Raw genomic sequence first — 72,089 nt, 5'->3', positions numbered from 1 at the left:
ATCTGGAACTACATAAAGAGCACACAGAAAAATTAATCTGCCATTGCCAGGATGTTCAGAAGGAGGAAGAATTACTAGGAAGAAGCCAGTGATCCCTTTTTTTTTCAATATTAAGGAGATGAGAGCAGATAAACACTCTGATATGGTGTCACAGGCATGAAATCCTGCAGCAAATATCTTCAGTGGAGTGGCCTCTTTCCCAATAACTGCAATGAGAAGGAGGCATTTGGATAGGAGGAAGCAGATCCACTGTGTACCATCCAGCAGTCCCCAAAGCCTGCTTGGCAACCTCAGAAGTGCATTGCCCTTAACAACCTTTTTCCAATACTGACTTTAAATAACATACTTAGCTTGCATCAGGCCTATAATGTTCTGGGTGTGTTCTAAAAATAGGACCATATGGGCCTTGCCCCAAGAGGCTCAATATCTAAGATGTCAACCCCTAGATTAAGGGAGGGGAAGAGGGATAAAACCTTTTAAAAAATAGTATCAGCTACTTTGGCATGTTATCTAACCACTATTATCTGGGAATTTCTTGCTCAGAGGCATGTTCAGTGTGAGAGAGAGCCAAACTCCAAGCACCCAGAGGGCAGCACAATCAGAGTTTGAACAGCTGCACAATCTACTGTGAGCAGCAATTCATCCTGACATCTCACAGGGACAGAAGAAATTTTGTGGGAGGTCCCTGTCTGTCCTTCTTGCCCCAGTCTGACCCCAGATACTCAAGCAGCATCCCCATATGGCCAGCAATATGTGTAGGCCCTCGCTGGGTAGGGGACTCAGGGTTCTTCTCTCCCTTCTTCTTCAAAGATTAATAAATTGCAACCAGAGTCAAGCAGATTAAGGTCCAAAATCTCCATTCCTGTCATTCAGAAGCTGTTCACATTTATACAGCACCTCCCTATTTTGATTAAGGTGCTTTCCTGGGAAATGGAAATTTGAGCTCATCAAGGCTGAGCAGGGCACTGATACCTCCCATTCAAATCTCTGCCTCATGGCCAAGGGCTGTAATATGGAACACTACCAAAAGATAGATAGGCTGGCAGATGCTGCCTGTTTGTCAAGTGCTGGGATTAGGGAACTGTCCGTGTGGGTGGATGCCAGGTGTGCAGGTGGTCATCAGTGACTCCTTGCAGCCCCCAGCCAGGTGCCTACTCACTGAAGGGAGGAGTTTGTAACCACTGAGCATTGCAACCTCTCTCTCCCACTGCACAGTGCTGGAAATTTCTGTACCTGACTATGGAGACTGAATTCCTCTCTAAAATCTGACACCTAATCTATAAGCATCTAAATACTTTATCTCACCTAGTTCTTAAATAGAATCAAAGAATCATAGACTCATAGATGGATTTGAGTCTGAAGGGACCTTTAAAAGTCATCTGGTCCAACACCCCTCCAATGAGCAGGAACATCTTCAACTAGATCAAGTTGCTCAGACCCCCATCCAATCAAATGGGATAAAAACTTTTGAGGATTGACTGAAGTTATTGTAAAGTGCAAGCACATATTGCAAAACAAAAAATTCCATTCTATTTATCCCTCAAATATATTCAGAATTCCTTTCTTTCTCCTCACCAACTTCCAGGAAGTTTTACTGCTTTTCTCTAACAAACTATACCCTCCAGACTATGTCTCTCAAACACTGCTCCTGTCCTGCAGAGGAAGGTGCTCCAGTGCTGACTCTTGCTGTGCAGCACTCAGGGTGGATACCCGGAGCCAGGCAATGGAGCACACTCTCCTGCCAGTGACCTGAGCCTCATATGATCACAATTTTCGTAGTCATGGGTGATGCTGTCCAAAGCTGACAGTTTCAGAGGAGCCTGCATGATACAGCCAACTTTATAACTTATTTCTGAATATATCTACCTACCTCACTTTTCTTCAGAACTCTCTTTATAGGAAAACCATATTCTGCAAAGTAAATCTTGCTCAACTGTTTTTAAGGCTAATGATTTCCAGTCTGAAGCACATGGGGAACATTTGAGAGTTTTAAGTGTTACTTTTTTAAAGAGAACAATTAAAAAGTTGCCAAGACTACATGGAAATAATCTGTGGGTAGCTAGAAGTAGTTTTGTTCTTACCATTATTATTACTGAGAATCTGAGAAAATAAAACAGGGCCATGCAGTAGAGAAAGGTATAATATACTATAACCAGTGTTTTCAAATTTCTGGAGTCCTCTTGTCTTCAGAAACAGCAGGTGAACTCCAAGTATAAAATTTCAAGTTTTTAAGGAGAAGGATTAAAGGATTAATAGAACTAAAAAAGTGATGCCTCATAAACATGCCATAGGATGAAGTCTGTCAGTCTCCATGTACATGATTTTTTTTGCTTGGCCGGTAGCATGAATGACAATGAAATGCATTGTGAATTTATGATCTGTAGATTCAGCTGATACACATGCCTGGGTCTTTTTTTCTTACCCTTTCATAGGTTTCCATCCTTACGGGGATGGGTGTTAAATGTTTCAAATGTTATGAAATTTTACACACACTGGTGGTTAATGAATTTTAGAAGTTGTGAAGCTGAACAGTGTTGTATTCCTAGGTTCTCTTAAAAGCCTCATCTACCCCCTACAGTCAGTGATGTTGTGGTAGGGACCCAAAGGAAAACAATATGAGTTCTGATGTGTGCTACTTAAAAAGAATGTATCCATACTGGTATATTAGCATGCAAATTCCATATGTGGGCCTGCCAAAAAATATAAGTGTTCCATCCAATATATATAAATACAGTCTACTTCTCTAAAGAGGCATCATTTTAATCAAAAGTATATTTGGAGCATTTCTCACTAAGAATTTATACTCCTCTTTTCAATGTTTATATTAATATGAATCAGATTGCCAAGATTTAATAAAAAGGCCATTATCTTCTTTTGCCAATGGATTAAACATGGGACATTTGAATTTCAGTGTTGCATTCAAGAGTATAGGCGGCCAAAGTGTTTTTGTCCTATTTCAGTGTCCAGTTATAACACCACATAGACAGAAATACACATTTCTGTCCATACATAAAACTGCTGGTGCTCACAGAGGGGATCAGGAGGACGCAAAGAGCTTGTTAACTTCTGTCCAAATCACAGAGCGGCACCTGTTCAGAGTGCCTATAAAGAAATATGTCTACCTCTAAAGTTGACAGTTCCTCTCTATTTCAAGGAGATCTGAAGGTTTAACAGCAAAAAAAAAAAATAACCTTATGTTTGTGCTTAGCAAATTTTTTTTTACTCAAACAAAACAAAACTATTTTGTATTTGAATATGCCTACTTTGCCAGTACAGAAGTGGTGGTTCAATCCTAATTTGTCCATGTAGTTTGCTTTGCTGACTAAAGTAATCATATGGCTCTATGTGAGGTGGAAGGCTGACATATGGAAAAAACCTGGGAAGAATATGATGAGTGGGACTTACCATTGTTTTCATGCTGGGATTTGTGCAGATTTAAGAGTCTTCCCAAAATCTGCTGTAATAGTTTCAAGAGAAGACTTCTGTTGAGCTGTTGGTACTTACTTCTTTTCATTTAGTACTGGAAGACTGGTGAATTTATTAGATGCATTTGATTCATTACATTCATTAGATACAGAAAAAAATCCCAAACAACTGGAAGTAGGTGTCAGGGAACAGCCTGGGATTCTGGCTGCTCTGTGGATTTGCTAATTGCACATATTCTCCCTGCACCTCTTACCTTGTCTTTTATCTGAACTCTCCCTGAGTTCAGGTGACAGGGTTTTGTCCTTTAATTGGGCAGATCCTTAGGTAGCAGGGCAGTGCACTAAGCTTTTTTTCCTATGATCTGAGAAGCTTGCTTGCTTCCTCCCAGCTTTTCCAAGCCAAGTACCAAAGGGAAAAATGCATTACCCTCCTTAAAGGTGCTGGACCTGCCATCAGAGCTGACACAAATGCACGGCCATCCATCACTGAGTGGTGTTGGGGAAAGATTAGCTCCCTGCTGATGCACAAGAAAGCCCATATTGTTTGAGGGTTTAAATAGCTGTTTAATACATCCAAGCTTGGTTTTGCTGTTGTTGTTTGGATCTGTTTGTTCTTTTCAAAAAAGCTAGGGCTAACTTTCAGAAGAGTGAACTCTAACTTTGTGAAGAGCTGCAGACAAACACATTGGGACTGTGTTGGGACCATGCTTGAAAGAATGTTCAGGCAGTTTTCCTTGTCTGAGGGGCCTTGCTGTACTTTGAAAACAATTCTTTGCATGCATGTGAAAACATATTTATGCGTATCAAAGGGTTTTATGACATAAGGCAAACTGAAACACTAGAAATGGAAACCTGATGGCAATTCCTTTCTATATTTCTTCTTCAAAAGCTGAAAATTTGGCAAATGGACTAAACCCACACTTAGTAATGAGGGAACTATAGCAAATAATTACATGTGAAAATGATCCCCTGGTCATGCATGTGCCTATACAATAAAAGCTGGGATTTATGTATATATGTAGCCATTAAAAGATAAGTACTAGGGAATCACAAAGATGGTTATTAAATTATTTTAATTCCTGGTAGAAAAAAAGGCAAAGTACTGCTACCATATCATATAACATTTTAGGACAACAGCGGATGACCTAAAGAAGATAAAAACTGAATGTCTTACAGGACAAATCACTCTACTCACATAGCTAACTGTAAATTGCAGATTTTTATGATCTGACCTTTGAGTTTAATCAGTAAAACTGATTCCACCCAGAAGCTCTTTTAAAAAATGAGGTTAAAATAAGAAAGACATTTAGGGAGAGCTAATTTTTCCCCTTTGTTCCCCAGCTGATGCTTACAAAGGGCTCCCAGCCCTATCCAGCCTCTGATACATGGTGCTCTCAGGCCAGTCTGAGCTGCTTTTCTCTTCTTCATCAATAGATGTCAATAGCAAGCTTCCTACTCCGAGAGACTTCAGCCATTTCAGGACTCTCACCACAACATTAAGGGGGAAATAGTGACTCCCTCCCCACCAAGAGTTCTGCTGCTGTGTACTTTCAGTTTGTCCTTAGAGGCTCATTCCTAATAGGACCGAGCATACTTCAGGCATACTTCTATATTTCACACTCTGAGACTGAAGCTGAGCCAATGTTTGTAAGCTTCAGTCATCTCATGACCCATAGAATCCCAAATTTTGATGCAGATTCAGTGAATTCAAAAGCATTTTGCAGGTCTGCAGGAACATGACTCAAAGTGAGCCCTTTCCTTGATGAATACTAAAGAAAGCACAAGCAAAAAAAGCTGGGCAGGGCACATGTTAATATCTTTCTTGTTTTTCCTCTTTCTTTGGTTTTGGTTTTTGATTTCCACACATGAAAAGTTCTGTCCAAGAATGTCAGTTACACACAAAATAGCCTTGTAAACAAATGACTACATTCTCCAGCCACATAAATTGAAGGTGAATGAAATTTAAATGCATTTTGCTTATCCATTAGTATATCACTGCAGAGATATCCTTCCTTCCTTCCTTCCTTCCTTCCTTCCTTCCTTCCTTCCTTCCTTCCTTCCTTCCTTCCTTCCTTCCTTCCTTCCTTCCTTCCTTCCTTCCTTCCTTCCTTCCTTCCTTCCTTCCGCTGCAAGACAGCAATCCACAAGTGATACTGAGCATGACAAACTCCAAAAAGAGTCTGGTAGCAAACTCTACCTGAATGTGCTGTGTAACTCGCTTTGCCACTTTCCTCTGAGTCCCAGCTAAAAATAAATAACTAAGAAAGTGGTGGTAGCAGCAGCCAAGAGGGCAGGAATGGCAATACCCTGTCTCTCTTCTATCACACAGGGATTTGGATTGCGAGGCAGGTGCCTGCCAGCTAAGTGCACTGCCTGCATTTTCCTGCCGTTCACCTGCCCAAAGAGCAGATCACAGATCATGCCAGCTGTTCACAGAGGCACCAGCAAATGTCAGAGTGCTTTGAGTGAAACAGCCAGCAGCCCTGCTGAAGCTAGCACATAGCTGTGATGGCAGGAGAAGCTAGCACATAGCTATGGTGGCAGGAAGTCTGTGTCTTCTGAACAGCTTTTTTTTTTATTATTATGTTTTGGATGGTAAGTGGAAGAGTGAACTCCAAAGAGTTATGGAGAATTCAGCTACTGATAAACACTGAAGTAAAAAGAGTTAGTGTCTGGAAATCCAGGGACCTCACATCAGAAAAGCTCTGTGGCATCTCCCAGTATCCTCAGATAAATTTGCTTTCACTGCTTTGCCTCTCAAGACAAGAATTTTCAAAAATAGTTCCAATTTCCTTATCTTCAAGATTTCTTTACAAAGAGGCAAGGAGGTGAGGTATCTAAAAGCAATTGCAGGGGTTTAGTCTAGTCAGGTATTTAGAACCATATATAAATCACTATTGTCCCCATTTGGTCTTGCAATGCAAAACTTGAAATTATTATCATGGTAAATCTATTGCATATTATTCTCTGATGTTGCTATCTGGCAAAACAGAGAACTTCCAGAAGCCAAAGTAGGTTCTTGGAAACTGTAAACCAGAAGTTTTAGGGAAAAATTAAGAATAAAATAAAATAAGTAAAACCCACATTGGTATCTTGCCAAATGCATCCTTTCATATAAGACACTGTCATTTCTCTGCTAGATTAGGAGCTGACTAAAAGCATCAACAGTGGGAGTGTAAGAAAAGCACCTTAAGAACATGCTGCTGTTCTCCCTCAAGGAGAACAAGCTCAGACTTTTTACAAATCCCATCTCATCACCTTGATTGTCTTACAGAGACCCTGCCGTCATGATGAAGGAGGATCACAGCTTCCACTTCCTATGACTTCAAGAAGTTCTTCATTTCAGTTTGATTAAACTGATGTCTGGGTGTGCAGAGAAAGCTGCCTTTGCAGTGTCTGAACAAGAGATCAGGCACTGTCAGGGTGAGCTGTTCTCTAAAATGGAAAAGAATTTCCACCAACCTGAAATTTTTTATTTGCAATGAGAGTACTCAAGCTGCCACCGAGGGCTTTTGAATGCATGGGCTTCAGATTGCTGTTCACACAGCCTGAGACCCCTGAGCATGGGGTCAAAGTGATCCCTCCCCAAAAAGTCTATGCAATAGCTGGTTCTGCCAGGCTGGCTGCCAATCCTCAGTCACAGGTGTGATTCACTCTAGGGGGGGCCTACCTTTCTTTACCTATAAAGGGGACACATTGCTCTTGAGGCCCTCAATAATACAGGACTTTCCTGACTGAATTCTTGCTTGCAAGTCAAAAGCTGGCATTGAATCAGATGTGTCCTATATAAATACCCAGCCTTCAATTAAAATTTCCTGGAAGAAAACCTTTATCACCTCAGTTATTTCAATTGCCAATTTTGTTTCTGTATTCTAGATTGTTTTTTTTGGGTCACTGAATGATATTGTATATTAATATCTCTTACCAGAGTTCCCTATAAGTTGTAATTACGGGCCCTGTAAATTCTTTCTGACAAGCTAGAGAGACAAAATTGTAGGGAAGTCTGAGTTGGCAATGTTTTCTGGATCTTAAATTATTATTGTTAGAACTAAGGAGGAAGTAATTACTGGTAGTAAAGTCTTTTCTTTTCCTTCTCTCTGTCTCTTTCTTTCTTATAATGAAAATACTGAAATCTTCAAATTACTTTCTCTACTTAAGACAGAAGGAAAAAGCAAAATAACTTTTTTTTTTGTCCAAGCAACAACCCAAAGAAAATGGTATTGGATTATTTTTCTCTACAACAAAAGACGTTTGCAGCTGAAAAAAAAAAAAAAAAACCACAAATGACTCACACTGATTAAAGTGAAATTAATAAATGATCAATAAGAGTCTCCTAAACACTCAAGTTTTTCTGTGATTGACAGCACATTCAGAAATATTGGACAGAGATTCTGCTGCAACGCGACTTTGACTAGGAAAAGTTCAAGTACAGGCATCACAGTGGCACAAGGCCGTGCTACTTTTTAAAATTTCCATCCCTGATGCTGATTTCTGCCACATGAGTTCCATCACTCCTGTTTTGCATCACACTCTTCCTTTGCAGGCACTTTGGCCAACAGGCATGCCCTGACTCGAAGAAGTTCTGCAGGGATGTGTTCTGTCTGCCTGCCAGCTGGGGACCCCTTATCACCACAGCCTGTCAAAGATCCCCTTGTGTTTAGCAACTGTTGCTCTTGCTGCTCTTCTTTCTGCTTGGTAGCATTGTTATCTCCTCTGCAAGAACAGTATTCATGTCTGTCATTTCAACGACTCTGAATTTCTTATTTTTGTTGGGATGGATGGCAGTGCTGCCATTCCTGTTTGCTGTACACCCTCTGAGACTGACATAATGACTCATTCTAGTGTGCTCTGTGATTGTCAGGTCAAGTTCTTTTCATGCAGGGGAGAGGCTTGTAGAAAGATTGGATAAGGAATATGGCCCAACTAATGCCCTAATGTAGCTTTCCATGATGTGACTGGACAGTATAACTCAAAAGTTTAACATATAAGATTATTTTATTTGAGTAAAACAAACAAACAAACAAACAAACATCAAACAAAACAAAGACAAAAAAAACCAGCAAATGAAAAGAAACAGAAGAGAAACAGAAGTTTTACAGTGGCTCATGGAAATATTCCTGTGGCTTTTCCAACAACAGCATTGGAAAGACTGTAGTGATTTGATACAGAAGAGAAATATGAAAGTGAGTTTGTTGAGCATGGAGGGAAGGATTCACACCAGTCACCCCTGGTTTTCCACGTAAAATTCAAATGACCAAGGAAACATTTGTGACCATCAAACTATTTTATGATTGTAAATCATTATTCAGCTGAAGTTATACAAGAATTGACCAGAAAAACACTTGGGGGTTTTTTGGCTTGGGGAGACAGTGAGCATTTTTACTTTTCCTAATTAAAGGTTCCTTTTTCCACCAAAGTGTAAACAAGCCAACACAGTTCTTGAGTCATAAATACAGGAATCTAAGTGTAGTTTGGTTAGTCCATATCAGAGGTCCATCCAGATGAGTGTCCTGTCTCCAAGAGTGTCTGTAGCAGATGTCTAGGGGAGGCAGAAAGAACTGTGCAGGTCTGCAATAATATTTCTTCAAAATACAACCTCAGTCTCACAGTAGCTGTAGCTTAGGGAGTATTCCAGTCTGGAACTGCTTTTTTGTTTACTGTTTCCAACTCAACCACCAGTTAGCATCCAAATTATTCAGTCACAAGGTGTTCCACAGCTTACCACTGACTTCTGGAAGAAATAGACCCTTCTTCTCTTTCACAGCCATTAGTGCCATAGAAGGTCTCATTGTTCTGTTTTGACTGCTTTTGTCTTATAAGGGACAGTGGATATCTATTTCCTATTTGTCTTCTATAGCAGAAGCATGGTTTTAGAGAGCAGTACTGTATCTCTTGTCAGGTGTCTCATGCTCTCCTCAGTCACTTACAGAAGCTGTGCCCTGCTTTGACAGCTTTCTTGGCCAGCTCTTCTTTGCCAGCCTTTTCCCAGCTCTGTTACACCCCTTTGGATGCACAGAGGCCAGAACTCCATGCACTGCTCTAGACAGCTCCACCACAGGCTCCTTGGCAGCATAATCATAAGTATTTTTTGCCCTCTGTTTGCAGCCAATGCCTAACAATTATTTATTTTTTCATGGTCTCTGCAGATTTAGATGGTGTCTCAATGGAAGTGTGTATTGTAAGATCTCATTGGTACAAGGCTGTAGCAACAGACCTTGAGGCCCACCACTGAACAGGTAAAACTAGAATTGCTTTTTATTTAATGCATTATTTTACATTTACCTACATCAAATATCTTCTGTTTACTCAGTTACTTTATCTTGTCAGGTCCTTCTTCAACCATGAAGAGGCCCTTGTCCTTACCACCCTAAATAACTTACTATCATCAGTGTACCTTGTCACCTCATTATTCACTCCTTTTTCCATATCACTTATGAACATGTTGAACAGCACAGGCCAGTACACAGATCCTGCAGGATTTCACTCTTGACTTCTCTCCACCTTTCATTCCTAACCTTTTTTTCCTGTCTTTTAATCAGATAGAGACATGTCAGAGTTTTGGTTCTCATCCCATGGCAGCTTAGTTTTTGTAGCAGGCATTGGTGAGGAAACCTTGCTGAAAGCTTTCTGGATTTTCAAGAAGGAGAATACAGTTTCACCTTCCCTGATCTGTGTGCTTCAAAGAACTAATATGAAAGCTTGTAACGGTAAGCACTGAATACGTGGAACAAAACCTTAGATATTTTTTAAAAATTGAGATCACTCTACACATAATTCTCCTTGCAGCAATCAGCTCTGCCATGACTGCCATGTCCACTTAGCTGACAGAAGACAGTGATGCTTATTTAGCCTCAGCAATATCCTTTCTGCTAATCCAAACAGCATTACAAGAGTGACTGTTGTTTTAAACTGTGACATTTTTTGCTCCACTGTTTGATTTTGTATAAGGCAATTGATAGCACAATTGACCCAAGGCCAAGAAGTGTGTGGTTTGGTTGTTCGAATGATACCTCCTGGCAAATAATCATCTTTTCTGCTCATTTTTTTGGACCTAAAACATACCCTGAGCAAAAATCCTCACTGAAGTCTGCTTTGAAAACACACATACCACATTATGAGCATGTACTAGGCTAAAATATTTTTGACATGTATATACACTCAGAAGGCTATTAAAAATATTCAGCTTGATATTACTTTAAATTAGGGAAACACTGAGGTATGGATATCAGGAGTTTTAATCAAAATTCCATTGGGACTTCAACGTGGGATTGAAGCTATACAAAATATTTGCATCTGAAGCAAAATCCACCAATATTTGGATTTTCATCAGTTCTGCTTGGATGAAAAACTGTCAGACTCTGCAGTTTTGGCAGTCAAAAATTGCTTTTCCTAAATGTTAACTGTGTTTCCCACCCATTGGAAAAATTGCAGAAGACCCAGGGGGTCTTCTAGCTTGTATAAAGCCAAGTGCCAAAGAAAAGAACTTCCTCAGGGGTTCCTTGTTTCTCCTCAGGGGTAGTCTGTCACCTCCAAGCCTATGCTTCATTTTCTTGGAGGAATAATTCCTTATGGCAATTTTCCATGATTCTGCCTTGGAACAGGGTAAGTCCCAGCAGCCATGGATGCTGCAGTCTTACGACTTTGTTTAAACATCTGCTTAGATTGAGAAAATATTAGCACAATATTGGGCACAATGGTCTTTCCATAAAAGGGCGGTAAAATGTATCTACTCACAAAGTATTGTTTTCCCTAATATGCAAGGGAGGGAACCAATGGTAGGTGTAAAATTTCACTGTGTGTAGATATTTTTCCAAAATCCTTTGATATTTTTCCTTTGAGAAAAATGTCACAGCTTGTGTCATAGCTTCAGAGATGGAAGAACCTAATTTCTGATGATGTCTGTGCTGAAACGTTATTGCATGACAGAAATACTGACTCATTCTCCCCTCTCAGCTTAGAATTCTCACATATAAATCTACCAATAAAGTAATCAACTTTTATGTTGTTTTATTAGCTTAAGATATCTTTTTCTTATAATAATAAATTCTTTAGTGAAGGATTAAGCAATTAACAGAGGAAAATCCAGCCACTTTTCCTCTTTTCTGATTTTCTTCTAAGAACAACATTGTTAATACACAATTTATCTTTCTAGATATTTAGAATGTACATCCCAATTATAAGTAAAGATTAGAAATTTATTTTTAATTCAGCAATGATCCCTTCAGCAAATGTAAATGAAAAATGATGTGAGACTTGCTCATGCTGACCATGTTCTGTGGCTACTATTGCAAGATCTTTTTTCTCTTCATTGACACCTTGGGGTCTGTGACTGACTAAAATAGTTAGGAGTCATTGCTGTCTCCTGCCTGAGGAGATGACTCCTGAAAGTGTAGGACTGTTTCCAATATAACTATTCAGGAGCTTGGAGCAGTTGTGTTTGCATTAGCACCCCTCCTTCTCTGAAAACCTTCTCATTGGCACGAATACAGAGACATGGGAAAGGAGGGAGAGCACAGAAGGAAACCAGCCAACCTATCTAAAGAGATGCTTCTGGCTAGTGGGTGGGTGACTTATTGCACACCAATCTCTGCCCTGCAATTTCAGTAGAAGAATAAAGTAGTGGTGTTACGCAGTGGATGAAAATATACAAAGAAACAAACATATAGATCCTTCCCATATACACAGATCAAGATTTCATTTTTGCCAATATATAGATCTCATTTCCTTTTTCTTTTTTTTTTTTCTTTTAGGGGCTGTTCAGCCATGTGAAGTTTTTGTGTGGAAATTTAAACCTTATTGTCCCATGTATTTTAACTATAAGCCTATCCCTCCTGCTAAAAATAAGTTGACTCCAGCCTGAGCAAAGTATTGGACTGAGTTTTGTGTCAGTAATGAAATCTTATAGCCTGTAAAGTTTTAAGTTTCATTGTGAACCTTTCACTCTGTTCTAACTTCATAATTCCTTGAAAGCCTAATGCTGAAATATTTTTCCTTATCAGTTTATGTGTCTATGTATGTATGTGTGCATGCTCATAAGTACTCATATAAAAGAACAAGTTATATGTGTAAATTTTATATATATAGAATATGAAGGCAAGATTGTGTGGCCATTGGTATGAAATAGAAATGATGACATTACTCATCACTGATAAAACCATGAATGCTTTTCTCAAATGAGTGTGACTACAATGTTTCAGCCATGTAAAACTGGTAGAAGATTAAGATTAAGAACATTATAATTAGATATGTAAGTGGGAGCTGTAACTGGAAGTTTCACTTCAGTCTTAACTGCAACAGTCACAACTGCAACAATGTGTTTATTTTAGCATAGATAAATAAATATACAGGGCTAGTTTACTGCTATTGAGTTACACTGAGTAAAGTAACAGCTATCCACTCTATGGACACTACCATTATTTACATGACTGCACAATTTTGTATCAGTTTAGTTCAATTTTATGCTAAAAAAAAAGCAGGAAAGAGAGGAACAATCGGCCCACACATAATTCTTAGTTATAGTAAGCCTCTTTGAGGTCTTTGACAAAGGAAAGGGATATTAACTTGTGAAATTACTGATGTCTGCTCTCAGGATTCTGTAAAAAGGCATGGTGTAGCAGCTCTAGTCAAAGCCTGGTTTAAGAACAGAGGTAGCTAAGTTGTGTTGCCAGTGCTTTACAGTGCTGGAAAAATTAGGCTACACCTGATGTTCAAAACACTAAGGTTTTAGGTTTCTGAACAGACAGTTGTGCATGTCCAGCACCAAGTGCAAAATGTTCCCAAGTGCCACTTCAGGAGGAGAAATAGAAGTAGCTCATGTTCAGCCCAGCAAAGTTTAGAGGGTGTTGCTCCAGGCACAGGTATAAATGTCACTCTGTCTAATGGATAGCACCTTGCAAAGTACTGATAGAAAAGCACTTCCTTTTCCAAAGAAACCACAGGACTGGAATGAGCAAATCTTACACAAATGACAAGTTGTTGTGTTCAAGGGCTGGGCTGCTGTGTGTTATATATTATGCCTGCGTATATGCAAGGAGATCCAGAGGAAGTCAGAATCATTAGGACACAGATTTTAGATAAAGTTCATCCCACCTGATTACAGAAATCTTGTTACATCTGAGCTGGGTTTCTGTAACTGCCTTCTATAGTTCTGGAAGAGTTAGCAGTGCTTGTAGAAAGTAATTTATCTAACCTGCTTTATATATCTTCTTTGGGGGAAAAAGAGGAATGGAACCCTAGAAGTTTCAACTTTCTGCTGTAAACTATAAAGTAGTAACTAGACAACAATCCATGTATTGTAGCCATGTATGAAAAGCATGTCTAAAACCTCTGTACATGCACAGACCCCCATCTTTACAAATGGTAGCTACTCTCTTTGTGTTTCCCCAGCTGCTGGTAAAGCTTCCATGGTACAAAATTACATGACCACAGCATGGCATGTTCATGCATGCATGATACATTCACATTTCACTCTATTTCAACGTTTTTCTGTTCTTATTCCAGCCTTGCCCCTCACCACACCCCAAATTCTGCCCCTGGAGGTATCCTAAATGATGCAGAAAAGATAACAACAGTGGTGAGCTGATCCTTAACCTTGCTTGTTCAGAGAATCTCTTTTGTGTGTCACTTTGATCTGCTGCTTAGGCATCCTGTTAACTAAAAGGGGCAAGAGCAGCAGGAGCAAAGGTAGTTTCTGCTCACAAATTTTACTTGAAAAAAATGTTCCCTTCCACTCTAACAACTTCTCCTTTCACGCTTGCGTCTTTTTGGATTCTCAGTTAAACATAGATAAATGTTTCTGTATTTTAAATCTGAAGTTTTGCAAGCATCACGATAGACAATCATATCCTTACAAAAAACACAGCATGGTTCTAATTAATTTTTTCAAACATCAGTATCTCAAGGCTTCAAAATATTTTTCTTTAGAAATGCTAATCATCAAAATTAAAAAAAAAAAATCTCTGTATTCACTGAAGTCTAATTGTTTGCAACGATTGTAAATCACCACCAGTTAGAAATCTGTTTTTTTTTAACATCCTTTGTTTCCTTTTTTGCCACTTTTTCTTTGTAGGGGAAGGTATATGGAAGTAATGAACAGTATGTTAGAGAAGAAAAAGCAACAAGGCTGACAGTTTTTTGGGCAAGTTTCAGTTCGATGTGATTTCAAGTGGCAAAGATTTAGAAACCCTCCCAAATCATAGCTGTCAGGGAGAAACAAAGCAGTATCTGCTGAAATGTATTCACTTTCCCAAAACTTAGATGCTTCACATTTCAAAAGATTGCAAAGTGCAGTGTTATGCAAAATCTTACTGTTTTACCTTTTGGGATAAGACGGCAGTGCTGGCAGCTAATAATATACCACATCAAATATACTTTTTTTTTAATAGGAAAACCTTATAACATAGCTTGGTCTTAACACCTGGTGTATAGAAACAGCCAACCCGAGAACAACAAGATCTTAAGAACATGTGGACAAAATCTGCTCATGTGCTGGCATTTTAATTATGCTTGCCCTGACCCTTTTCCCATGTTCTATAAAACAGACCAACAGAATGGGGGATGGAGGAACCCACCTCAGTACCACCACCCCAGCTAAAACAGCTGAACACCATGTTCAGAATACTATTAGCAAATAGAAACAAAACAAAAAAATATATTGGAAATGAACAAGGAAGTTGAAGCTGATACTCAAAATAATTGTGTAAAGAGCTGTCACATAGTTCCTCTTAATAGCTTCAAGGACACCTTCCTCTGGCTTTTAAACAGTCACAGGCAGTGTTTCATGCTTTTATGGAGTCAGACCGTTTCTCTTCCCATCCACCATGCAAAAGGCAAGCAGGGTGAAATGGATTACAGGGATTACAGATGCTTATGATCGAACACACCACTGAATCAGGGGAAGCGCCCTCCGAGGCGATGAATTCCAGCCCCCAGATTCAAACCTGAAAACAGCCTGGGTAGAATTATTCCATTTGGAGTGTGAATGGAAGAGCCAAAGTTCAACACAGCCAGGACCCTGTTGACGGCCAGGGCACCTCCCCGGGCATGAGCACTATGTGAGGAACCCTGCTAGTGCATGCCAAGAATGGGTCGGCGTCACTTTTCTAATGGGGAAATTGCACTGCGTGCAAAATGCTATCACATTGCAAATTCTCCAGCTGAAGTTGCCAAAGTGAATGTGTTTTTTCTTAAAGTTCAAGCACTCCAATAGTCAAAGCTTAATCTTACCACTAATAGCACTGCTTTGTCTTGTTGTATTTTCCAAAAACTAATTAAAATAAACTGATAGCAAGTCCATCTGGGACAAGTTTTTGCCTCAGAGTCCTATCATTTAGCAGCTGAATAAAGTTATGCATATTGCATCTGGGAATATGAAAATCAATAACCAAAGAAACAGCACAGGGAAGGCTTATTTCCTCCAACAGTAACACTTGAACTAGTAGTGACAATGGACTGAGCAGAGCATGGATTCCCTGTCCTCAGCCTCCAAACAGCAAGTAAAGAAGCAAGTTAGCCAGTGATCCAAGCAACCACTGTCCATAACACTTTGTGCAGAGCAGTAAAGAAGGGTAAATGCCTGGGCAGTGCTGGGAGGTTGTTGGGGTACCTATAGGCTCCTCAGGGATGATCTGAGGCTCTTTCACAAGGACAGGTTATTGCCGACTATTACAATGATTATGTGCTTCCAGAGAAGTTCCACTGCAATACACACTGTGTCTCTGCCCTCCACCTCGTGTCAGCAGGAGCAAGGCAGCACCTACAGCTCTGATCCTCCTGCCCTTACCATTCTGCTGCACCTCACTTGGGGTGTGAATTCACAGCTCCTCCAGTATTAACATAAAGCCCATAAGCCTGAGCAGAGGAAGGAAGCTGAAGTGGCAGGGACTATGACAGATGTTGCAAAACATCAACTTATTTATAACAGAAAGGCGGGCAATCTTTTGAAAGTTTTTTCTTTTCCCTCCACCCCCCCCCCCCCCCCCCCCCATTTTTTTAATGTGCAGACTTCAAAGCAATGAATTGTGGCATCTGTAACAGCTACCAAACCGTGCCAGTTGAAGCCAGTGGAGCACAGTCTACAGTGATAGAATGCAAGTCATGCAATTATTCGAGTTTGCAGTCCTGGTTTTTGAAAAAACATATGGTCTGCAGCAAGGAAGCCAGGATATTTTAAAAGAGCTCCTACAGGGTCTCAAACTTTGATTTTACAGAGGTGTGGGAAAAGAAGCAGACTCTGATATTTAAATACATATGTTGTCGTTTTGCTTGCTGAAGAGAGCTGTGCTGTGCTTTTACATATGCAGGGTGTATCCTCAGTTTCTAAGACACAGGCAGCAACATCTAGGCATTTCACACATTTTCTCCTTTTTGTTAACATTCAGGGAAACAGGGTGCAGTATTAGACCCTTACTGGACAACAAGTGGCATGAACAGCTTTTTAGAAAGTCTAACATGTGAGAAAATTCTTATTAATTATCACAATGAAACTGTCCATCCAAGCATTGTTAGTCACTGACTATATACTGAAACACTGTTGTCAATGCAAAGTGAGGATCCATGAGGTCCCATCAGGACTTACAGGCATAAAACCTGGTGAGAAAATGGTGTCAAACACTCTGGTTTAAACATCTGTCAGGTCAAAATGGTTGGATGAGTATCTGTGCTGTGTCCTTGCCTGCTCAGACACAGGGCTGCCAGAGCTGAAATATGAGCCTAGCCAAGCTGTAATACCATGAACTCCAGTTTGCATGTATTGATGATTTATATGTGCAAATGTCCCTTCAGTCTCCTCATCCCCTCTCGACCATGAAGTCTTCTTAGTCTAAACTCCACCTTTTAAAAGACCTGGACCTCCAAATCAGGCTTCTGTGTCAGCACCTGTCTCCAGGACACTTTCTTTTAGCTTTGGTACCTATATTTGCTATAACAGAAAGAAAGCTATTAGTGGCTCTGATAAAGCCGCTCTGGCTTTATCTTATAGCGAGCTACCTACAGTCCTTCAAAAGCCCTTATCACTCTTGGATGTTGAAAAGCTAATCCTGGACATAAAGCAAGCCTTATATAAAGCATAAAAAAATCAACACTAGGCACCACCACAACTATGGTATAGGATGTTTCTGTTTATTACATGTCTTATAACTCCATTTCCAACTTTTTTTATTGTCTGCCTTTTAAATATATTTTAAGCATCTATTGCCCAAGGCTAAGCTCCCAGGAAGTGTGGGACACCTTTTCTAGCTTTCAACACCAGAAAGTATCCCTGTCACATCTGGTTTAAACCTACACCTGACACAAATCAGAGCCCTGACTAGTAACTCCTGCAACAGGTCCAGATTATTTGACTGAGCTGCAGCTGCAGCAAAGCCCTTTGACCTCAAATACAAGGAAAGATATTAAACCTGTTCTGAAAAGTTGACTGGGTTAGCTTCAGAGTGTGAGATCTTAAGTACATATTTTTCATGAAGAGGAAAGAAACAACAGTTAGCTCAGAAAACTGGACTTGTTTCTTATCAGCAACCAGGTGCTGGTGCTTTATGGGACTACCCAAACTCTTTACCACATGGCTGTGTAAGCTTTCACCAATCTTCTGCACTTACTACTCTCTATCTCCAGAGTCAGTATCTTCCTACATGCATCATACTGGTTACTCAATTCTCTCTGGTTTAGCAGCAGTCATCCTCTATGAAGCTTCTGCAATTTTCTACTCTGTGCCCATGATCTGCGTAATGCAGAAAAGAGTCATGCAGGATGGGAGACCCAGCAAAGCAGTTTTCTTTTGACAGGCTGAGGGCCCAACCACTCTGCTTTCTGCTACACACTTGCTCAGAGATTCTGATGCTGCTTCAAATTTTCTTCTGGTCTCCCTGGAATGTTTTCACAAGGGAATGTTGAAAGAGTTAAATGCATATTGCTTGGCTACAGGATCACTGAAGAAGGTTATGGTAATGCCTGCTAATATATGAGGTACATAAAAAATCTGTGCAAGAGTAATGCTATTTAGACTCATGAAGAATGTTGAATTATCAAGAATGGGATGGTAATTATTGACGCACACAATGCAGAAGTGTTTCCTAGCAGGAAGATCTATGGCTTATGAAATCATCCCTAAAAGTTATCAGCAGCCAGGTCTCAACTGTAAAGCAAACAGAGTATGTTATTACTGACACGGAAATTACTTCTATCTGATTTTTGCCTTGGTCCCCAGGAGCCTCCAGTGTTCACATGGTTTGTACAGAACTGACAGATATTTGTAAAGTCACTCCCTTATTCATAGTGAATCACTAGTGCTCCCATTCTAAACAACCTTCTTCCTATTTCTCAACCATCAAAGCCTTAACTCACACTTCTGTGCAAGGGGTCCTCTTGCCTAATGGAGTGTATTTGGATGTAGTCGGTAAGTCTCATCCCCTGCAAATTGCTGCAGAGAAGGAATGGAAAAGAATGCACTCTGAAGTGGTTAAAGTAAGTTCCAAACCATTTTGACATGTTTGGATTCTTGGATCTAGTCTTAAGGCTCTGTGTCTGCTTATAGAATAGAGGCTGAAGTTTTCCATTTTGCAGCCTTGGAAAAGACGTGCTAAAGAAGTAATTTATATTTGATTTGGTTTGAGGTATCCTACAGTGGTAAGTGAGGAACCTTCTTCACCAGCCATTATGCACTTAGGAGAGATTTTTGCCTCTCTGGAGAATGAAGCCACTTCAATGAGGTAGCTTAATGAATCCTTTTTGCATTACATACATTTTGCATGTGGATAGACAATCTGCACATAGCAGATCTTGTGCTTATGCAAACACTCAAGTAGCAAAACCCCAACAAGTACAGTTAAAAAACAACTAAAACACAGTCATTCCAGCTGCAAATTTGGTGTGCAGAAGCACACATGTAGGAGTGCAAATCAACCCCTCATGGCTCCTTTTAACTTCCTTTGAAGTCAGTAGCAAAATTCCCATTGAGTTCAATAAGAACAAGAGACAGCTCTTGAACTAGTAAAAAGTCCTTATGACGTTTTATAAGCTTTTTATACAAAACTTTATTCTAGTTGTGTATTAAATATATTTTGACCCCATATCCATGCACAAGATTGTGTGGCTGGTTGAGAATAATGTGACACCTCCACTCTGCCCAGGCTGGGACTGTCACTCAAGCCCTGGCTGTGCAGATGTCTGAGGGATTCCAGATTACCTAAGCAAGTTTTGCTTTTCAGAGAAGAGCCACTAAAGAGAGGATGACAGCTCAAGCAGCTCATGTCCAGCTATTCAGGAGCAAGTTAGGTCAAGGCCATTTCTGGCCACTGATCCAGCCTCCCTCATGACGACGGACACATGACAAATGTCCCAGCTAATTCTGCTTAGTTTTGTGGTAGTCTTGGACACAGATCATCACAGAGTATTAATACCAAGACTAGGGAACCTGGCACAGGAAAGGAATTGCATTAGAGCAGTTCCCTTCCACTCTTTTCTGACCCTGTCCAGAGAGTGGTGATGGGCAGCTATTCCTCTGCTTGAGGGTGCTCAGCTGTGAATTCTCTAAGGGATCACTCATGTTGCTTCAGCTGTTCTACATTTATATGAAGTCTCTGCAAATTTGTGAGGCAATTTGGGAAAATTGTTATACTTGGTACTTTGTCTGGTCTCCAGCTGACTCAGAAACCATGGTCACTGGGCTTAACCAGTACTGACAGAAGTAATGTTTTAGCCAAAAGCCAGCTGGCAGAAAGTCTCCCCCAAAAATATGGAAAAGACGGTGATTGGCAAATATAAACACTCTTGGCCCTGGCAGCAGTAGAAGCTTCAAGGTGGTGATTCATACCTCTGTTATCTCAGTCTGGTGGCACCCAGATTAGGAAATCCATGTAGATCAATTAGGAGAAACTCTGGGGATTCCAGGCAGCTCCATAAAACTGCTGCTCAGAGACTCTGTAGTGGCTCTAGAGAAAATAATCCACTTCTGCACAAATGCTGGGGTCATGCAGATGAAATGCATGAGCAAGCCTACTCAGTCCAGACTTTGTAGCCCTGTGCTTCAGCCCTAAAAAAAACTATCAAACTGATCCACAATTCATATTCTCATCTTGAAAGCATGAGTATTATCTGCCTCGTGGGAACTTTGCTACAAAGTATGTAGTGGGGTAGAGACCAGGAAGAAATGGCTGCTTTATGGTTGATTCATCTACAAAAACATGAATGTTCTGTTGTTTAAAATATTTACATGAAAACAAATTTTCTTGGATTTTTGAAAACTTCCCAATTAAATTGTACCCAAATACTGGAAGAACTACTTCAGGAAGACAGACACTATCATGTCAGGTATTGAAGTCCTTCGACTATCTGGAACAAAGGCAAACATTTTGTGGAAAATACACATTACTAGTCTGAATTCATTAAATGCTAGTAATTTTAGCTCAGGTTAAAACATCTGAGCCCTCAATGGGTTCAAGGGCACAGTATTAATCAACAAAGAAAGCTTCTAATCAAATTTGGCCTTGAGAAATTCTTATATTCTTTCTGGGTGATGTTATTGTTTTTGGGCAGCTTATCTACTATCTTGCTGGGAACAACTATCCACTTTAATAAAGTGCCTAAAATAATGTAATAAACACACAGCTTATATCAATAGCATCATATTTCCCCACACAGTAATTGTGTGTGGTTTAATTAGATGGAAGGATTACAGGAAAAGTTTGTGTCATAATGATTCTTTAAAGTGAAACCATAGATCAAAGTTCATAGCTGCCAAATATACAACTTTCAAAACAAGCTCAAGTGCTGCTATTAATCATGGCTGCTGGGGGATTTGATGACAAAGATTAAACTGCTGTAAAGGATACTGCTGTGCATCAGATTCTTGCAACTGTCATCAAATAGTCTGCCAACTATTAACAGGTCAGAAGAGTTGTCCAGCATTTACCATGGGTGGCTCTGTCACTGCAGTTGGTGAGGCTGTCTATGCCATGGTGACAACCAGTGACACCCTCCCAGACAGACTTTTGTGGGTTGTTATTTTTTATAGTGTGGCTGAAGCCTTAAGGTCTGTCTGTAGAGCAAACGAGAGGGAAACTGCATAACTTCAGCTTCAAAGCACTGTATCCTCACAGGAACTTCCCTTGTATGGAGTATTTTCTCTCTTATTTTACACGTGGAGCACCTTCTTCTAACTGCATGTTAAGAGTGCCCACCTGTGGAGCTGAGGTGTTGTAAATTCACTCCTAGTTTATTTCTCAGCAACCACTCTGCATAGATAAGCCCTCAGAGAGTACCTCAAGGAGCAGCTTTCATCCCATTTGCAATTACACCAACCCTCTCTCCTTCCACACTTGATCATGTAAAATCCCTGTGGGAAGCTACAACTCTCATTTACACAGAAACATAATATGAAGGAAGCATGCAAAGCATACTTGGCAGGGTGGGAGCCAACAACCTATGACCCACCAGCCAGAGCTCCGTGGTGGGTCATGGATGTCCACTGGATGGCACGTAGAGAGTTGTTAACCTACAGACCCACAAAATGCTGCTGTCGCTGCCCATATGTAACAGTGTGCTTGAGAAGGGGCCTGAGAAGGCTCTGCTGAGGCTGAAACTGGTATCAACCGTCTTGCACCGAGCTGCTGGTGGAACAGATGTGAATGACAGTCTGACGCAACAAGCAACTGGAGATCCAAATCCAAAACCACAGATTTGACTACAGTCTTCAAAGTTGAGGGGACTTACAGATCTGAATCCAAACTTCACAGCTGCAGCCAGCTATAAAACAAACTTATCTATATAATGGGTTTAATTCAAAATATATCTAAATATCTGTCATCTCTGGGAAAGTTTGGAGACATATCTGGCTGGAAATTTTTTAGCAACATCTCATCTTTGCTAATAGCATCTTAAAAAAACCAAAAAAACCAAAACAAAAAACCAAACCAAAACAAACCAAAACAAAACCCCAAAAACAACAAAACCAAACCAAACAAGAATACAAGAATGTTAAGACTTAAAATGGATGGCATTCAAACTTAGATTAAGTAGTTCAGCTTACCAAAATCTTTCATTCTACCCAACACTTTACAGATCACTCCTTAATGTAACTGTTCTATCCTCTACTGAATGCAAGGATGTGACACCACACAAAGCATTCTTAGACATTCATGATGGTATATTTTGATGTCTAAAGGGTCCTCACACATAGACCAGTCTCCATTTGCCTAAATTTAAATTTTGTTTTCCAAGGCTACTCTCTTTCCACAAAAAAAAAAATAGTGTGGGACTGGAACCTTCAGTGCTATAGCCCATAGATATTTAGACTGCTTCTCACCCTCACCAAATGTTCAGGAAATTAATATACCCAGTTATAGCAAAGTGAAATAAATGCCTGCTTAGATAATTGCCTTTATACTCACTGTAAAATGCTTTTGAGTTACCACTACAAGGATGGCTTGGCCTGAAATGAGTTCTCCCCAAGACCTGGTCTCTTAACACAGCTTTGGGGTCTGTTTAATACTTGTGAGGCTACACTTCTGCACAGGATTAGTAAAACCACATAAATGGCATTTGCTTGCACATCCTTGTGTGACACTGACAACACCCTGCCTGTGCATGTTGCAGGTAATCCGTAGTGCTCACTGCATCAGCAAGGCCTTTATCACACAACAACAGCAAACGTCTGCAGGACCTATCAAAGGGTCTTTGCAGATGTGTCTGGAAGCATTAGTGTCCATATTGCACTTCAAAGAATACAAAGACTATCTGGGAACACTTCCCTGAATTGGGATCCATTTTTCTGCTTTTCTGGTTTCTGCCATCTTACATTTAAGTATGGCATCTGGTTTTCTTCTTACTGAGAACCATATACCGAGTATAGCAACCAGGAAAGGGTGGAGAGGCATTTTCCTTTGGGTTACTGAAAAACATTGCCTGAGGAATGGAAACACTGCTTTGGTTGTGATACAACCTCTATTTTTATTACTTTTCTCTGTAAAATACAGAATCATTGTGGGGAAATATATAGTCAATTATCTTCAGTGGAAAGGATACACCATCCATCAGCAGAGCTTCTGGGGGATGGAGCAATGAGTTGCAACTTTGTCTTGTCTTTCAGTCTATGCCTCAAAAACTGCAGAATCACAAATATAAAAACAAAATATGAGAATGTGAAATGCAAAAAAGCCAGTTATCCATCTGAAAAAGATCACAAATGGACAGAAAAATGGCCAAGACATTATGACTACAGCTGCTGTGTGGGTAAAGAAGTCTGGAACAGAAAGGGGGATGTCTTAGGGACTGGAAATGTGGTATCCATAAAGCTCAAGTCAGTGGCAACATTACCAGTGGCCACAGTGGGTCCAGTTTTCCTTCAATGTGCTCTAAATTTATTCTTGGCTGTCTACTATAGCATCTAAATAAAAGCAGTGGTGTGCAAATGAACATAAGGGTGTGGATTAGTCAAAGTGGCAGCAGCATTGACAAATGCCAAGTCTGTTCTGGGTTATGCTTAACATCCACTGCTGTGGCCCAGCTTTCAGGTAGACTAAGTATTTTCACATCATACTTTGCCCTTCCCGGCTAGGCCTTGATGTCAGTTCTCAGTTTAGGCTACAGCTGCCTGTGAGAGGTGCACTGAGATATGCTTGGATAGAACTGTACATTGTGGGTGTCCCCACAGCACCTGTGACATTCCAAAAATGTGTGGTGGCACTGCAGGCTCCATATGTGTGATCTCCATATCTCCTGCCACTCCCTGCTGCAAAACTGGAACCCAGGTGCTTGTCTTGAAACCTGGGTGCTACCTCCAACATTTAGAAAGGCCTCAAAGAAAAAAATTGGAAATTTATCCATCTCATGGAAGTTTCATGTTCATTCTGCAGTAGTGGAAGATATGAGATATTAACTATTTAAGTGCCAATAAACCTCTGAAAGTGACACACAAATGAAATTCAGCTGAGTGCTTCTATATGCTCACAGTATTTGAGCAGATTTACAGATGATTCTTAAAAACATTTACTTTATGTACCTCAAATTCTAAAATTGAGGCAGAAGATTCAGATTCTTATTTTGTTGTAATTGCTCTGTTTGGGCACCAGCTAACTGAGATGGATTTATGGCCAATTCAACACTCTTTTCAAGAGTAAGTGGTGAATACATAGGATTTCAAGAGTAAGCAGTCACTGCAAAGGACTTCTTTTTTTGGGTAACAAACATCTTTTCAGAGTTTAAACAGAACATCACTGACAAAAAGCATTTAAAGCAACTTGAATTCTCTAGAAATGCTATTTCTTAATGATGAAAGTCATCACTTCTGAGAAGTGTGTGTCACCTTGTCAAGTCAATGTTTTGAATCAACCATGTAACTGAGGAATATGATGGAATATAAGGCAAAAATGAATTTTCCTGTAATTTTGCATATACCAAATTGGCATATCTACAACTTTGTCATAGATACAAGGCAAAGTATTGATTCTTGAGGATCACATTAATGAAGAGCTCAACTGACAAAGTAACAGTTTTTGTTAACTGCAGTCAACCCCGAAAAAGCACTAACTCATTATGATGAATGGCAACCTTTTAAAGCATAGTTCTATACAGATTAATTAGATATATTATATTTATAAGAAAAATATACCCATATAGCTTGTGAGCTACTTCTGAGGACTATTTATATTTTTCTTCTGTTGAACTGCTTAAGGTACAGGCTTACTAGCTAGCATTAATGACAACAATGCCCATGACTTTCAAGTTGCTCCAGTTGTCCCTCTGCTGAAGCATAAATGAACCCTCTTAGAGTCTGATGATGCTATAGAATAAAATAAAATAAAATCATAATAAAAAAGGACTGTTCTCTTATTAAAAACAGAAGCTTTCATTCTCCCTGGAGGCCTGATATTTATGATCAAGCATTTCATGCCTACTTCTCTTGTCCTAATTCTGGTCATTTGCAACAATGCTGGTGTTAAGTGACTATGAAACCCTAGTCTCTGAAGTAATCAGATTTTCAGGCCCTGTGCCCTATGTCACATGGAATCGTTTATTGCAGTACAATAGGAAATAAGGCCACTATGCCTAACAGTATTCCTGGAGGGAGAAATGCTGCTCATTGCTGAGTAACAGTATACCCACATGATTATTGGTTGTAAATTCTGCCTTCAAAATCAATGGCTTTTTGCATTTAGAAGTAGCAGAACCAAAGGGCAAATTACCAAGGAAATAGAGGGAGAGAAAATGTGCAAAGTACCAAGCCCCTGCTCAAGAAACTAGTTGCATGGAAGCGCTAACTTCTCAGATCCAGTTGATACAGCGCAGCTGAACTGGTCTTGGCAGCTAGGATAATATGGGCTGTGAGAAGTATCAAAGTTCCATCACTGGCTAAAGACCCTGGCAAGCAGCTCAGTCCATTTTCCCCACATAAAAACCTCACAGCTCTGCTTTCAGCCCAGTATCTCCTTATACACAGCACTTGTTGGGACTATTCTTTTGCATAGAAATAACAAGAGAGGTTCAACTGCAAGTGGTTAAAGAATTGTGGACTTGTTGTATTAAGTCTCTGAAATTCACAGCTTACCTTCGAGTCACTGTCTTTGGTCTTGCTGAAGCTGTAATGAAAAAAATAGGCCCAAGTCTCTCAGTTTTCCAAATGTAGTAAAAAGTGTTTGAATACACATTTTAATATATTTTCTGTGGCATTTTTGTAAAATACAGATATATATAATTATAGATATAATGCATACATAGCATTTACTGTATTGATAAAAAGCTAGTCTTTTCACAATGACAAACCAATATTTACAATATTATTCAAATTTTAAGGAACAAATAAAACAATATTGTATGATTATATGACAAGAATAATTTGAAGAAAAATAAGAGACCAGTTCTAAAAAATTCCCAGACAATAAAGTACATAGTCTTGACAGGAGCACCATCATGAATATCCATGCACAACCCTTTTTTTTTCTCTCTCCCTATAGGAACATGAATGATTTAGCTCTTCCATATTTCTACCTAGTCACAGCTGATATGTTGATATGGCTACTTATGCTTTTTCAAGTACAGATTAATTGTATCATCTTTCCACTTAATATTTTTCCAACTGCAAAATTTCTAAGTTTTGCCTAGAGCAGGAATAACTATACGGAAGTTACTTCTTAATTTAAACCAATAGAGCTATGATAATTTGCACAGCTGAAAATTTTCCCATCTTCTACAGACCTTAGAACCATCTCACAAAAAAAAAAAAGCATGAGTTTGAATGACGTTTTAGCATTGCATGTCTTCTAGGAAATATGCCTCAAAGGATACTGCACTGCCAAGACCAGCAACAGACCTGAAGTACACAAATTTATCTTGTTATATTCATATATGAACACTACCCAGCCATTCATCTGTAATATATTGTCCACAGCACATCAAATGTAAAGATGATCTTTATCTTCAATGTACTGTCACCCATTTTTCAGAGGAAGAGAAGTGCTATCATCATGTTTTTCAGAAGGAAAAAATCTGATAGAGACTGAGTGAACTTAGGTTTACTCAGAAAGGTCACTTAGAAAGTTTAAGAAGGAAGCCCACATCACCTCAATTGCATCATCTTCTCTTTCTAACTTTATACTTATCTTTAACAGAAACAAGTTCATAACCAATAAAAATAAAGCATTCTTCAGAGAGTGCTTAAGCAGAGGCTTAAAGATTGCTGCTCTATTCCCAGATAAGAGGAGGTAGCAAGAAGGCTGTTTCTGCATGTGTTATCTCCATCCCACTGAAGAAATATTAGCTGAAATGAGTCTTTTTTGAAGTGAGAGTGAGTAAGCCCACTATTTTGCCTGAAAAGATATAGGAACACTTGAGACACATGAAAATTCACCTTCACCAATAAAAATCCAACAAACATAAACCTGAAAGACCTTAATCTCCTTCAATGCTGACTTTGGAAGCATTTTCAAACACATCTGTATCCACCTTAGAATGCCTTTACATCACAATATAAGTGAGGATTAGCAAACTATAGAAGATGACCTGTTCTCTCAAGCACTAAAGTTTGTTTCACAACCCCTGTGGTTCAGCTCTGACAGATAGGCAGCTGAGAAGCAGCTTTTGCAGAAGGACTGGTACACACCTGGGCTGCGCAGGTGCAGGTGCAGATGAGGACAGAAATTTCACCCTGGTAAATGCCTCCCTGTTGTCCTTGTCACTCTGGAGAAGCCTGGTCAGGAGCAGATGGTGATCTACATTCTTACAATGGCCATTTAGAAACCAGAGGTGGGAATGCAGGAAACCTCTCCTGTTCCAGGACAAAACCTGAGCAACAGGAAAGCAGCTATGACAGCATTCTGCTTCCAGAAATACTTTTGGGCAAACTGGGTCATCTGCCTAATTGATACAGGTAATGTATTTTTGAAATACTGAGGCTGCAGGACCTTTTGCCCTTCTTAAAAAAAAAAAAAACAAAAAACAAAACACCCAACCAAGCAAATACAAAAGAAAAAAACCAAACCCGAAACATGTCTCTCGCACACAAAACAGGTAAAACCAATAACAGAATTTCTCATCATGCTCACTTTTTTTTTCCTAAATCAAACTGAATTGTTCTTTAAAAAAGTAAGAATACAAAAACAAAGATACATTAGAATATCTTACTGTCCAGTAAATGTCTTATAGGCAATATTTGTGGAGGAAAAATGCATCAAACCCTACCTCTGACAAAAATTAAGCACCCCAATGTTCATTTCATACAAAGGAATGCTGCTTCTAGTGCTGTTTGTTTGAATTATTCCTATCACCACAATTTGGATATGCATTATTTGTCTTCAAATATATAATCATAAATCTAGACTAATGCTGAATAAAACCAAATCTTCAGTGAGAATGCTGTGCCATTGATAAGTAAAAACAGCATATCATGCGAAGGCAAACTAATCTTTCTGTTTACTTTGTAAATAAACCATTAGCTAAACTTCTATTTTAGGCTGGATGCTTGATGCTTAACACTAAGAAGTCCAAATATCCTTTGTATCCCTTATAACAGAAGAAAGTTGTAAAATGCCTTTGGTGCATCAGCTTATTGTATGAATGCTTTAAAGAAACTCACTATAGAGTACTATAGGAAATATAAGTGGGCTTTTTTGTGTTGTTTAATACTCCAAGTGTCACTTCATTCTTTAAAGGGGTTAGAACAGAGGAGGGGGAAAGGGGAGGAAGTCTTACTTAATTTGTTGCATATGTCCCAACGTGTTATACAACTAAGTGTATTATACCAGAAAACTAAAGCAGTCTGCACCGCAGCAAACTCTGTGTAACTCAAAATAGGAGAATAATCTGGCCACAAGCAAGGCAAAATTTCAGTGAAACTTCCTCTCATATTATATATACACACACTTTACAAGCTACATCGAGTGTCCTTTCATATTCCGAAAGAAATACATTGTAGACACCAAACATACTGTACTTTTACTTAAAGGCTTCATCAAACCATATGTGCAGACACTTGAGAAGATGAGAGTGTCAAGCTTCCTAGGGTCCTAGAGTCAAAGAAATTCTGCTGCCCCCCACTGCTAAGTAAGTGCACTCCTTCCACAGGGGGCAACATCTGCCGATCCGTCATGGTTCCACTTGGCGAAGACCCCAAGAAACTTCCTTGGGAAGAAACGATTTTCTCAGGACTGGCAGCCAGTTTAGGGGATGTGGAAAAGTTATATCCATAGAGTGCACAGGGACTGTGCAGTCTAAACGTGTTGTAGGAGCCTTGGTGGGTTTGATTAGTGGTAAAGGCATTGCTGGATGGGGAAGGCATGATGTACTGGAGCTGTGGAGACATCCCTGAAATCTGCATGGATAAGCCAGTCTGTGGGCAGCTGAATGCATCCCCATCATTGCCGCTCATGGACATATTCACAGTCGTGCTGCTCGACACGCCGACGTAGGAGGGAGTCCTTGGGGGGGCGAAGGTCTCGCTGGTCTGGTTGGTGAGCCGGTTGTAGGTTTCGGCCAGGGAGGTGCTGTATCTGTTCAGGGTCAGGCCCGAGCGGGCACAGGCTGTGTAGTCAGCTGGAGCAAGGGTGCAGAGCTGGCTGGTGTTGGGGCTGAGGTGGAAGGCGGGAGATGAGCAAGGGGAGCCTGGTAAAAGGTGGGGGTGGGTAGATGGCACTCCACTGCCAGTTCCCTGGAGTAAAGTAGAGGAACCTGCATTTCCTGGAAGAGAATATTACAGTGTAAGAAGCACACTGGGAAAGGCCCCCTTCCTAGGTGAAAGATCAAGACCTTTGTCTTTTATAATAACCCTTAAGATTAAATCCAACTCAAATTAATTAAATTTTTTTACCTACATGCACAGGACAATGTGTGAATAAACCACATGCATGCTAAAGAAACAACTTGACCAAGAAAGAGAATTGAAGTTATGTTTTTACAACCATCACTCAGTATTTAGAGCCCAAAAGGTTAACTACTTCTTATATGACATGGAAGGAAAATGCATAGCAGTTAAGATGTAGCGAAGTGAGTACCACATAACAGGGAGCCTTCTTCAAAAGTAGGATTTTTAGCTTGTCTACGCTCTTGCTACAGTCCAGAATGTGTTTCAAGTACTCTGTGCCTGACTGTCACTGTCAGAGCACCAGCTGAGGAACCACTTCCTTGACTCAGAGGCCCTCACAGATAACAGCTTCAGGAAAGTTCCCAACTTCAGAACAAAAAACTTCTGACTTCAAACCAAAAAATTCTGAGAATAACCAAAAAATTCAGAACACCTTCAGGAAAAGTGTAGGCCAAACACTGCACATAGCTGCTTCATTTCTTGAATGGATAGGTTTGCAGTAAATCATTTGCATATTGTTCATTTGCCAATATCAGAACTTTTTATGCTCCTGAAAGCAAACTGCTTGCTACAGGTGAAGCCTTTTTTCAGGTCTGAAAGTTTCCCAGCTGCAAGGAAGATTTCCTTTCCTTAAAAGATTGCATCTTCCTGAAAACTGAGTGTGGAAAAATTAACTGGGGCCTTTTACAGTGTCCCAGGCAGAAGACACTTAACAAGAAAGACCTCCTGCTTATGAATCACATTAACAATCAAATAGCTTGATGCTGCAAAGAGAGAAATTCTGTCAATAAGTTAACAGACTATCATAATAGGTGAGCTAGTAAAAAGAAAAATGCATTACTAAAGTATGCTGCTTGCTGCTGCTTCTCTGTTAACAGGACACCACAAGCACAAGGCACCATTATACACTGCCACATTAGAGAAATCCTGGTATAAGAGACATTTTTATTTTAATCTCCATCAATGCCTCCACTATCTGAAGATTGGCACTCTCAGTGTTAAAAAACAGGACAAATTTCTAAGGGGGTCTTTTGCAAAGTCTCTATGTCCAAGGCACAGATGACTAAAGTTTTTGCAAGGATCCCAGTTTCCATCCCCAGAATATCAAGAGTAACTTCAACAATCTTCTTAACCTGAGGCAAGGTCAGAAAGGGAAGCAGGAAGTTCATGGCAGCAGTTCCCCTGCTCCCAAAAAATGCTCCTACACACAAACAGCCAATAAAGCTGATCTGTCTCCTAAATGTTACCTTTCAGTCTTACACAGTCTGAAAAGGTATTTCAGGTCTCATTCTATCTTCTCATTAAAAGCCGTTTTGATGAGACCATCCCTCACCCCCATGCTATGCCCAAAATTCTGCCAACACTCATCCAATGTATCTATGACTTGGCACAAAACCTTCTTTTAGTGGCCAATATCAAGGACTGAAATTCAAGATTTCTCAGAGGAGTGGACCAAAAAGCTGACAAAAGTGATTCCTCTTAATTTCTCTGTGTTCTGGATTTTTGCTCTGAAGATGTTTAACAACTTTGCAATCAATACATTATCAAGAAACCAGACTGGATATTTGTAAATTTGGTAGCAGAAAATGCAAAGAATTGGGAGAAATATGTCTGATTTAGCAGGGAAAAGGCTGAGAGGTTTTCTATGTGCATTGGTGTATATTCCAGAAACAAAAGAACTCCGAAAAGAGTACAAGTCCAAATGGGCCATTTAAATATTTTCCTCATTCATGACAAAACCTGCACAATGGAGAAAGTGGAAACAAAGAAGTTTCCAACAAAAAGTAAAGAGCAGAAAAGAGCAAAACAGAGAGGAGATCCATTTCTTTAAGCTCTAGGATGCAGATAAAGTTTGTTGGCCCATTTACTGAACAATTTTCAGGTCTTTAAGAATCAAGAAGGTGTTCTAAGAAGAAAACAAATTAAGCTTCCTCCAATTTACTCATTGCTTAAGAGACCATTTCTTCTCTCATTCTTTTTTTTTCTCTCTTAAAAAAACAAGTCATTCCTACACTGCAGTTTGGATGTGTACAATAGAACATCTGTAAGTGATCTCTACCTTCTGTATCTAGCCAGAGCATAACACTAAGGAATAGCTTATTCAATCTTTAAATAACTGGCATTCTCCTCCACATGTGATCTGATTTTTCTTTACAATCTAACATTTTTATCACCATGGTGGTTGAGTTAGCATTAGTTTTCTAACTTAGAATAACTCTGGTGAGGGAGGATGGCTGCTCTGTGGTTGTTTTTGTCTTGTGAGTGACACACTTACCTAGACTTTCATAAGGTATGATGGGCACAGCTTCATCTTTCATTTTTGTTTTGAAAGAACAAAGATGCTTTTTACCTTGTTTGGGTATCCCAGGTATGTCCTCAAATGTAAGTGTCCTCAGTGAAGGTCTCCAGAAGGCGTAAGACTCTACCAGAGCTTCCAGTCCCATTCTATTTAGAACAAAAGAATTATGGTGTCATGAAAGCAAGCTGTATTTTGCCACACGTCTCTGGATACTGGACCTCAGAAACATACAAAAATTAGTAACATTTCAGGATTATTTTCAAGTTGATTTTGCTTTTTAGAAAAGAGCCTTACAGCTTATCCATGAGACCACAGGGACCTGCAACCACTGGGCTAACAGCACACAAAATGTTTTCCAATTTTACAAGCCTGGCTCTCTATTTCAATATTTTGCGACTTTTGGGCGGGCTGTTTGAGTGGGAAGATTTGGCTAAAATTATTTTAAATGTTTTGCTAGTATGATGTTTCTTAAAGAGATCATCCCTCTGGCAGTTAAAACTTTAACTGCAAAAGGGATGATCTGCTATTTCTTCCTAGAATTAAGATGATCCACTGACAACTTATATTAAAACAGAATTCCCAGTCATTACTAATAAGCTGGAAAATCACACTTAGAATGTGAGCAAGGCAAGGATGTACAGCTATTTTGCTAATAAAATCATATATAAAACAATGTTGTTTTGCTAAACAAAGTGCCTTTAGAAACTAAAAGTCTTCACTCATTTTCTTGAAACAGTGTCCTGAGAAAAGAGAAGTAACTGTGTAGACAATGGTGGCAGACACTATTTAGAAGAATCTGTTTCCTGAAGATAAAGGCCCATTTGTTTTCTGACAATTATTTATAAATAATACACCTCAGAGGTATATAAATTTAGAGGTGTAATTTTGGTGTTATTTTTGGCTGCTGGGCCCCAAAGGCCTGTTGAGTGTCAGCATCGGGCACACACCAAATACAAGTGCTTGCCTTTGAGCAGCAGTACTTTGTAAAATTAAATTATACAAATACCCCAATCTGAAGCAACTGACATGTTCTGATCCCACTCCTTCCAGCAGGAACACAAATGTCTGTCAGGAAACACTTACAAAGCGTTTATTAGCTGAACCTGGACTTAAAAAATAGCCTTAATTTTCTGCAGTAATGGTGAATTTTCATTTCTAGTTAAAGCAGAGATAAAAGCCACCTCCTGGAGGAGTGTGGCCAAGGTGATAATTTATACAAGATGCCTTTGAACAATTTCCACATTTTATCACCACCCTAATTTGTGTTATCAAATGCCCAAGTTTATTTAACAAAACAGTTGTTTTTCCCAAAGTATTTAAAGGGAGAGATTCTGGTCCTTTCCTGAGTAAAAGTTTTTATAGGGTAAAACTTAAGGCCCAGCTGAAGAATGAAATTACTCTCAGCACCTAAATTCTGTTGCACTTTGCAAATGCACAGGGAATGTTTATAAAAGGTGAACCCACTGATTTCTGTAAAATGGCCTGTGGGACTTAATGGGAATGACCTAGAAGGGCATATTTTTAATTCAACAGAATTACTGCATGCAGCAGTGGAGAGTGAGATAGCTGCATTAAAATAATATTGAAAAGCTGGGTATAATTTTACCACAGTATTTTTTAATCCTGTTTCAGACTAAAATGCCTCAATGATAAACACACCAGCTAGAACAATGAGGATAACAGAACCTTAACATTTAATTTCAGTGTTTAGTAACAGAGCAAAATAATAATCCACTGAATATACCAATAGAAATTTTCCTTGACAATTAAAATTCCGAGTTGAATTCCCAAACATACTTATCCAGTAATGCAGACTATAAAAGAAAACAGCAATACTGACCTCAGTAAAACAATGTCAATTTGCAACAAATGAGAGTTTGCAGAGTCAATTCTGTAATGAGTGTGTTTGTAGAGTAAAGGTACTCAGACCTCATCTAAAGGCTGCTCCAATTTAGAGATTTTCCATTTTAGAGATTCTCCATTTTAGAGATGCTGGCTCTTTCTTCAGGCCTTGCCTTCTTAATTAATTTCCATAAAAAATAACTTTCAATCAAAATATCCTGCTTTTTTTCTAATGACTGAACCAGACTATTCCTAGCAGCCCAACAAAAAAAAAAAAAAAAAAAAAAAAAAAAAAAAAAAAACCTAGTCACATAACTGTGTTTGTGTATTTGCAGATGCAGTACTCTTACATCATCCTCAGGTAATTCCAGAGCTGTCCCACCACATTAAAACCTGTTCAATTGTTTCTGAACAATTATTTCCTTTCTGTCTAAAAGGGTATCTTCCCTTGTTTCATGTAACATTATGGAAGAAATTCTAAGTCCACCTAAATTTGCATGTTTCAGAGGACCAGGGTTTCTTAGGAGGTTCCATAGTACTTATTTTATAGTTCTGCAAACAGCAAGCACAGCAGAGACACTGCCTATGTGAGAGACAGAGAGCTTTCAAACAGGGTATGTTTGGCAACCCTTTTCTTCCTAAAGTACACACAGCATGTTTTGCTTCTTAAATCACTGCATTAACCTGGAAGCTACTGTTCACTTAATTTCTAATCAGAAGGCTACAAAAGAGGGCAAAGCTCTATTTATGTCAGTGGCCACAGAACATGGATACTTATTTCTTGATAGAAGACAAAATCTCAGACATACTGAAAAGATACTTACAGTGAATGCCTGCAAATCTTTACAACTACATCATCCCTTAGAAAATGAATAAGTATTCATTTTCCAAAAACTACTTTCATTTGCTGTCCAGTTTCAGGTTTTATGTAACTCAGGTCTTATGTAAAACAGTCTTTAACGCTGTAGCTTCTGCTAACAGAGAAGCTCAATAAAACAACTATCAAAAAGAAACTCTCTGATCATTCCTACCAGCACAGTCTGCTCCCTTCTCTGCAAGGCCTGGTCATAAATATAGCAGCTGCAGACACCAAACACAATGTGGTAGCTGGAAGTGATGTGTACTGTACACCACAATGAAATAGTGCTTTTTTTGTAGCTGAAATGGTTTAACATACAATTCAAAACAGGCTTAAGTAGCTTGCATTGAACAGTCATCAGGCAAAATACCTCATTGGCACTGGCAGCCCAGGCCAGACCTAAGTCTCCACCTTGACTACACAGATTTCCCACTGCTATCTTGAAAGATTAATGGATCAAGAGAGAATAAGCAATAATCAGTCCATCTGCCCCAGAAGATATGGAAAGCAGTCTCATTTCAAGGTCTTCTAACCTGCTAGAAAAAGTATTCACCTAAGGATTTAAAACTCCTTACAGTAAACAGACACTTGAACACAGGTCTCCCACCTCCTAGGCAAGTAACATAAGGTTACTGCACAAACCAGTTTCTCCCCCTCAAAGAGAAAACAAGCCATTAACTCATGCTATGTGCCACTTACGTGCAAGAGAACCTAAGCTTGTAGTTTGACAATGATATCTGCAACTTGTCTCCAGCCAGGAGAAAGAGATTTCCAGCACAGCCTGAAATCACGGACCTGAGTATACATTAAGTCCATTTGCAACCTTTATGGTGTGTCACTGCTTCTACTGAAAGGAAACTTGAGTACATAAGTCAAGCCAAGAGCCAGTCTGTTCTTGACCTAGATGGTCAGAGGTGTAGCAATGGCAACTCACAACAGAGAACATTACTGAGAAGTTGGAGTGGTCCCTCGTGGAGTCTGAGTTCTCAAATTAGTTTGTGTGTAAGTACAAGTGTTTGCCTTTAACAGCCTTCACGAACTGATTCTGTAAGCAGGAACAAGCCCAGCTCCTTCCCAACACCTACCTGTTACGGCCCGAATCTCTAAAGCCTTTGGCGAATGGATTCCTATCAATCTTCAGACGAGTTATCTGTGAATATTATTAAACTCAGATAAGTAGCTCAGAAAACAACTCTACTGACAGAAAAAAAAAAAAAAGTTGACAGAGGAAACATCTTCATATTTATATGGTTTAAGATGGTTGTCCTGAAATAGCAAAATAAGGACCAATCCTCTGATCATTATTTTTGCACTTCCCTGGAAAAGCTAATAGGTATTTAAAACTGATAAATGGCAGTAGGAATTACTGAGAAAAAACTTCAGGCAAATGTCCTTCTTCATTTAAGAGAGTACACTAACTGTAATAAAATTTAAATTAAATTTTATTTCTGTACTGGTCAAGAAGGAAATGTGAAAAGAGAGATTATCTCTAGGTTATTATCCTCCATGAAAAAAAAAAAAACAAACCAAATTAACCAACCAACCAACCAACAAAAAACCCAGCAAAACACACCACACCTGAAATAACCAGAATTTATTTTAATAAATGGGAAATTTGCCAAATACTTATATTTCATGGCTATCCTGCTCCTCTCTTTGTAAAGTTATCAATGAGTATGTAATTTCAAAAAATACAGCTGAAATAATTTATATAGAATTAATAAAATGTCACAACACTAATTATGGTGTCATTGTCTGCTAAAACTTAAACAAGAAGTAGAAGAAGCCGAGTGATACAATCTGCAGTTCACTTTTGACTTTGAATCCATGTGGATCCAGATAAATTGTCCTTAATAATATAGACTGAATGCAGTTAATAAAAACAACTGAAACTTTCTTCAGAACTCAGCTTCTCTGTTAAGGTCCTGGGAGTATTAAAAGCACTGGAGTCAAGAACAAAAGTGCTTTAAAAAGCCTCTCCTGACACGTATCTACATTTAAAGGTACAGAAACACCTTTAAAAATTAGACTGCTCTTTGCCTTGCTCTTCAATGCTGTGTTTAGAACCAAGACACTGTTAAGCAAGCTAATTGGACTGTGTGATCTCCATAATAAGAAAGATTTTTTTACATGCAGCATCTCTGAATGCCCAGCTATAGCCTCCAGGCACTACAGCAATGCTAACAGCGAAAGTTACTTTTGGTAAAAAAAGGGTTTTGATCATTCTATTTCAATAAGGGATATAATGGCAGTATCTATTTTTCTCCTATCTCTTACATCTCTAGTCTGCTCTGAAAAGCCTGTAAAGTGCTAACCAGAAAGCCCAAATTACCTGTTGATTTTGGTATGCTGTGACAGTAGTGAAGACTGTCTCAGGGAAGGAGAAGGCTTTCACCCCTTCTCCCGAAGGGATGGGCTTGACAGGGGACAGATCATCTCCGCAGTCTTTTCGGATGACGTGGACACGAGGCTGATATTTGTGCATAGAGTGAAGGATAATCTACGCAGGGAAGTCATGCAAGGAAAAAGACAACATTTGTTAGAAAGGACACCCTGCTGTTTCAGGGCTAATAGCTTTTTGGAACAGATTATGGTATGTGTTTACCATGCCACTTACTGGAAATCAAATGTTTTCTTTAACCTCTGAAGGTTCTTGTTACAGTAGTCTAATCCCTATGCATTTATGTTATTGCCAACCCTAAGCATTTAAAAATTACGACTCAGGAGCTCCAAATTCAGAGACTGGCTCAATTGAAACTGGCTCAAAAAAAAAAAGGAAAGAAAGGAAAAAAATTAAAAGAGAAATCAGGAGTGAAGTCCAGGTCCCACTGGAATTATGAAAGTTTTGTCACTTTTTTCCACTGAAGTCTGGGTTTGACCTAACAGGATTAACAGCAGCAAAAATTTGCCTTTTGTTTTTGAAACCTCCAGAATGGACTATTGGAGCAATTTTTTTCCTTACATCCCAAAGGCTGGAAACAAATCTTGATTGGAACACAAACTGAGACTCTCACACTGTGAAGAAGCATAAACTTAAAAGCAAAATGATAACAAAATCCAAAACCCTGAAGTGTTAATAACAATCAATCTATAAAACAGACAATGAATTTTAATTGAAAAACCCTCCCAGCATATAAAAACTGAATCAAAAATAAATCATAAAAGAGAAGTGGATGAACTCACATTGCATAAAATTAAATACACAAATACCTCTTGGTACTGCACCCCAGTTTTAAAGAAGATTCAAACCACAGAATTTTTCCTCTATTTTACCCCACTTCAGGTAACCACTGTTAAAGGATTTCAAGAAAAAAAATACTGAAGTTCTGCTATTATTGTTGGAAGCCATAAGAAATTAGTAACTTGATAAATAAATAGTCCTATGGCTATTGGCCTGTGGAACCACTAATCAACATTCTGAGGAAGCTTTTTAATTTCCTGCTCCTTGAGTAGGCTCAGAATGTACATGTGCTCAAGCACTCAACAGAGCCCCTATGTCAGACACTACGGAAGCTCATTCACCCAAATTATATCGAGGACATTACATTTGTTTGGATAAACTGGAGTTTGGCTAGTTTAATACATTTGGTCCTGGCCAGATTACATGACCCTGTTTTGGTATGGCAAGTTTCTGGATAATCAGGGGTTTCATTAGCCTTTAAGTAAGGTTTTGACAATGACATCACAGGCTCCAATTAATTTGCTCAGGGAGTGCCCTATGGATGTTCTCATATGAAGTCTTTTTCAAGTTTCTTAAATCTTGAGCAGAGCAAGATATTTCATCGTGCAAAAGCATTTTCTCTTATACAACACTCAGTTCTCCAACGGCAAAGATCTACAAAATGAAAATGCAGAGAAGACAGCACATTCCTCACCCTGTTTTCCTGTGAACACCCAGTGGTACCAGGGGAGATACCAGTGCAACAGAAAAAGAAATTATCAAGAAGAGATGTTGCACGGCTCAAGTCCGCTGCTGTTCCGTGCCTCGCTATTTGTCTGCGTGCCACTGAGCATGCCATGTTCTCTCCCACACGGATTACTTGACCCCATCAGCTCTGTGGCGCAGACCACTGCTGGCCCACACATCAACGATAACCCTGGCAGCCACAAAGAGCGCTGCTCACACATCAGAACAAGTGATATCAAAGCAGCACAAAGATGAACACCTCCCACCGCTTATCTGGGTGGCTATTACAGCTAAACTGATCCATGTCATCTCCTAAGAACAACCTGTCTGGCCTCTGTCCTGTACTGAATTTTCCTGTGCTGACACACTGTTTTGGCAGTTAGCAAATCCATAACAATATTTTTTTTCTTGATTTTGTACCATGTCTTCTAACAATGGGATCTTTGTTTGTGATCTGAAGGACTCCAAACTCTAAATAATGCATAACTGCAAAGCCCTTGTGAATTAAAGTGCAACATATGAAGACAGGACATAAAAGGAGAGGGAGATGCAACATGCACTCCAAAAACAGTCTGCGAAGAGAAAGCTAAGGAGAAGGAGATTCCAGCTTTCCGTTTCACAGTGCTTGCACATTTAAAAGCACCAATAGGACCTAACAGTTTATCCGCAGTAACAGCAACTTTCCCTTCATGTGTTTCAAATCCAACACCAAAAAAAAACCCTATCAGAAATCCCACTGTGTTCCCAAATATGAACTGGCATTACATTCAACTCACAGCTGAATGGCCTGCCTCTCTCTCCAAAGTCCTCACAGAACAAGATGAAAACATTTCATGCGGGAATAAACCTCTCCCACAAAAAGTAAAATTAAACTTTGGCCGCAGCAGCTGTCAAGAAATCATGATCACACAGAAGACACCACAGCAGGGAGCGCACAGGTAAGAGGCACAGCAAAGGCCACCAGAACACCTGCAGCCACACAAAGCTGGCATTACCTTTGCAATGGCTTTTGACAGCTTCTGCCACAATAACGCCTCAGAGCTGACCCTGAGCATGAGCACCACCGTGGCACAACCATCTCATCCAGAGCAAAGGAGAGACAGATGCTCCTTCACAGGGGAGACGCCAATCCTCCAGCAACATGACTGTGCCAAGAATACAGAGTCACCTCCCCACTACCAACACAGTCCTTGCTGCTGTTTTTTGCCAAAAATCCTCCTTTATCCTCCCTCCAAAGCACAAGCACTCGGACAGTTAGGGAAGTGTGTAGAGCTGAGGAACATGGATTCCCTCTGTACTAAGACAAAAACTGCAAGTGCAAATACTGATGTTTCACAGTTTTTCATTGTGACAAGAACATATAACTGCCCAGTGACTGTAAGCAGAGCTCGCTACTTGGAGCCAAGTCTGGGCAGAGTTACAGTCTGCCTCCGCTTCCAGCCTCGCCCCACTTTCAAATGGGGAAAAAAACCCACCCCAACCACCAAGGAACAATTAACACACTAACAGCCTCATTTTCACTGAAAGTTAAAAGATGTTCCTCGGCATCAAAAAATACTCAGTTGAAAAGCATGGAAAATAGCATAAAAAATATTGACTTTTCCCCTCCACTGAAATTCAGTTTAAAAACTGCATTGAAATAGAAAAATTAGCCAGCTCTAACCAGCCGGAGGGAGAGACTGCTTTTACAATGCAGCACTCACTCCGCAGATGAGAGAGGGACGAGAGGCATTAACAAAGAGCATCCAGACGATGAACTTTTCTGTGACAACTGCAAAATCCAGGTTTACTTTTCCTTAGCATCACAATTTACATGAAACACACAGAAGCCATAGTGTGTGTCTTTAATGGCTCTGTAGGAGTACAGTATTTCCAAAGAAGGAAATTCACTCTATTTGATATCAGAAACACACAAGGAAAACATAGCTATACAAATTTTGCTTCATCTCCACAGACTGCAAGTGGAACCCATGTATCAGAGAGTGTCCTATGTACAGATATGCACTTCAAAAATCTCTGAGCTGTGCAGCACTATAAAATTGCTCAGTCACAAAGTCCCACTTGAAATGCTGATGAAAATAGCAGCAGGCAGCATGGAATCTGGAAAGTGCTCGAGCAGTGAGTCTCTCAGAGATGGCTGATCTCCTTTTACAGAATGCTAATCCCAGGGCAATACGATGCAAGGGGAATGAACTGGCTGCCACCAACTACTACCACAACATAAATACTGCGTAGGATTTATACCTTAGTGCCTATTTGCAAACACTGTCTCTATTCCCATGGACATGTACCACTTCTCTCAGAGATTCTGAGAGTTAATACTCTAGAATAGGTGAAAGGGCTCTAGACTGACATCATGCAAGCTCCTTACCTCAAAGCCTTCAAGATCAAAGCCTACCCCCAGGATTTTAACACAAAAACTCTGCAAAAGTTTATACCTTTGACAAGCACAGGAAGCATAAAGGAACAATTTCAACACGGATTAAATTGCCAGAAGCAGAAAGCAGGGAAAGCATTCTCAAAGAACAACAGCTAAAGGCCAACACTGCTTGGTGGAAACCCCACTGAGGTTTCTCTGAACCACTCTCCGACACACGAGAGGAAAATAACCTACTTTCTAATAACCTAAATATACCCCATGTCCATGCAGGGGAGGGAGAGTCAGAACTTCTGATACAAGAACAGATATTGGAGGGATTCTACACCCTTGACTTCTAGCTCTTCTAATTCGCCATCCGTCCCGTTACCCTCCTGAGAAAAATGGTTTCTTCCTACTTATGAGAAACAATTGTTTTGTTTTTTTTTATATTCATCACAAAATATGATTATTCGTTTTCCATTATTGCTAGAGGCATTCAGAGGCTGCATAGCTTTTTCAATACAGCATTCCACACTACCATAGCTTTAAAAGAAAAAATGTATCCATTGGAAGAGACACTTTTCTGCTTTCTGCTTTTGCCTTTTCTGGTAATTATGAATGACATGTTTGCAATTTTCCAGATTTGAGAAATATGAAATTATTTTACAGTCATCCTTCTTTTGTCCTTTTATTTCAATACTTAAATTTCCATTTTGGGGAGGAGGGGCACTGCCATAGCTCTGAATCAGTTCAATGTGTCTCAAATCACTGTACTTGAGCTTTGCTTCACTCATTTCCAAGCCAAAATACTTAGCTAAAGACCAGAAAATTTATATCCCCCTATATTACAAATAATAGTGTGCTGTGTACACTACACAGGTTTCAGTTCAGAATTAACACAAAGCTAAAATCTGGGATGGAAAAATAGAATAACACAATTCTCTGCATAGCTGAGATTTTATCACAGGGCTGTTTGCAACTGCAAGTGCATGGGTGGACCACACAGTACCCACAGACCTTCCCTCTGCACCCACCGAGTACAAAAACCAGCTCGCTGCTGGAAAAGCAACATTTTATCCATTTGCATCTGCTTCACTTTCAGAGCCCTTACGATAGACTCAAGATTCAGGGAAAACAAGTCCCTCTTGAGAGGAATCACAAATACACAAACACTGGGGAAACTGAGGGAACTTCATACGCTAACCTTAACTCAAATGGACACTCCCAAATAAGACTCGATAACTGTAATTCTGGAATGAAGCAATATAAAACCTCTTTGTACCATCCAAGAAAAGCACTGCTAACTGAAGAGGCATGAATACCCCTACATTTCTTTTAAGGAAGACCAAAATAAAATAAGGAAAACTATTGCAAAAATGGAACTCTTTTTATCCTTGTTATCACATTTGTTAGGTCAGCCATGCTCCTGTATTCCTGCCTCTGTTCACTGCATTTTCAAACACAAATAAGGAGGAAAAATCTCAGACTATCTATTAGCAAAATACCTGGCTCAATGTCACAGAGTTACAACCATACTGAAAGATGAGTGTGGTGTCTTTGTGCTCTGCACCAGGTATATTTTCTTTCACTCCTTTCCTTGAAGAAGAAAGTATCCTGGTTAATAAATTGGGTTACACTAAGGACAATGGAATCTACATCCCGTTTCAAAACTTTTCCTCTAACATCTTAAAACTACCACTTGGAAGTTGATGCTCCTTTTGAAAGGATGCCAACATTTGTCATTTATTACAGGGGTTTGTAAAATCAAAGACTTCACACCGACTAAAAACAATCCTCATTTTTTAATTATTTCTTAAGGTGTCAAGTAAAACTATTTTAGGGATTGCTGGAATGATACTGGCTTACATCTGTCATGTTTCAACAGTTTTGAAGAGAAAAGGAAATATTAACATAACACATTTTGTCACATTAGATAATGTCATAACTAAACAATTTAGAACTTGCAAACAGAACACTCATACTGCATACGTCTTCGCCAGCTTTTCCAGAATTAATGAGCCTCAGCTGTGAAAGGGTCTTGCTTCATAAGGTATGCAATAAATCATCATCGGAGCAAACCCAGCTCCCATGTTGTTCGTTTTTGACTGCAATTATTAACACCTCATGGGATTTCACACAAACGTTTAGGTTAAGAAAATACTTAAGTGTATTTTTATTCACGTGAAGTTATTGCACACTATTAATGTTTCTCCTAGCGACTTGTGAATTTAAGCGTCCTTTTCGATCGTAGGAGAAGTTGCGAATAGCATGCTCCGTGGGAAATACTGAGAGCAATTCTGCCCCTCTGTATTAGGCAATTTAGCCTTGTAAAGACGTACTTTGCAGAAGGAGCCCTCTATTTGAGCGGGGAGTAAAACAGCAGGCTCTAATAAGCAGTTAATTATCAGGGCAGAAAGTAAGAAGCTTTTAGATGTGGACAGTAAAGTTCCAAAACAACTCTGAAAAGTAAAGCCTATTTCTGGCGCTCCGAAGCTGTACGTCAGAGCCTCTCAGGGTTGAGCAATGCGCCTACACATGATGCCACCAAGGAAAGAGCGAGTACTCACATGCCCTTGATCATCCAGCTCGTTATTGGTAAGCTTCAGTTTGTCAAAGCTGATCACTTGTCTCATCCATGTCTCCCCCGAGGCGGGTGAATCAGGATGAATATAAACACGAGGCGGCACCGGGGAGTCAGCATTACCAGCCACCATCCACTTGGAACTATGATAAACATACCTGTAAAAGGAAAACAAACACCTTTAACCACAAGCACCAAAAGAATTTATTAGACCCATTCAGCATAAATAATTTAGGGTCCATGCTTACCGCAAAAACCCATCAATTAACAAAACATGAAAGGACACAATTTTGCATAAATAAAAATAATTCTTTTTTGATTGTTTCAAAGCATCATCCTGGCACCTGCAAAAATAAGGTTAAAAATCCATACTCTGACCTGATCTTACTCTTCCTAAAATCAGTCACGGTCTCAACGCTAGGTTTCAAAATGAGCTTTAAGGTGGTGTCAGTTCATTGACTGCTACAGCTCTGCTCTGAAAAGGCATCAGCAAATAGGGAAGAATCTGGTCCTTCTTTTATCAAATTGAGTAGTAATTCCATATTTGGAAGATTTATCATGTTGAATCTAACATAAGACCCTATAAATAAAGCTATTGAAGGGAAAGAACATTATGATTGAGAAAAACAATGAAAGTATGTGAAACTATGCTCTTGATATTTTAGTATACATGATTAATAGTCTTGAATAGTATTGCAAAAAAGTTAAAGATGAAAACATGAAGTCTGTATTTCATTTGATAGGCCAATGCTGACAAGATGATTTTATAACAAAAATTGTGCCTGCTTTGGTTAAAAACCTATTTTGAAGGCAGGCATTTCACAAAGCAGTTTAAAAAGCATTAATTGAAAGGGTTTTTTTTCAAGTACAGTAAAAATCCTGTAATTCATCTGTCTTTTTAAATGAAAACAATAAAGACTTTACCAAATTATATCTTTGCACAATTCCGTTCCTTATTAGAAAAAGACAAGCAACACAGTCAGAACAGAAAACAGAATGATCCAATGCAAGAATCGCTCCATACAATTCAGATCAAGCTGCATAGCTAAGATCTAGGATGCTGGTGAAATTCTCTACTGGAGACAAATTCTCCACCTCAGATCACTGTTGTAAACATTTTTCATTTATTTTATATTTCTTGGTTTATACTAAATAAATGCTTTCCCTAGAAAAGTAAATAAAGTTATAAATACACATAAATACAAATTTAGTAATAAATACACATTTTGAGCTACAGCGTAAGTTTCCATATATTTGTAAGCCCAAATTTTGCTAGAAATACAAACCTAGATGTAATTTTCTTTATTTCCATTAGTTTTGCTATCTGCTCTGTCAGCTAAAGACTAGACTCCGTGTCACTGTTGTCATTTCTATGAAATTTAAAGATCTGCAAGACAGTGTGTGAAGCTGCACAAACAGCCAGAGTTGAAATAACAGACAGAAATAAAAAGCACAAATTAGAATGAGAAGAGGCACCAGGTGGAACATGTAAAACACTAAAATTCAGTGGAAAGGTTAAAGGTATAGTTACTAATACATGAATACAAAAAATTCTTGGTTGCCAACTAAGAAAATACTGCTCTTCATACAACTCTTTTTACTTCAGTTATCTGGGCACCATGTACCACACTGTGAAGACAGTGCAGGTTAGTATGACTGTAATTACTTTAAATGAAATGAGGTTTAAACAATTCATACTCAGTATAACTGCTTTTAATTTTTAGTATTAACATTTAAATTAATTTGGAATAACTACCTTGCTTTTTCTATTACTTGTTCAGACCTTCTAGGAATTATATGTTTAGATTGTTAAATAAATGCACAAAACACAAAGCAAAAAAAAAAAAAAAAGAAAAAAAAAGAAAAGTTTCCATTCAAACTGCACTACACTGGTACAAGGAAAAATAAACATTTTTTCCTCTATGGTAGAAACAGGAAAGACTCCCCTGACTGTATATGCTGGGCATTGTCAGCTCTGGTATCTGGTGCCTCTTGTTGAAAAACTCAAAATCTAAAATGGTCCTAAGAAACGTCTTATACACCACACAAGAAAATTACAAAATAGCAGTCAATGAGGTAAGTAAAGAAAAAAACAGGGCAGCGTTTGCTTAGGAAACAAGGCAGCATTCCTGCAGAACCAACCTTTTAATCATGGTCTGAAACATTCCTAGTTCTAGAATTAATTCTGCAGTGGTTTTCCCTACATTATACTAAGTATAGGTTAAAACAATCAAACCCGCAATTGGTAAAGACCTGATCCTGTCTCCTCTGAACTACTCTGGCCAGGCTTCCCCCCGGCTACTCTGGAGCATGGGATTGCATCTGTAAAGCAAGACCTTGGAAACGGCTTCAACTCACAACAGGAACTGCTGCGGGCTCAATCTTGCAATCATTTCTACAGGACAAGTGGCTTCTGCTGAGCCCATCCAGCTCCCACAACTACCCTCAAAACAGTGAGAGCTTCAGCACAAAGTTTCTACTCCTAAATATTCAAAGAACAACCTCTCGTTCCTCACATCATTCTCCAGACAATAATGCCATTAATTCTTTAAGTAACAGTAATTAGAAATATTCCATTCTTTTAGTTTAAGCAACCAAATATCTCAGTGATAAACAGTTCCTAAATTAAATTCTATAAGCAATTTGAAGCATGACTTATTTATAAGATAGCTTGTAAGTATTTAAATCAGATATCCATGCTATTAATGTTATTAATAGATGTTAATAACATTTGGTACTAAAAAATTTACATTTTTGTATTTATTTGTTAATAGGAAATAATTCCCACTGACAGGAGAAGGAATAAAATATTATAACATTTCCTGACCGCACTAGAGCTGCACTCTGAAAGCCAAACCTGGGCATCTGCCCACAGGACAAACACAGTGTGAGGCAAATGTATCATAAAGAGCTTCAACACAAATTTTAGTTGCCTTTGCATACTTGGTACAATATGGTCTTTTAAAATACACTGTGACGAAAATAAGAACCTTCAAGGAGAGTTAAATATGATCTTCTGCTAATTTATGTTGTGTTAATAGTTTCTTCCAACAGCCAAGCATCCTATAGCTTACATCATATGTTTTTTGCCTTAAAGTCACCATACCTGTATCTTTTGTTATCCACTGGCACAATATCCATAGCAATGTAATACTGCTGATGTGGGTCTAAACCTGAGATCTTCACTCTCATTGCAGGAAACATCCGCCTGAACATTGGAAAGAGAGAGGTCATTTTTAATACGAAACAGACTCAGGAATGGTTGTTTAGGAAAAGTAACTGCTTCGTGGGATTTTTCTAGTTCTTCCTTTTAGCCTACAGAGTCCTTTTGGACGATTATAGTTACATAGCCATGAAATGGCCCATTCGATATGTCAAAACAGATTTCTAAAGTGCATTTACTCGAACAATGCTTTGTATGTTTGGGGATACGCTTTGGGAGTACAGCTATTACCACATCATTTCAACTTTATTGTTAGACAGTAAATCATTTGGTTTGAGACTTTACTTTAGCAGTACACACATTTAAAACCCATTTGAGATATTAGTAAGAAATGTATTCCTGGAGATGTGCAAACACCACCTCCACCCAGGAAGCCCAAGGCTTACAGAAAGGCAAATTGCCACTAAAGTTTCAAGTGACAGCAGAAAAATTGTGTATCATTGCTGTAGCAGCGAATTAGAAAGCTAAATCTACGGTGATACAATTATAACACCGCAAGGATGCAGTTATAAAAGCCAATGTGCCATGCTCTAACCCAACAATATGGTCTTTATTGACACGGGACTTCCTGTCTGCAACATACTAAAGGTGAAGTGCGAGAGCTACTCTGTCTTTGAAAGGTATAGTAAAACTTCTTTATTGAAAGCAGAAACGAATCTATGAGCAAATTTCTGAAAAAAAAATTAAACAAAAACGGCGAAAATCCAAACGTTCAAGATTTAGATCCTTCTGTGGAGAAAAGGATTAACTAACCAATGGGTGGTTTGAACATAAAACTACCCTTAGCTCTTATCTTGGCATGCTTTTTATCAGAAAAATTCATTTATGAAGCACAAAGGAAAAAAAAAAAAAAAAGAAAAAAGTAACTTCCTGACTGCAAGCTAATAAAATACTCTCCTGCATTTTATAAACCTGAAAGTTATTCCAGTTTACTTAGTATTTGCTGCTGTGCAAATACACATATATATATTAAAAACCAATCTATTAAAAGTAGTTGCTGGAAACAAAAATCCTATCTCCACCATTTCTGAATAAGTAGGGAGGTAAAAACCTGACTATGGCTAACTAGTTTTTGCTGTTATTTCAGTGCACCTGTAAGATAAAACAAAAATTCCCCGACTGGACTCCTTTAAGACAAATGCAGCTTTGTGCTGTTTAAGGCTGCGTTTCAATCATTAATAAAGCCTCTCTGGAAATGCAGACGGTAGCATATGGATTCAATAAAATATGTTTTTGTAATTTCTAATAAGTTCAAATACTTTTATACTTCCCAGGTTTTTACCATGTGTATCCCCTGGAAAGGGGAAAGGCTTCCCCCCAGAAGGGCACGGGGCTCCCAGATCTCGCCCTAATGAACAGGAAACCCGAAACGCCACATGTTCCCGTGCCCATCTAACATTATCGCCATCTACCTGCCTCGTAAATCTGGAGGGTTCCCCCGGTTTTGGGGCGCTTTGATGTGCCCGCCCGCCCCGGGAGCGCGCGGGTGGCGGCCCCGCCGTGCCCTCACCTTCCCGCCTTGGTGATGATCATCTCCGTGCCGATCTCGTGGAAGCGCTTCCAGAGCTCGGCGCCCTGCAGGTCCACCCGCGGCGCCTGCGGCGTGGGCAGCGGCGAGCCGGGCCGCGAGGCCTTGGGGGAGCCGCCAGGGGAAGCGGGCGGGGAGCCCGCCAGGAAGCCCTCCTCGCAGCCGCCTGCGGAGAGAGCGGAGCGAGCGCTAGCGGCCGGGCCAGCGCGGACTTCGCCATCGAGGGCTCCCTCAGCCCCGGCCGACCAGCCAGCCCGGCGGCAGAGACGGCCTGCCCCGGCCCGGCCCGCAGCCTTGGCTCCGGGGAGGAGGCAACCCGACCGCGGCAGCACGGCCGGGCTGCCAGGGACAGGCTGCCCCCATCGCCGCGCCGTGCCCGGACCGAGGCGGGCGGCATCCCGTCCGGGGAGAGAGGACGGCGGCGCATTTCGTTCGGCCACGGCCTTCTGCCCCGCAGCGTGAAACTGCGCTCCCCTCCACACACAGCAAATTACACACACACGTATATGTGGGCGTTGTGTCCGTGTGTGTATATATATATACATATATACATATATATATATATATATATATATATATATATGCACACATAATTATATACATAGTTGCATATGCATTCTCAGCAGCACACGTACGCATATGTGTCATATAAGCGCTTTTGCCTTTCCTCCGAAACAGGGCTCGGGACAGCCCCCCGCCGTCGCTCCACCGCGCTGCGGCACCGACAGCCCCGCCGGCAGCCGCCCTGCCCCGTGCTGGCGTCCGAGGGGCGCCGCGGATCCTCACCGCCAGGCCAGCGGGAAGGGTGGTGGGTGCCCACGCAGCGTGGAAAGACAGAAGGGATAACGGGGAATCAAAGCGCCGGTCGCGGCGGGGAAAGGAGATCCCGAGGCCGGCCGAGGAGCGGGCCCGGGGCAGCGGCGGGGCGAGGGGCGGCACTCACCGGCGGGGGCGCGGGCGGCGCAGCCCAGGTCCATGTCGCCGCAGGTCCTGCCGGCGGCGGCGGCGGGAGAGCTCTTGGCGCAGCAGCCGCTGCCGCCTTCGTCCTCCGCCGCCTCGTCCTCGCCGCCCAGCTTCCTCCGCTTGGGCAGCCGCGGCGGCGGCTGCTGCTGCTGCTTCTCGGCCCCGATGAGAGCCTCCACGGAGAAGGCGTGAGCCTTGAGGCTCATGGTGGTGCCTGGCGAGGACCGCCGCTTGTCGGCCATGCCCGCCGCCCTACAGCCCGCGCATCCAGGCGCCCCGCGGCCGCAGGCACCGGCACCCGCGCCCGGCCCGCCGCGCCGGCCGCCCTCCCGTCCTCCCGACCGCGCAGGCAAGGGGCTGGGGCTTTTCCTCGCCTTTCTTTTTAAATCCGAGTTATCAGCCAAGATTTTTTTTTTTTGTTTTTTTTTTTTTTTTGGGGGGGGGGATTGTTTTGAGTTTTTTTAAAGTGGAAAAAAATTCTATTCCTTTCTGCAGATGCGTTACTTCTCTCCCCCTCCTCCTCCTCCTCCTCCTCCTCCACGTTCTGCCCCGTCTGATGGGCCAGGCAGGGCTGACATGGGTAACAAACGCTCTGCGGACACAAATTAGGGCTTGTAATTGAAATTTGTTGCCTTGATCTGTCAGCACTTCCAGGCAGGAGACCTGTGGGAAGAACTCGCTCATTAGTGTCACTGCGGCGGCGGGGGCCGGGCGGAGCCGCGGGGCGGGGGCGGTGCGGCTCGGCCGCCCGCAGCCCAATCAGCGCCGCCCCGGCCCCGCCGCCCCGGCCCCGCCGCCCCGGCCCCGCCGCCCCGGCCCCGCCGCCCCGGCCCCGCCGCCCTTCCAGGGGGCCCCGCCGCCGCGGCCGGGGGGAGCGCCCCGCCGACCCCGCGCCCGCCTCCGCCCAGGCCCAAACAGCCCCGAGCCCCTGGCCCGCGGCAGATGCACCCGCAATGAACGCTAAAGGGACACCCCCGCCCCCAGCCGTAACTCTCCCCAAAACGCAGAGGGAAGGGGGGGCTCCCCTGGAGCGCAGCGTTTCGGCCGGGAAAACGGTTCGGACGTTAAAAAATGATGTTTTGTCCTGTTTTGCTGTAAGGAATTAGGAATTATTGCTGTTATTGTTGCGTTTGGAGATTCATCGCGTTGTTATTCAAGCTCTGGCTGCAGTGAGGTTCCAGCGTAGCATCCACAAACCTACGCTAAACCCAACCCATTAGCGCTGAGGTTGCAATAAAACGAGAACTAAACCGAACCTTGTATGAACATCGATGCATTCAGCCGCAGCAACTTTAGTAATAATCATATTCAGGTGCATAAAATAGTCACAGGGAAAATCTTCTTTTGTATCTTTCCAGTGAGTAAAACTACTAAAGTTTTGGAACCAGATATTCTTTTCTTTGCATATTCAGGGAAATGTAAAAGCTAGTGAGATTTTTGTTGTGTTTGGGGGTTTTTTTTGTTGTTGTTTTGTTTTGTTTTTTTCCTTCTTTTGTTGGGACATTTTTCCTTTTTTTTTTTTTTTTTAAATCCTCAGAACTAAATGGAGTGACGTCCTCCCTTGAAAGAATCAGAATAGAAACCCTCCAGCTGTAAAAAAAAAAAAAAAAAAAAAAAAATCAGTGGGGCAGATTTCACTGTTTAGGGGACTAGGATCTCAAACTGATGCTGTTTTGGGCAACGGAGAGAAGTGATATGGTTCGCCTAAGTCACAGTCTTGGAGGTCCTGTTCGGGCCGTCAAGTGGCACAGCTAAGATTTCTGATCGTAATCTGAAACGGAAATAGCTGCTATTTAGGAGACGTAACCGTTTCCACTATCGCATTTTACCTACCCGTAAAATGCAAATTTATCGCTAATTTCAATAGCTGTTTCGTCAGAGACTGTGAGGAATGGGCTGATTAATAAATATACCCTAGAGATAAATTATCCCTTCGAATAAGGTTATCGGCGTTAAAATTGTAAAAGTACTTTCCAGACGTGAAAAATTAGGTATGTGACAGAAAGATAATTAATTAAAGAAAAAATAAAACAGAGACGAAACCGCCGTAGGAGCACTAACTCTTTCCACATTGGAAGAGATGGCAACTTGTCTGAGAAAAATTCGTCACCACGAAAAAATTGCCCTGCAGTTGCTGCCGCTCTGAATTGATAGGAGAAAATGCTTAGTGCCTGTCACCGACGAACAGTGCTGCTGTGGAGTTAATCTTTACATTAAATCTGGGACACATTAACTATTCCGTGGTCTAAAGTCTGTCTCCTCTGCCTTTCCAGCCTTGATTGAATCTGAAGGAAATCAGATGTGCGAGAGTGATCGAAACGTGCTAAGATAGAGGATCTTGCAGGAGTTTAAACGCCGCCGCGGCGGAGATGAGATCGATAGAGGAGAGGAAGGAAGGAAATGGATGCTATCTGTCCGAGGGCGCTCCCGCAGCCTCCTCTCCCGCCCGCCCATCTCCGACGGTACCTTCCGCCACCCCGCTCCGCGCTCCCGCCGCCCGCGGCCGCCGGGCCACACACGCCACCGCCACCGGTGCGACGGCTCCGGCGAGGCCCGCGGGAGCAGGTACCGACCCCCGCCGCCGCGGCCCGGGAGGGGCGCGGAGGAGCGCGGAAGGAGGAGGGCGAGCTCCGTGGCGGCGGGGCCCGGGTGCGAGCGACGGGGAGCGCGGGGGCTTTAGGGCGAGGCTGAGCCACCGGAGAAACTCGGCGCGGGCGCGGAGTGCGGGGCCGGCCCCGAGCGGCCGCCGGGACCTGCCGGCGTAGAGGCGAGCTACTCCGCTCCTCTGCCGGGCTCTCCGCGGCGCAGCGCCGGCGGAGGGCGGCTGCAGCGCGCAGGCAGGGACGGGGACGAAGCGGCGGTGGTGCCGCGGAGGTCCTGCAGAAGCTTCTGGGCACGGGGTTGTTGATCCTGCCCGTTTGTTATTTTTTTCCTTCCCTCTAGAGCCAGCCGCCGCGCGTTCCCGCCGAGGAGACCCTGACCCCTTGCTCCGCACTGCTCCGCATCTCTCCGCGCCGCACAGAGGGGTGTGCGCAGCCTGCCGCTCTACGGCGGATGGACAGATCGCCCGGATTGTTTTTATTTTTAGAAGAATGCCCCTTGTTGTTGGTTTTTTTACTCCTCCTTAGATTTCTATAGGTTATGTGGCATGTTGTTTTCATTTCTTGATTTTTTGAAATAACTATTTGGATTTAAATTTATCGAACAACCTGTTATCCATATGTCTGTCCGATTAATTTTTTTATGGGATGATGAAAGAGAGAAGAATCTATATATATAGTGATCTCTAATGGAATAATATATATATCCAAAACACCTTTCTGGGGTTACTTTTATTTCCGGACTTTAAAATGCAGTCTGGGTTTTTAGGCAATTGGTGAGGTAGTGCTTATTTGATGTAGGAGAGTAACATATTTAGACTTCAGGGGGGAAAATATATTGTTTTTCACTAGAAAGATATTTTCCTATCCTCCCTTCGAAAATCTTGAGGTGCATTTACAGAAAGGTTATGGCCATGTTCTCCCATTCACAGTGTGATTTTTGCAAATCTTTATCGAACATTGAACCCAGACGCCACCAGAAAGTAAAATATCCATAGGGTCCTTTTCCCTTCAAAGACATGATTTTCTGTAACTACCCAGCAGGGATCCATAGAAGCGGTCACTAAGGAAAACATATTTATATCATTAGCCTCTTCTTCCCTCCGCCCCCCATGTGAGCCTAATCGTCTTCACTAAGAAGACGTGGCGTGTAAAACTGACAGCAAGGAGCTGACGGCGGCTAGTCAGTCAAACATTATCAACCCCAAAAAAAATTATAGGCGCAGGTTAGATACTCTGTAAACCCTTTTTCTGTACATCCCAAGTGCACCTTCGCCCTCGTCCCTTTTCCCTTGCCCTTGCTTGCGGCTGAGCGTGTGTCGAGGGCCAATTAGCACTGCCAGCTCTCCTATAACAGGGTGAACAGCAAGCTTAGAACGACTGTCCCAGCGATACTGATGACCCTCAAAAGGGTTGAGAGAAGGTTAAGCATGGCTTCAATTTAAAAGAGGCAGGAAAGTCCCCTGGAGCGCTCATGTCCCGCTCCACCGGAGATTCTCCGGCCGGGCTGCTTTCGGCGCTGCCAGGTGGGCTGCAGCCCGAAGGAAGAGATGGCACCAGGGAGCCGGCAGGAACGGTCGCACTGAGCGGCGGCGAGGAGCTCTTTATTGGTTTCCGATGAGAGCAGCCCGGCCCCTGCTCCCACTTGTGTGTGTCGCCTTCCTCGGGCGCAAAACGAGCGCGGCCCACAGCGCGGGGCGCAGGCGACCTCCCGGCTGATCGCACGCCGGGCCCAGGCTCACGGTGCCCCAGGCCGTGGGGAACCCCCTGATATTCGTCCCGGGGTCTGTCCCGAACACACCGCCTCGTGCGCCCGCCCGGGCTTTAGCTTTGCGGCCGAGCCGGAACGAGAGGGAGCCGGGTCGGTTGCCCGACACTTGGACTCCCCGGGTTCAAACTACATAGCTCGACTGACCCAAAAGAGGCGGATGACGAGGCCGCTCTGTACCCAGCCTCCAGGACCACAGAGCATGCAGCATCCCATTCCGTGCTCCTAGCTCAGGAGCCGAGAAACGAGAACAGGGCTGGGGAAGAGAGGAGAAGCCCCCGCGCTTCCATCGCGCACAGAGCCCTTTGTCGCCTGGAGTGCCCCAGCTTTAGCCTGAACCGCGGGGAGCTTTGTTGCGGTCCAGCCGAAGCCAAGCCCAACCTGCCAGGAGCCGTGGCCACGGCGGCCCTCAAACAGCCGCCGCGAGTGGGGTTAGGGGAGGGCTCATCCATACTGTGTGGCAAGTCTTTCTCCCGCTTCAGCACGGCGGGACGGCCGCGCACCGAGGGAGGCGAAGGGTCCGGGCCAGCCCGCCGCAGCCGCGACGGGCGCGGTCCGCCGGCCGGCGCGGTCATCCCCCGCGGCGGGCACCGGCCCTTCCCCGAGCGCCCGCCGAGCCCCTCGGCCCCGTCGTCCTCACCGGGCGCTACTCCCGCAGCCTCAGGTCTCGTTTTAAAACTTAGAGAAAAAAATAGTCGCTCCCCTGCTGCGGTGTATAAATAAGATCAGTGTACGGAAATAAACGCTCAGCCAACCGACCGGCTTTCCGGACGGATGAAAATGCTGAGGAACTACATTAGAGCATTGAACACACAGTTTAAAGGCATCGGTGTTAAAATTATAAACATTCTGGTGACCGCGTTTTATAGCGCTTATATTACTGTCTTAATTCCTAATTACACAGCCACGAGTATGAATAGTTTTTAAGGAAATCTCCAGCCTTTTATACGCCGCTCCCACTTATATTTATTGTTCGTTTCAGACAAACGATTTTTAAAAACAGCCTTTTCAGTACTCCAGTCACAAAATAAGCATTTACAAACGCTAAATGAAGGTTGAAGAAACCTCTGGCTTTACTTTTTTATTGCTTTCCTATAAATTTAACTCATATTTTCATTATTGTCTCAGGGAAAAAATAAAAACGTGAATGGAATAAAATTAAATCAGGTAGCTTTAAATCACTGTAGTTTGGGGTAGAGTCACTAATTGGAAATATTTACGTTTGCAAAGCTGAGATTTCAGCAGTAAAAAGATACGGTATATCCCCTTCTTATCATAAGTGGGTCTACGAGAACATTTATATCATGCCATTGTAAGAAATTATGTGTAGTTAAACAACATTTTTTTAAGCAAAGTTTGTGTCTTTTTATGGTAACCCTCCGTCTTTAGTCAGAGCTAGTTCTCATATTACATGAAATGTACTTTAAGAAGTACTACCTGCTCCAGCTGTCCAGGAAAAACTGAATTATGGAACTAGGAAACATATGGCAGTTGCATATTGCACGAGTAAGGTACATATGAAAGTTATAAATTTCTTTTTTAAGTAACCATTGTAAACGCATTTTTATAGGTTTCACAGTATGTATTACATCTGTAATTTTAATTTTTGCAATATACCTTTTTAAAGATATCTATGTTTTCTGTACTCTGGGGGAGGAAATGCAAAGCGACATTTACACGTTAAAAAAAAATGCTGCAAGCAAAACAAACAGGACAGGTAAATAAACGGGGAAGCGGAGCTTCCTCACAATGGAAAGGACACTATGCCATCTATTGGCAAAGCAGTTATTTACAAAGCCAAGGGTACCCAAGCCAGTATTTTCTGTTCTTTCAATGGTGTGGCGTGTCCCAGTTGTAGCTTTCGTGTATTGTAACAAATAAATAAAGACATGTCCACGGAGATCCAGGGAATAAGAAATAAATTTAAAAAAAGAAGAGAAAGAAAAAAAAAAAAGGAAGAAAGCAAGACAGTTCGTGAATTTATTCCTCACAGATTAGGTCATTAACTCACAGGGGATTTTGCAGCTAATTGCGAACTCCCTTCTTGCAGCGCGCGAGCATGAGAGATTTAACTTTTTCGATTGTTTTATTAGTGAACCTTATCAATGAAGGCTTTTTTTTTTTTTTTTAACTTGTCTTGTTTTTCCCCTGTGTTTTTAATGCAAGGTTACCTAAGGACTTTACGGCCACGAAACAGCCCAGCAGGCTGCTTCGGAAGCTGACCTTGCGGTCTCCGCTCGGTCCGGGCGCTGGGCGGGTGTGACTGCAGGATCGGGCCTCCTTTTCCGCGCCTCGCAGGGCTCCCCCGAAAGGCGAGCCTGACCTGCGAGGCGCTCCAAGGCTCTGTCGGACACGGGCGAGGGACAGCGGCGGGGACAGGAGGTGCGAGGAGCAGCCCCCGTCCTGAGGAACCCGCGGGCAGCGCTTGTTCTCGGTGGCAGAAAAGCTTATCCCGTAGGAGAGAGCTACTAGTGCTTTTCCTGTTTCCAGGAAGGCGAGGGAGAAGATATTCTCTCCATTAGATATAAATAAACCGAAATAATCGGACAGATGTGAAGGGAAGAGTCAATTTTTCCTGTTCCAAGCGTAGACCAATTTCTGAACCAAAGTCCCTGTCTCTCCGTCTTGAACTGGCTTTTTCCTTCTTCCTTCACTTGCTAAGGACTCGACTTTTTCCCTGCCATGACTAGCCCACTACTGCTCGGTGGGAAATACGAGAGCCCTTTGTTTTAACTTTCAACGTTGTAATCTCTCTTTCCCTGTGCCGTAGAACCCAGTTTGGCCCTTTTCTCCTAGATGTGTGAGTCGGGGGGCGGGCGGGGAGAGAGAAATTCCTGGAAGCACCTGTATTTCTCAGCTCGAAAGGTTAATCTTTCTCCACACAGAAAAAGAAAAAAAAATCCCTAAAATAAAATAAAAAAAAAAGACACAATCCTCTCCGTCTAAAACCAGACCCCAGAGGACAGGAAAATATAAAATCCAGACCCTGCACTCATATCCTTTTACCGCTCTTCTCGGTGTGAACGTGTGAGTAGATGGTGTTTTACAAAGTTGTCTGAATTTCATGAAAGGCCGTTCCTGTGTTTATATGCGAAGGGAATTGTACTGTCTCGCTGACTGAAGCGCACCTTCGCCGATTGCTCTTTACCCGAGCAGTGGGACGCGGCGCTGGGAGCCCGAAGGCTTCGCATCGCAGCCTCACGCCCGGATTTTCGGATCAGCCCTGCGCGTCTCTCGTTGCCGAGGGAGGGCAAACACGCTCATTCTGGGGGCAGCACTCACTTTCTGCTTTTTTTAAAATTTCCTCCCTGCAAACGTCCCCGAAGCCCAGGCGAGCCCCGGGCTGGCGGCGGCCGCGTCTGGGGACGGTGATGGGATGGGGGCACCACGCACTCCGGGACCCGCCGCGGGTCCCCGCAGCCCCGTATCCGTACTGGAACATCTCTACGGCCCGCAGCTGCGCTCCCTTGGTTCCAGGTGCTCGCTTTTTTGGGGGCAGTCTGCCTGGGAACGGGACGGTCGCCCCCCGGCGCCCGGCTGGGACACCAAAGAAGCAGCGGGCGAGCGCCTTATCGGGGAGCTGTCGGAGAAAGACGCAGGCGGGTAGGCTGTAGGGTTAGAAAGGCATCGATGAAGGAAAAAACTGAGCTCCATCTGGGCAGCGGTTTTTGAAGAAGGCATCAAACATGCTTCTCTGCTGTGCAGCCACGCAAGCCGGCTCCCCCACGCCGCCCCCGTCGCCCTTTGCAGCAGCCGAGCCCCTGAGCATGGCCCGTTTCACCCTGTCACCTGAACGAAAGGATTTGGCTCGTCAAAATTAAATTCATTCACAATCAGCCTGACGAAAATGCTTTCAGAGTAACATCCAGGAGATCATTTCCCCCGAGTTACCTATCAAGTGTTGCATAAAAGATATATATTTTAAATATATTGTTTTTTCCGATGATGAACTGAAAGGGAAACAGTTATTAAAACTGTGCGAGCACTCAGCTCATAATTACCCGGGGAAGAGAGGAGGCAACGAGGCGCTAGTGAGGGACTCAAGAAAAGCAGGGCTTTAAAATCGCTATCCTTTAAAGTTTGCGTGGGTAAAGTCCCTTGGCGCCTTTTTAGCAATAAACAAATGCCTGTGTGTATATCCAGTCACACATACATAGTAATATAAATTTATATGTATGTCCAAATACATATACACACATGCATGTATATCGTTTGCACTATTCTATATTAAATATAGAAATGCCTTGCGGTCCAGATTCTTTCAGTCATTTATGTTTGTAGATAAATTAAATTATTTAATTATTTCCTTTAGTGTTTTCTTCTTTCATTCTATTATTTTTTTCTTCTTTTTCCTCTTTTTTTTTTTTTTTCTCCTTCCTTTCTCCTTCTTTCTCTTTTCTCAGTGGAAAGTGCACAGTAAGTGTGAAATATACATCATCGCCAGAGGAATTTGTCTTGAAAAGTCCTCTCAGCCCCCTGGTGTTCAAAGACTAAAGGATGATTATTGATTATTTCACTAGATCAGAGCCCGCATTGAACGGCAGGGGAACGAAGCGGCCCGGCTGCGAGGGCCCGGCTCCCGCCCGCGGTACCCGCGGCTCTCCGGGGCCGGGGCTCCGCGGGCCGCTGCGCTCTCTGCCGCGCTCCGCATCCGCGGAGAACGGGACGAGCCGAATGGCTCAAAGCCGCTTGGGCACGGCCCGTGCCCGCCTGCGCGCCCGCGGAACCCCGCGCAGCTGCTCCGCTCTCCCCAGCCCCGCGCTCGCCGTTTCCTCCCGTCCGGCAGCGAAGCACCCGTGGTGTCCTGCAGCAGCGCGGCCGTGCCATCGGTGCTCAGCCTGGCAGTGCCGGGCCGCAGAGACACGCCTGAGATGTCAGTGCGTATATACAAATATGCGCGCATGCATAGAGAGGGCTTCCGCTGGCTGCCAGAGGCCATATGTTTAGAACGATGGGCTCCTGGACATGCTTAGGTGTTCTTACCTCACTCATGCACCCTGAAATCCACTACCTATTCCATGGAAAGTTTCACTGAAGGGGCTGAAGGGAATGCTGAGGTGCGGGGCGGAGGCTGAGAAACCCACTGGCAGGAGAGCACAGCGGGAGCATCAGTGCCAGGGTGTGGTGCGGGATGGAGTGGACGCCTCAGCATCCCACTACAAGCACCCCGCTCCACGGAATGTGAGGGGTACGCCACATCCCTTCCCCCTGCCTGACCACCACTGCGTGGGGGACTGGGGTTCTCCCGGGGCTGTAGGTACCCCTGGCTTTTACTCCCCGAGATACTGCATCGGCGCAAACTTCCCCCCGTGCCTTGAAAAGGGTGAGGGATTAACTGGCGACTGCAAGTTCTCCAGAGCCACTGCTTCTTTGCCCAATGAAAAACAGAGAGAGCATCTTTTGTCTGTACAAATTGACTAGCAGAGAGAAAAGATAATGCTGAACATGCTCCATTCATCTGGAGAGTGATGGTGCTGTTTAGGGAGGGGGGGTGTGGATGGCAAATAAAAGAGGAGCTTTGGAAAGCACCGTGACCTTGGGCTTTAATTTACAGCAAATTTCGTCTTTGTATATAAACAGAAGATTAAGTATATTGTGGAAAACTTCAAAATGCATTTTAAATTTTATTATTTTTCTCTTCCTTTGGGCTGCAGACACTTGAATTCATGACAATCGAGAGGATTTTCTGTATGAATAAGAACATCAACAACCCCATTGTGTCCTGTCACAGAATCCTGGTATTTCTACATCCTCTCTGAGGTTCACTTTGAAACTTGGAGGAATGTGATCTGGGAATTAGGTTTTGGACCATTTTGCTTCCATTTTGCAAATGCAAAGATGCTAAAGTGAAACACACAGTGGTTTCTATTTCTTCCTCTCTGTAGGCATGTTTAACTCTCATTGACACTGATGTGAGTTATGCACATGTCTAAAGAGGAGAAGGGAGCCTTAGATCTTTTTCTCATCGTTTACATGAGATCAAAAGAAATCAAATAGAGTTAATGAAGGGCCAGATGGTGCTCTATTTGTGCTCTGGAAGAGCACAGTAGAAGAGAATGGGAAGGAATATCTGTAGTTTAACCTGGCAAAGAGGAGGAAAACTTACTATCTCATTTAACGGGTACTGAAGCAAGTATACCGTATCTTCAGAAGTGGGAATGGTTTGCTTGTTTTCTCTCTCTTTTGGATGCAGGGCTACGGTTGTTTTTGGAAGGCATCGATTGAAGGTATTCCAGACTCTGAAATCATTCACATTTGTCTTTTTTGGAAACACAGATTTCTTTGGACTGGGCAATTCTTCAGGTTTTGCTTTTAAGCCGTAGGACATGGGTGCTCCTCTAGTCCATGGAAAATGTGTAATCTAAGCTGCAATGAGGAGGCAGGGCTGCAGAAGTAGAAGAGCCTTTGATTTGGATCCTCACTGTGAGCAATAGTTTGGCAGGAGAGGCACAGGATGCAGTAAACTTTACCAACTGTGCACACAGAATAACTCATATCCCAGAGGACGGAGACAGGGCTGGGGCCATCCTGTGCTGTGCCTCTGTGCATCTCGTAGCCCTTGCATCTGACTGGTAGGTTCATAGCTCAAGCACTGGGCATAGCTAATGAGAAATTACTTTTACCCTCACTGATGGTAGGACTATCCAAAAGGAGATGAAAAGCTTGTTTCCTCTGTAGACCTTACACTGATTCTGGCAGGCTCTTTCTGATATAGAATACCCCGAAGTGTCTAATTGGTAAATGTGAGGGAAAACAGAAGTTTTACAGAGGATTACCCCTGCCTATGATAATCTTGTAGGGATGAGTCTGTGGGGGCAGTAGAGGCCATCTTATTACTTATTCTCTGTACATCCCATCTTTGTTTTAATGCATGACACACCTATTTGAGGATAACTTAGTACCAGACTACAGATTTCCCAATAGCTTGATGTCATGCATTGGTCTTGCATGATATTGTAATGCCAGCTGACCAAAAAAAAAAAAAAAGTCACTTTTGTGTTGTTCCCCAAGGCTTATTTTTTTGACAAAGTAGCTCTCTGGATTTGGATGTCTTTGCAGTTGAACTGAAGGCCTAGAGGCTTTCCTGTTTTAAAAGCAATGGGAAGAGATGCAACTAACATCTGTACATTTGTTTAAGGATGCCAGAAGTTTTTTGTGTTTATGATTTCTTCTCAGAAAATTCTATCAAGAGTACTTTAATAGCAGTACAGCCACATCCACTCTTTGCCCCCTGGTACAAACCTAACATTACAGCTGCAGCTGACATTATTTCCACCTGCTTTAAATGTGTTCATGTGCCTCTAATCCTGTGTGCAGCTTCACATTTGTACCCATTTCCTGTATTTTATAGGCACATGTGGTATGTCGAGGTTTGGAAATGTAAGCCCTCATTTTGTGCTGCTAGTTTTCTAACATTCATTTTCCCTGGCTGTACTCCTTGCTTAAAAAAAATAAAAAAAATCCAAACAAACAAACAAACAAATCCCAAAAATACAACAAAACAAAAAACACCAAACCAAAACAATTTTTTTTTCCCTGTTGAGGTTTAAACAAAACTTTGAAAACTTCCTTGCTAGTTTATATATCTAGCACTTTTATTGAGTGAGTGTGCAGTAATTTGGTGGGTTTACTAAGTAACTTGACAGTTAATGGGATACATCTGCAATAGATTCCAAAATAACTGGCTGCCTAGAAATATGGAAAAGACTAGAATTTTCACTCCTTTTTGTTCTTGTAAGAAATTCCTATCTGCTTCAGCTCCACAGAAGTCAAGATTCCATTAAAGATCCACGTATGCCAAGAGCTGCTACCAACAATAGTAAAACTAATTAGAGCTGACTCTTCCAAACTTTCTATTATATTAGAAAAATATTATGTATTTTAATCTAAAGCATTTAAGAAGCCAAATTAAAAACACACAAAACATACACCTGGAGCTACACAGTGGCTTTATGAGGCTTGAGAGCATAAAAAACCCCTGAGCCATGAAAGAAAGAACCCAGACTTCATTTTCCACAGACAAATCGGCTGCTTCACGTCAGTGACCCGTACTTGTGTGCGTACTTGCTCCTGTGCAAAGGAGAAGTGTAGCAACAGCAGTAATTCTTCAGCTGGGGCACCATGGCCCAGAAGGGCCAGAACTCTTTGGTGTTAGGGAGTGTAGACTCAGTCAATTGGGGATGGAAGTCCCTAGGAGGAAAACCTTAACAAGCAATCCCATATCCCTGGGAAAATTTCTGCATTTCCTAAACTAACTTCTTTATGACAAAACAGGCAAAGGCTATTCCACCCTTTACAGTAAGGTTGATTTTTAGGGATAGCCCTTACTTAAAGGAAGCCCATGGTAGAGTGAATCCATAGGAATTAACAGGATGGGAGAAGAAAACCAGACATTCATGCTGGAGGTACTAAGTTTGAGTGTATGTATCTAGTGTCCTGTGGTTCCAGTGGGAATAAAGAAAAGGAAAAAGATGAAGGAAGCTGAACAGAGCTCTCCTGTGCCTGGGTAATTTTCCCTGTGAGGGGCATAGTTGATCTAATATCTTCACTGCAGCTTAATCAACTTTAATTTGCAAAATTTTAGATGGCTTCAGATAGATATTTCATGGTAATGAAGATGAAGAATATTGGTAAACAGCTGAAATGTCCCAATGCCCTTCATGACACTGATGTGTCTGGACTTGCAATGCACGCATCACTTTTCACTTCTTGGGATTAAAAATTTGGTAAATGGAAGATTCACCTCAGATTTCTTCTGCAATTTGTGAACAAATTCTCTATACTCCTTTGCCAAATGTTTAAATCCCCAACATGTGTCTGTTTATTCATTAGAATTCAACAGAAGGGTAGGAACATAGTGCTAATGTTTATGTTTCAGTTAAGGAATTCATTTATGTTGCCTCACTTAAACATATTCTTCTCACAGAAAATATAAGTCTGAAGTTGATTTATCAGGTTTAAATTTAAGAAAACTATATTGTCAGAACAACCACACATTCCTTTTTGCACCACTTTTGAAATCTGTTTCCTATTACCATCTCTGCATCAGACAAATGCAACCAAGTTATTTACAGGCTGTGAAAGATACTAAATCTTTTCTGAGCAATATTACACTGGATCACAAATTCTCACTTTTAATAATAATTGACAACAAACTAAAGTGAAGGATATTCACAATTAGTAACAACAGCACATAATGCTCTCCCTGTGCCTTGTATCTCCAAGACCCAGTGCAGACGTAAGCTGCTGAAGTCTCATTAACATTTACTTTGGAAGGATGTTAAGTATTGTTATCTCCTGTTTACAGATGGTGAAAGAGGCTCAGTAGGATTGTGACTTGCCTAAAAAAACTTAGAACAGTTTAATTGCAGAAGCAAGACCAGAACTCTCAAGCTCTTGGCTCCTATTTGTGTGAGAGAGCGAAACACATTTTAAGAGCATCCTGTGACTTAGGAATGCCAGTTCCAGCACACACCAGGGCTTGAGCAGCGCTGGGGAAGTGCAGCTCCTCAGGGGCGCTTTGGGCTCCCAGCTCCCATTAACTTGGAGTGATTTTGGAGCTCTTGAAAACTCCTTTCAGTCCGTGGAGGGAAATGCACAACACCTGTGATTCATAGGAGCGGCGCATGGAGAGGCAGGGAAAGGCTGGGAGCGACAGCCAGCTCCACGCGCAGCTCAGCCGCGATCCAGAAGCTGGAGGGCGAGTGCTGAGCCTGTGCTCCAGTCTGAGGAGCCGGGGGAGCCGGCAGCGGTGCTGCCAGCTCTTCTCACTGACATGATTTTCTCGGGAGCAGAGCCAGGAAAGATCTAAAGACAGAACTCCAGCCCTCTAATAAATTTCAGCTTTGCCTTTGGGAGGAAGCCCTCCTTGCCTGGCCCCTTGCGCCTTGCCCCTACACCTTCAGGAGAAGGGAGCAGCTCAGGTGGATGCACATCCCCGGGCTTTCTTCCTGGCCAGCCCCTGCTGCCATACTTGGGAAAAGTGGGAGCAGGAGGATGGGCAGAGAGCAGTGGAAATCCCTGCAGAAGCAGATGTACCGGCAGTGTGTCTGTGTATGTGTGAGGGGAATGTAAGAGTGAGGAACCACAGTGCAGATAGGGAAGCAGCCCCCAGGGGTTGGAAATGCTAAATGAGTTAGAGCTGGGCAGCAGGAGCAGGCAGGGGGCAGATCTGGGGCAGGTGGAAAGGGGCAGGAAGCAGCATCTCCTGTTGTTAGATGGAGAAACGCACTGGTGCAAGGCATGCAGGTTGTCAAATGAAGCAAAGGCCAGGAGAATCCATCGACATCTAATGCCCAAAGACCCAGGACAACTTTTCATGTCAGGACTGGGATTAGGATAGGAACTGGCTGTGCATCTCTCACCCACCTGCACACAGCCTTGCACCACCATGCACACCACAGCCTTTGGAGATGAGGATCTGAAAGGAATTCGGGCTCAAAGAAGGTATCAAAGTCATCCCACATGCATGTAGGTATCTGGCAGTGTCTGTGCTTTGCTGTTACCCAATTTGTTAACTTTTTCCTCTGACAATACCAGTGTACAACTGACTGGAAGCCTGGAATAAGAGTGGTTAGAGCTGAGGAGGAAGATTTCTTCATCATCAGGAAAGAGACTGGATGTATGAAGTTGATATTGCTTCCCCTAAACACTGCTGAGAAGGGAAATAAAACCTTGGATGAGGCAGAGGATGCTGAGGCACGTGCAGGGAGCTGGGTGAATGCCAGCTCTGGAGAAGGCAGAGCATCCCTGCAGCCTCTGAGGAGGTGCAGCCCTCCTTCAACAGCCAGATACTGAACCTTGATTTTCATGGCAAGGTTTTAGACTTGCTTCCTTGGCTATGAATTCTGGCCTTAGACAATGCTCAAAGGGATGCAGAAACCATTTACAGTGCAGTCTCAAATTTGCATCTATGTTTGGAAATGCTCAACAGCTTCATCACATTAAAGCATTTTAGGAAGGTGTATAGCTAAGCAAATACTCACTGCTAAGAAGATCTTGAGGTAATTCTGAATAAGGAAGAAAGGTGTTCCTTATGTGGGAAAAACTACCAGGCCAGAGGATCAACTTTCTAGGCCAAATCCCATTAAATTCAAGGGAAAAACAACTTTGAGATGGCCTTGTGCCTACACTTAGAAATTTAATTGAATCTGGAATAGGTTATATAGACTGAGGGACTCACAGCATGAGATAAATTGTTCACTGCAGTGATGGCAAATGAAAGCAGTGAACTGGCCAGCTGGTTCTATCAGGGGTATAAAGGAAATCTAGTCAGGATAAATTAGGTAAAATATCTAGATGGTGGAATGTCACTCTAGGGGCCAGAACAGGGAAAGGATAAGGGTCTCTGAGAAAAAAGTTGCTTTTTAATGTCCTTTTTGCTTGAACATTTTAATGTCCCAGAGGGCTATTCTTTACATAATTCTATTTGCACAAGATGAAGGGGGTACCAGAGCTTTGCCAGCTTCATGTAGCTCATTGCAAAATCCTTGAAAATACTGTTTAAAAATATTTATGCAGCAAAAAAAACTATTTCACACATTTTGAATCAGCAGCCAGGTTTTAAAATAAACCAATCTGTCCTCAGAAATTAAAAGAAGAAGAAATAAAGATCAAAATTCACAGTTGGTGTAAATTGCCAGACTTTCAGTGAAGTCAATGCAGGGCTGCCAATTTAAACTAACAGAGAAACCAGTCCAGAAACCAAGAACGTGTTTTTAAAAGTTTTCAAAACAGAGTTTCCGAAACATTACGTGGCCACAGAGTACCTTGCAGAATGATAAAGCATGGGGTCAGTCTCCAGGTACCCTAGGACAGAGAATAATAAATGGCAGCACTAGGACTGAGGAATGTCAAATCTGTTAACACACAATGTTTAAAGAGTACCAATAAATAGCATGTGCCAATCAAGAATTGCTTCTCCGTTAAAAATCTGGCACAATAACAAGAGTTTTCTCATGCTAAAATAGTTAAATATTTAACCAAATCTGCTAAAGCTTTTTTTTTTTTTTTACATTCTTGATATAAGTGAATGAACAAATGAGATGTGGGCCCCTCTGTCTCTCCAGCAAATCACTTGTTTGACCCATGGAAAACTTCATTCAGACAGGCTGTGTTTGGTGACATCTCCTCTGTAGCACTTTTTCAGGGCACTGTACAATTTTTAAAGGTATGTCTGAGAGCCAGAAGTTGGGAGCATGTACATCTTCTCTTCCTTCTGGATGTGAAAGGGTGATCTTGGAATCCTGGGAGGGAACATAAGCCAGTTGTTGGTTACCCTAAGCCATTAAAAGTCTCTCTTTCAGAGAAACTGTGACTGGAATATTCCCATTGAAAAACACACTGATGTTGATGCACAGATCAGATATTCTCTTACTTCTTCTGCAAGGGTTGCTATGACTGCTCTATCTTACCCTCTGCTTTATGTTACATCTTATAATTTTCTTTCCAGCAGACTTCTTGAGCTTGCAAAAAGGAGGGTGAAAACCTGCCCTCAGCACAAAAGATTGGGTATTTGAAGACAGGCATGGCTGGTGTGCACCTCATTCCAGTCCCTTGGGTGCTATTGTAATATTAGCATTACTCTCCCACAATAATAACAAGAGTATATGTTTTATGAGAATTTCTAAAGGTCCAGAAAAAGCAGTCAGTGTTGGAAAGGGAATAGAAAGATTTTTGGCTAAAAGTAACCCAGTGAATTTCAAGGCAGGTTCCTCAGAGCAGGGGCCAGGTCCCTCAGGTGACAGAACCTGGCATAGCTTTGCTGGGTTGATCAGGTCAATCCTGATGCATAAAGATTAAACAAGAACTGACTGTACTGAATTTTCATTTTGTTTACTCCAGTGGTTGCCACCAGGCAGTCCAGAGGGGCTTTGCAGGCCTCTAAGGGCATGGGAAAATCAGTGTGTTTAGCTTTCCTGGGCTGAGCACTGGGCTCAGCTGGAAGTGTGGACCTTGGGGTTAGCCTTACATCAACCGAGGTGGGCGCATAAGCCTACCCTCTGACTTCTGCCAGAGCTAAATTTAAATCCTTGATGGCTTAAGTGAGTTCTGTGGCAACACAGTGATAGATTTGAAAGGGAATGAGAGAAAAAAAAAAAAAGGAAAACGCTCCCCAAAAACAACAACAACAAAAAAACCAAAACCAAAACAAAACAAACAGGGAGAAAGAGAACACAGCTATGACATGTCAAAAATGGAGAAAACAAGGCACATATGCAGTCAGCAGTTCAGAACATAGCCTAGAGGGGCACCAAAGACTTTGTGCCCTTGCTCTCAGATGAGGAATGTCCACTTGGTGAGGAGCTTGCACCAGCCACAGCTTCCTGGCTGATGAACAAATTATTTTGTCATGTCTCTGAACTCTTCAGGGAAACAAAAATTTTGCTCTTACGTGTATGTGAGGTGTCTAGAAGAGGCAGGTCCTGATCACTAACAGAGACCTCTAAGCATCAGCAAGACAGCTAATACTGAAGACCTGTTTTCTAGGTCAAGGTCTCACAGAGCCATATTGTCCTGGTTGACAGAAAGTGCTATTGTATTTCTGCATGAGAGGGCTGAGCCACATTAGTTTTACAGAAAAACATTCAGGGGGAAAAATTTATGTATTTGCCATGAAAAAACACCAATTCTTGTATTAAATTAAGTTGGACTGCTTTATGTTACAGAAATAAATGCATCCCCATGGAAAAAGAATGCAAATATTTGCATTATTTGTAATGTCCTTCAACTATCTGGCTACATGTGCACTGTATATTAAATGCATGCTTCGCAGTAATATGTTTGTTGCATACTGTTGGATAAAGTCTATTATTAATAGAGATTTGGTAGCTGCACAGCAAAAAAACTCAGCTTTCTAATTTGCCTTTATCATTTTATCTTTAGCTATAACTAGTAATTGTAAGAAACATCTCTGTCCAAAACAGTCTCAAAGAAGTTTCTTAAGCAGATCTTCACATTTAAAAAAGCTGTCCTGATAGAGTCCTTGTTTCATGGAGGGGAGGGGAGGGGAGGGGAGGGAGAGAAAAGAAAAGGGAAAAATAGAAAGAAAAAAGAAAAAAGAGAAAGAGGAAAGGACAACTCTTCTGCCAAAATAAACCAATTAGCTCATGGATTAAATGTTTCTTCAGAAAAATGTAAAGACAGGGAGTAATGTTCTCCTTTTTCTTGGAGGAAGTGTTAGGACACGAATTCTGTTTCTTGAAGTGTAGATATTATTTGTTCTTTGGCAGCAGTCCTCTCAAAAATGTTGCTGGTGTTGCAAAACTGTAACTACAGGTCCAACACAGCACAAATGGTTTATAAGCGACAGATCTGGACACTTGCAAAAGAGCCAGTTGGATTCCTGAATAGCATGAGCTACAGTCCAATGCTGGATTCACAAATAGTCTGGGAACTATAGGTCTGGTAGACAGGTAGATTCAGCATTTAATAATATCTAGAAACTACAATGTGCCATTTCCCCTTCTTAACAAAAGAAGAGTACCTATAATGTCATAGCAAATGAGAATAAAGCAAGATAATTACTCTATAATTTCCTTTTACTGACCCATTATTTTTCCTTTAGTGTTATTTCTTACCTCCTAGGAGCAAATAACAGAAGAGATACTATAAAAGGGAAGCTAACTATGAAAAGCATTCCTAGAAATCTTGTCCTAATTACTGAAAAAAAAAGATGGAAGTTATGAAATTGGAAAAAGAAATTGGAATATTAATATTATGGTGGTATACTTTATATTTTCTTATTACTTTTGTTTTAGCTATACTTTAAGTTATATAATGCCTGGATAGTAAGTTTTCAATTGAAAGTTCATTTTCTGATTTGATTTAATTTCTCATTTTCTTACCATTGTTATTACCAGATAGATGCAATACTTATTCTTCAAATTTGTCTGTTGCTATTATTGTTATTTATAATTCTGTGTTTTATTATTGTGACTGAAATGTTCTAGGACCCATTAAAATCATTGTGATATTGAAGACAATTTTCTGGCATTACATTTGGTTCAGGATTCAAATGCTATTAATTTGGAAGGGGATTTCTGTACAGTCATCCCACCCACCTCATGAAATCAGTTTCAGAATTTTTTTCTGATAATTCTTTACAGTCACTGTCTGAGTAACAAAAAGACTTTGATAATGTACTATGAGACAAATCTTGCAGAGCAAAAGGAATGAGTTTAACTGATTTTGGTGGAGATATTACAAACGTCATTATGATTGAATGAATCTTCTAACAGGAACCAGCTGATTTTACAGACAAAAGTCCCGATCCTCACTTTGATAAATCTCTTCTTATTTGAATGAAGATTGCAGAATTGGACCCACATGGAACTTGGTCAGAGGCCAATAATGTGCTGTGAATGGAAACATTAGTTTGTGATTAGAAATCTGATTCTATTGTTGTGCAGATTTACTCAAGCTATTGTCCTATAAGAGCGAAAAAGGGCAAATGAGGTAAAAACCCTTTTCCCCCAATAAGAATTGCTTTTTATCCATGCTCACAAGACCCCTGTGTGCTTGTTTACTGCAACAGCCTGTTATGCATGAATGGCTGTATGCCTCATTTGCACTAAGATGGGAGCAATCTGAAAGTGCACATCCTGCTCCTATAAACTCCCCAGGAAGGCTGGGAATCTGGTGCAGATGCTGTCATCAAAATGTGCTTGCACATGGCAGTTAATGGTAGGTGCTCCAAAAGTATTCCCATGATCTCTGCAAGGAGGAGAATGCTCAGCTGGAAGAAGGTAGGACTTCCACTCTTGCACCTCAAAAAGTTCTTCTCAGTCACAGGGTGACTTAGTAGAATTCTGGGTCAAGCTTGAAGAAGACAAAATGTAATTAAATACTCTCCTGAGAGTTATAGGTCAAGTATTAAACATTGTGTAAGACTGTCAGCCCAAAAGCATTCTCTGCTATATGAAGATCTTGGAGGAATAGCTCAACTCGTGACATTTATGAGGAAATGTGAGTTTTTCAGTTTTTTGTCTCCCATGGAACCAAAACTAGGAACAGATTCAGCTCTGCATCTATTCCCAAAGCTTAGCTCTCGACATTAAATGAGCTCTTGCTCTGTGCTTTGGCAGCTTCCACCGACAAGGCGCGGTTGGATCCATCTCCACTGTTACTTTACAGATATTGCACTCATTGCTCACACTGGATCACAAAACACATGGGACTGCAGTAAATGTGGAAGTACCATCAGGTATCTTTAGTCACTATATTATCCAACAATGCCTGTAAACAGGCATTTTAGTTGTTTATCAAATCTATCAGGATGCTGGGTTTATTGCCGAGTTCTGTCCAAATTTGGATTTAGAAAGCATGCTGTGCTCATTAACATGCACTTAATTAGTAACAGTGGTGAGTGTCTGGAAAAGCTACTGATGTTTAATAAGTCTTTTGTGTCTGGCTTCTAGAAAGTATCAGGAGAAATGTGATAGATCAGATTCAGACAGCAGTGCATTACACATATTTCTTAGGAAACAGCTACTGTTGAAATGGAATCTTTATTAAGAAAGGACATAGCTGTGCTCCAAAATCCATCACAGGATTAACATTTACCACTCCGTTTTCAGATGTGTGCTGGAAAAAAAAGTGTGTTTTGGTACATATGAGGTCCTTAAGGGGAAAAGAAGCTATGCTGTGTAGAGCAGCTAGAGAAGGCTGCATTTAGTGGCATCCAAAATAGAAGTTTGTTGGGTCAAATTAATCTCTGGCTTATTCTCAGGCAGCTGAGTAACCCCTTGTATTTTTGTCCTGTCACTTCTCTCTCCCCACTCCAGAAGATTAATTATGACGAAATTATTACAAGTATTTGACTTTCCCTCTTAAAAGAACCTGGATGCACCTGTATGAGGGTACCTTCTGTGGGTATTAAATATGAATTCTGAGCTGTCCTCAAGGAAGGACAGGTGTACAAATCCCCAGATGAAACACCCTGGGAAGCAGAAAGGAAAGTTTTATGTTGTTACCTGCCTACTACTTGAACTCATGAAGCTGTAAAGAATTCAGGTCCTAGGATTTTAAGTGCTTATTTCTGCCTCTTATGTACATCCTAAATTTTAGGATGTTCCTTTCACCATATTTACTTCCTAAAGAAGCTTTTGGAAGTGATATTATTCTTATATTGTAACTGTTTTGCAAAATTAATAAAGTTTGAATATGCAACAGAACTTCAATTATTTTTTAATAAACAAAATTTTGATTATTAGACCTTAATGAATTATAGAGTTGTTGGCTTGATAAACTATTATATTTTTCAAGCTTTTTCTGTCGATCCACATAAGATTATTTTGCCTTTCCTGTGTGGTGCCATTCTTTCTTCCTCCTCAGTTTTGGCTCTGCCTAATATTACAAAAACTAACATTTTTCTGATATCACTGTTTAAGCTGAAGAATAGCTGTACTGTTAACAAAATTCTTATGGATAGAGAAAAGAGGGGGAAGGTGGCAGTTGTCAAAAGTAATAAAAATGTGCTACAGAATCTTTGTACCAAAAGGTGATTGACATTATCAAAGTCCCTGAGAACTCTGCTTTACAGTTTAATATATTTAACAAAATTTATATATATACATATAAATATTTATATTCCAGGCTTTTGTTACTCTCTATGCACCCTTAACAGTAATCGAGTTTTATGTTTTAATTTCCTTAAAGGAAAGTCTTCTTTGGAACCCATGAATACTTCAGTGTTTTGGAAAGATCTAAATATATGTCAAATATCAGTTGAGACTTATGATTTTTTTCATTCACTCAGCAATCATTTCATGTATTATTTTGAGAAACAGCACTATATGTACTGCAAATAAAATGAAAAAAAAAGTATTATCTGATAAGCTGAAATAGCTCTGTCTGTTGGTTAATTACGCAAATACTAAAGAAAAGTTAGGCTAATGATTTCCAGACAGTTGTCATGCCATATCATGTTAAAGCAGCTGTTAACCATATGCACTACTGTAGCTCTGCTTATATTAACCATTATGAAATTTTCCTTGGGGAAAAATGCTCACGTGCTTGCAGAGAACCTCTGTGCCCTCTTTAAATGAAATAAGTTGGTTATTCTTAGAGCATGGCAAATAATTTGTAACAAATCACTTGGTGATTTTCTCCTGCTTGTGAATGGAGATTGTATTTTCCAAAGCCACCGTGCACCCAAGGAGTTGAAGTCTGGGAGCTGCACTAGAGCTGCACTAGGAGAGACTCCAAAACCAGCCCTGCTGCAGCAGTGCAGCACTGATTCTGGTGGTCTCATGGCTTTGGGACACAAGGTCACATCTCCTCATGGCACTGCACCCTGTTGTATCAACCCGTCAGCTCATCTGAGGCTAACACAGGAATCCCTGACACTGCTGTTTTGCACAGGAGTGTGGACCTGGAGCACGATATGGTTTCACCTGACCTTTTCCTTTTTGTCTTTTTGAGAGGGGGAGACAGTGATCCATAAATTATT

At 41.5% G+C, this 72,089-nt stretch overlaps 1 protein-coding gene across 1 annotated transcript; it reads right to left on the bottom strand.

Annotated features, from left to right (window-relative positions):
• Nucleotides 1–28,738: 28,738 nt before the first annotated feature.
• On the bottom strand, nt 28,739–49,983 carry TBX18 (T-box transcription factor 18). The gene is given in 9 exon segments (XM_077782313.1): nt 28,739–29,585; nt 32,060–32,154; nt 35,795–35,859; nt 37,042–37,209; nt 43,543–43,714; nt 46,663–46,764; nt 48,290–48,473; nt 49,251–49,726; nt 49,728–49,983. Coding segments are annotated over 9 exon segments (2,214 nt in total). The 5' UTR covers nt 49,955–49,983; the 3' UTR covers nt 28,739–28,860.
• Between the last annotated feature and the right edge of the window lie 22,106 nt (nt 49,984–72,089).

The sequence above is a fragment of the Lonchura striata genome, chromosome 3 (assembly GCF_046129695.1).
Source record: "Lonchura striata isolate bLonStr1 chromosome 3, bLonStr1.mat, whole genome shotgun sequence".
Classification (NCBI taxonomy): Eukaryota; Metazoa; Chordata; class Aves; order Passeriformes; family Estrildidae; genus Lonchura; species Lonchura striata.
This window is presented reverse-complemented; position numbering and strand designations above follow the sequence as displayed.